Source organism: Mya arenaria, chromosome 17 (genome assembly GCF_026914265.1).
Source record: "Mya arenaria isolate MELC-2E11 chromosome 17, ASM2691426v1".
NCBI classification, from domain to species: Eukaryota; Metazoa; Mollusca; class Bivalvia; order Myida; family Myidae; genus Mya; species Mya arenaria.
The window spans coordinates 42,601,433-42,673,521 of NC_069138.1; the positions used below are offsets into that span (position 1 = coordinate 42,601,433).

The 72,089-nt window shown below is 35.1% G+C and overlaps 2 protein-coding genes and 2 long non-coding RNA genes across 6 annotated transcripts in view; all 4 read left to right on the plus strand.

Moving 5' to 3' along the window:
• Positions 1 to 5,346: 5,346 nt before the first annotated feature.
• LOC128222940 (heat shock 70 kDa protein 12A-like) lies at positions 5,347 to 11,495 on the plus strand. Its single transcript, XM_052932130.1, has 7 exons — positions 5,347 to 5,471; positions 5,906 to 6,052; positions 6,263 to 6,414; positions 7,520 to 7,744; positions 7,871 to 8,027; positions 10,116 to 10,250; positions 10,483 to 11,495. The coding sequence occupies exons 2-7, from the start codon at positions 5,914 to 5,916 to the stop codon at positions 11,409 to 11,411; spliced, it is 1,737 nt and encodes a 578-aa protein (XP_052788090.1). The 5' UTR covers positions 5,347 to 5,471; positions 5,906 to 5,913; the 3' UTR covers positions 11,412 to 11,495.
• Positions 11,496 to 41,365: 29,870 nt separating this feature from the next.
• Positions 41,366 to 47,188, plus strand: LOC128222772 (uncharacterized). The gene is made up of 7 exons (XR_008259222.1): positions 41,366 to 41,435; positions 42,080 to 42,207; positions 42,514 to 42,627; positions 44,238 to 44,341; positions 44,986 to 45,113; positions 45,420 to 45,533; positions 47,144 to 47,188. It is a non-coding gene; the product is annotated as an uncharacterized LOC128222772 (long non-coding RNA).
• On the plus strand, positions 47,179 to 51,442 carry LOC128222773 (uncharacterized). The gene is made up of 6 exons (XR_008259223.1): positions 47,179 to 47,248; positions 47,893 to 48,020; positions 48,327 to 48,440; positions 50,051 to 50,158; positions 50,803 to 50,930; positions 51,237 to 51,442. It is a non-coding gene; the product is annotated as an uncharacterized LOC128222773 (long non-coding RNA).
• Positions 51,443 to 67,445: 16,003 nt separating this feature from the next.
• LOC128224222 (heat shock 70 kDa protein 12A-like) overlaps positions 67,446 to 72,089 on the plus strand; it is a 6,040-nt gene continuing 1,396 nt past the window's right edge. Inside the window, exons 1-6 of one of the 3 annotated variants that reach the window (XM_052934011.1) lie at positions 67,446 to 67,652; positions 68,089 to 68,239; positions 68,779 to 69,005; positions 69,605 to 69,829; positions 70,019 to 70,170; positions 70,346 to 70,480. The gene's annotated coding sequence lies outside the window, so the exon portion shown is untranslated. Of the gene's footprint in view, positions 67,653 to 68,088; positions 68,240 to 68,778; positions 69,830 to 70,018; positions 70,171 to 70,345; positions 70,481 to 72,089 lie in introns of all 3 variants that reach the window. The other 2 variants (XM_052934010.1, XM_052934009.1) reach the window with 2 other exon arrangements.

Genomic DNA, 72,089 nt, shown 5'->3' on the forward strand with positions numbered 1-72,089 from the left:
CATAAAATAATATATCCGTCCATTCCACAACGTACGAACAGTATGTTAGAAAAGGATTATAAGAGTACATGTGAAACCAATTCGAACTCGTACCACAAGTCAAAATTTGGTACGACTTCGAAGTGGTAGTGAGTGGGAATTAGTATTAGTAGAACGTTTCCTCTTCACGTAGCAAAGTTACAGAACATTTTGTAAGCTGTAAATGGCAGAAAACTGCCGTGTAAAAAGCTACCAAAAACTTAACCGACCAACAATATCTACGGTTGTTTATTCATTTTTAAAAGCTGCACTCTCACAGATTGACCATTTCAACAACTTGTTTTATTTTTTGTCTTGGACAGAGCACCTTTTTGCGTAAATATCTGCGAACCAATGATATAAGATTGCTGATAAAAAAAATCAGATCGTAGATCCGTTTGAAAATTAATACTTTATGGCTTAAACCGTTACTAACGGTTTAAGAAAAATGCATGAAACATCCATTTTTGAACTTAAATATAAACATCTACGACCTGGTATTTTGTCAGCAGTCTTATATAACTGGTTTAAATCGATTAAAGCAAAAATGTATAAAAGTTGTCAAAACATTCAATCTGTGAGAGTGCAGCTTTAATGTACAAATTTAATACTAAACATAATTTAATAAAAAAACAACAATAATGATTAAAATCCCAAATACGCACCTCTTTATCACATTTATTTAAATTGTAATGTCTGTGTGTAAATTTATTTGTTGTAAACCGTTCACCCCAAAACTCACCAACACGGCATACTTCTGTAACATAATGGCCGAGATGACCAACATTTCGGAAAGAGTCACGTCCGCCCTTGCACTTGAAATAACATCCGGAACTCCTCTGCAATTTTCCATCGAAAACAACCTCGGATGTTTATGGACGGTTTACATTGTCAGAAATCTTTACATTTTTTCGATGGAAAATGGCCGAGGATTTCCGAACAAACTAGGAAACACAATATTTTACAAATATAACGATGAACTGTTAATCAAATTTGCAATAGAATATTCGATGTATTTCGTCAACAAACTAATTTTTAATTAAGCTTTAAATGTTGATCCATAAGAGGGGATTGTTGAGTTTGAAATAGATATTTTGTCCATGTTATATGAAGAATTTTACCAAATGTACTGAAGTTCACTCATATGGACCAACTTAGTTTTTTATGTCCCACATATTGATGGTTTTACAGAATCTTCCTTTTGTTACGATTGTATAAGGGATTGGAAAATGCTTCCAAATAACATCAAAGAAGTAAAATCAAAATATTAGAAACTAGGGAAAACTTATGGAGAAGTCTGAGAAGTCTATTCCTGTGTATGCATAAATATTAGACATTTTATAAATATAAATGTGCTTTTCAAGAACTTGCATATTTATAAAATAGTTTGTATTATTTTTTTAGTATTTCATACACTATCTTTTAAAATAGTTGCTATCATCACTGACATTTTGTAAATATTTTATAATTATACTGATAATAGTGTTTTTGCGAGTGTCATAAAATAAATCAACATATCTGAGTCCATTTGGAATTATTCTGTACACAAAATAACATTTAATTAATCAACTTTTATAAACATTGACCCCGTTGCAAATAAGCTCTTTCACATGTGCAAAAGTACGGAACATCATCTTATTCATCAAAATTGTTTCAATGTATTTGTTACTAAATCATATAGCTTCATAATCAATCTCTGAAGTTATTCATATTGTAGTAGTTTGATTCAACTTTCTGTGATATAATTCATTATGATTCGTCAAACAAGAAATAGTGGCCTTATACCTGCCAGTGACATATGCGCGTTGGAAAATAAAAACCAGTTACAAGATGACCACGCTTTCCATATTGCATAATGTAGCACGTTCGAAGTCGAGCAGGAAAAGCAATGTCCATAAAACCGTTAAACAGACATAATTTACCTTATGACTTACTAGTGACAGGGATTTCAAAACTCTCAATAAACAAATTGAGCCATGTGCTGTGTGGCAGTCCGCAAACAATCGCTCGGACTTGAAACTTGCGCACTTCATTGCAAACGTGTGGCTAAACAAGCCCTCTTTATTCAATCCGTGTGTTTAATTTGCAAACGCGTTTTCTTTGGAAAAAGAAACGAACATTTTGTCTTTGCTTGTCCGTACACAGCTGCAGTACGTGAACGTTTTAATAGTAATCTTAATATGGTATTTGGTCAAAATATCGGATCCGGCTTAGTTAAAAACATTCGACCATTTTTAGAGATTTTGTTTTAGGGAGCAATCACATACAAAATGAAGACTGAAATCATTTGATGTTATGCAAGCTCATTTTTCGTTTAGTGCAAGATGTATTTAATATAATAATTTATACAATTAAACGGCGTGTGTTTAAATAATACTGAAACATTGGCATTTGTGCATGCATTGCGTTGGCTGATCATGTTTATAAATAATATAAGTTCATACAATCGTCCTTACTATGCCAATAACATTGTGTTTGACTTGAACCAATTGTATACATGTATGTATTAATATGATGTTACTTCATGCATAAAATAACTATTTCTTCGAACCTATTTAATGATGATCATATATATAATATTGTCTTCAAATCTCCCTTGTGGAGGATATATTTAAATAAATGAAAACATGCCCAATCAAAATAAATCCACATGCTTTTAGGTCATTACGAAAATAAATCCACACTACGGCAAAAAGGTGTTGGGTCGGGTGGAAAAATAGGGTCGTTCGGGTTAGTGGAAATTAACCGTATCCGTGGCCTAATGGTAAAGGTGTTCGCCTACGGAGCGGGAGGTCGTAGGTTCGATCACTGGCCACGTCATACCGAAAGACGTTAAGAGTTGGTGCAGGGCGCTCGGCTTTTAAAAGGTAGTGCTTGGAAAAGTGGTGTACTCAGTACTGGTTTAACCCAGGAAAGTTGTACCCCGTGTATGGGTGCTTTACACCGAATGTAAAAGAACCAAGGGGTCTCTTCCAAAAAAGAGCTAGGGTGTCGCACCCGGACTTCCTTGTATCCCACCACTGTCTCTTCCGCGTGCTGTCTCTTCAGCAAAAACAAAGGACCCCGTTGGAAATAAGTGCTTGTACTTTCACGGGTTATCTTCGACCGCAAGGTCTAAAGAAATACATACATACAGGATACCATTTTGTAAAAGATGAAAAGTAATTTCAAATTAATTGATTCGGCGATACAATTGGCAGAGTTGGTGCTCAGATATTTGTAGTTCTTTTTAATCTTTTCCATAGTTAATAGCAGAATCACCACCTACATATATCAATAATAAATTGCTTATGACTGCCGCATTTGATACAATCGCATTTACCAAATAAAGGGACAGTCAGTATATGCTTTTTGTTCGTTTCAAAAGTTTCATAAAGGAGTCAATACTGTAATGATGATCATTAACCAGGTGTTCAACGAAAACCAGGGTATAAGATTTGGTTGGACGGGCGTGTGGTCGTCAAACATTGGTGTTTGCCCAATAACTTAAGCTAGCTTTGATAGATAGTAATGCAAGTTGTTGTGTATCTAGCTAATGTGAAGAGCTATATAGTGATTGTTTTTGAGGGTGAGAGAGTCAAGGTTACTGTTACTAAAAATAGAAAAAATAATTTCTGATTGTCCATATTTAAAACCTGGATTCGTCGTATTTCGGCCGAATAACATAGACAATCGCAGCCAATTAAAACATCCAGCTAAATTAATATATGTTTAATTGACATATTGTATTTTTTACATTAGTCTGTTTACTTTAAGCAAAATTAAGTCGAAAGAATAAATACTTGACAGAAATCTTCATATATTTGAATACTTTGATTTACTATCTTGATTTCTTTCAAGGTCTTATTAGGGTTAACTATACATATGTTTTTATTCACATTTTGAATTTGCAGTTGTAACAACTACATTGCTTCCTCGCCTATAGTGAGTAAGTAAGTAAGTTAATTGCTTATTATTGTAACTTGTGTATATACAGATAAAGATTAAAGATGCATACACATGTAAAACAGACATATATTATTTTTTGAAAATCACCAGTAAGGCATGTTTAGCTATAGCAAAAGTTGGAATTTCAGTGTTCTAACATTATACTAGTAAATCATGAGTAATAATAGCATGACTATATGTACATTGTATTATTTCTTCTTATCCATATGGCACGTACTAGAAATTAAGCCAGTCTACGTGGATAGTTTGACATTAAATGATCGTGTCTTTCATTATCATTCAAGCCATTGTCCTGGATGAAAATATCACTATAGTGTATATTTCTCCAGTCATTGTAAACTGCAATCAAACATAAAAAGGTTTTCGTCTTCAATCGACGCACGTTCACAGAACCTACAAAGTCTTCCATCTACAGGTTCGCATACGAACCGCCTGTTTCTATTCTGAGGAGCAAAATTCCACACCTGAATTGACACACTATAGAGCGTTCATTTTTTTCCACAAGTTTAGGCTGATGTAGTTTTCCACCTTAAATGAGTCCTTAAATAGTCTATATGCCCTTAACTTAGAAACTTGCTGTATATCTGTTAGCTAAAGAACTTCAGCGAACACGTTATATATTACCTTTTTGGACCTGTTATGTGATTGCAGAGTCATTAAATTGCGTCACCATATTCAGTTGATTCTGGTTGACTTTTATATGGGGGTTACGCCATAACTTTAATGTGTAGTAAACATCAAAAAAATAAATATCAACATTTAAGTTATGGAAGCCAGAACTAAATATCTGTTTGCTATTTTCTACTGTAAAAGTCATCAAGATGGTTATCAATCTTAGAAAGATATACAATAAACTTAGTTTCGAAGAAGTCATTCAGACCTAAAGTGTTCATCGCTTGTGTTGACTTCATAGAACCAATTATCTACAGTGTTATGTGAAGCATATTTAACATCAAACACTTTCTTGGTTATTCTATCAACGCTCATCAGGATAAGTCTGTCCCACATTCGAATCATTGATCGCCATCGCCGGTAGGTGCTCGGAAGCCAGCCCGTGTCTCCGACTATAATAAGATGAATACAAAATGAGTTGCGTACTGAAAGTCAAATTCAGAAGTATAATTTATAAAACGATAAGATAACAATTAACAGCTGTTTATAAATACATTTGTTTTAAACTGTACGATGTACATTTAAGGGTTTATATGAATGTTTGCGCTTATAAATCTTTATTATGTTAGATATATATTCATTGTAGCAGAAATTTTTATTTCATTTATATATGATGCCTAATGTTATGCAGCTATTTAAACCAAAACTAGAAAAGGTTAAAGTTAGTGTTTATCATTTTCGGAAAATTTGCAATCATATCTTTATAAAGACCGGTAACAACCAGGAAGTAGATGCACACCGTCAATGGAGGCCACATTGATTAATTTTAACAAAATGTTGGCGTTTTGGAAGGCTGGACTGTTTTAAGCAGACCACAGGATTGTCATTTGAAGGTATTTTGCCTACTTTTGTTTTAAAATATGACATAAATTGAAATGGATATTTATATTATTACATATATTATATATTGTATTATATTATATTATGCCATACGATAATTTAGTTTCGATTTGTATGTAAGAGGTATGCAACATACAACTCATTAACAAAGCTTAGATATGCAAATAGACAACTACGTTAACAGAATAGAGAACGTTGCTCGATTATCAATTAAAAAGAAAACTTGATATTATATTGCCAAATATAAAACAAAAACAACCAAGAAACCACGCATAATTTACTTCCTTGTTGTTTTGTATTTTGTGTCGGTTTAGGGTAATGCTGGTACAAAATGAGATAGTGATTATAATGAGTTTCCACTTTATTGTTTTCTTATAAAACAACCACGCTTAACTTTCTTAAATAATACTCAGCTTTTTTACGAAAGGTGCTACAATGTCGTTACTTGTGGCAAGTATTGATTTCGGCACTACCTTTTCTGGATGGGCATACAGCTACAAGTATGACTACGAAACAAACAAAAACAACATACATACGAAGAACTGGCAAGGAAGCTCGCACATTTCACAGAAAGGTAATTTTTAAATATAAATTAGTATTGATTAACATTACCTATTAACAGAGACAATGCGAACCACACTGCATCGGCTCAACAGTGCGACCATTTACGGGAAGGTGTAGTACGTGCTCTGTAAAATCGGGCGGACAACGCATCCTCGATATTAAGTATTATAATGCCCAACACGTCTTATGTTTTTAACCATTGTATTGCATTTGTATCTAGCGCCGACGGTGGTGTTGATTAAACCTGATGGCAAGACGCTTCACTCGTTCGGATATGAAGCAGAATCTAAATATGCAGACCTCGCTGAAACAGGCGACCACAAGGATTGGTACTACTTCAGACGGTTTAAGATGCTTTTGTTCGATGAAAAGGTAAATCTATAGATCTTATCACTTTACAAGTACATACTAATGTTCGTTTTGGAAAGTATTTACACGCAATGCATAAACAAGTCCTTATTGTCGAATGTAAAAAATAACGCATGAACGCAAGCAGTCGCATCCGCTTTCAATGTATTCAATTATTGCATATGGAAAGAGTGCTAAATCAATACTATGAACGAAATTTTCACACTGAAACATATTCTGCTAAATAGAGTTGAAAAATCTGTAGAAGAGTGCCTTATATTAAAGTGCTGATTCTACTGGGCCGTAAGCCAACTGAAAAACCCAAACCATCACCCGTAAGGGCATGGAGATGTGGGTTGGATGCCCGCCCGGATCGTCCATGATCGGTTTTTAATGAAAACGTAAAGAAAGACATTAAATCTGTGAAAACTCTGATTATCGAAGCTGCTCGAGAAAAGGCGGAAATGGTACATTTAATCGGCGACGATGCGTATACCATATTAACATACAACTGCGTGTGTGCGCGATGGGTACCTCATTTTTTTAACCAAGACGAGAAGGACTAGAGGGTGACAAAAGCATCAATAGTCCTTTTAAATGTACATAGTTTGTGCCGGAAGGCGTTTTCCGGAAATATTATACAATGTTTTAACAGTAGGCGAAACGTGGTTAAAAACTTTCGAACTAGATGGAAAGAAAACAACAAGGTATGGATCGGAGAAGACGGAGAAAGTTCTAATTACGCTTGTTGGTAAAAGTGTTTATGGTACTTGAGGAAGGCATTCGTTTTGGCGCACAAGGGATTGTGACCACGAGTCGTGCGCCAGACGAAAATAATTTACCGGATCGTTTATGCTAAGATCGCTCTTCACTCGGTTATTCTTAACCACTCAAAGTATGCCCATCCACGGTACAGTGTACACAGCGACCGACTTTCTTACGACGATGCACAAGTCTACCTTAAGCTATTGAAATGTATTTATGACGATTGTGGAGGTGCATGTGAGAATATGACGAGGACCCCACAGTTAGCTTTTAATGTGGACATGTTTTCAGGACATTTTATATGCTTCACGTATCTTAGATATCTGCAATATATTTTTCATTATTTTATAAGTATACATTTTAGGGCATTAAAGGAAAGGTTTTAATCGAAGAAACCGGAGGAAAAAAGCTTAAAGCCATCGACGTATTTTACCAAGCTATCAAATATATCAAAGACGATCTTATTACAACGATTAAGAAGCAACTTACCGGAGCAGACTTTCAGGAGTCTGATGTAGATTGGGTTATAACTGTACCAGCCATTTGGAATGATGCCGCAAAGCAGTTTATGAGGGCCGCTGCAGAAAAGGTATACTAGCAACAGCAACATTTAACAAGATTATACTGGAGTTTACTATAAAGTGTTTATGATTAAAGTTAATGCCATCTGATGATGTTCTAGCTATATTATGTTGGAAATATCGTTATCATTTAGGCAGGCATTGAGAAACGCAAACTTACGCTAGCGTTAGAACCTGAAGCAGCATCGCTATATTGTCGGCATTTGCCCATAGACAAAAATGTTGGGCACTCAGATGCCCGTCTACACAAATTTCCCGAGGGCACAAAGTACATGGTTTTGGACGCCGGAGGTAAGCAAATATATAAGATTTATCGACCATTGTAAATAACATAACCCATTACTAACAACACATCAATTGATACTGTCATTATCCTACATTTGTTGATAATCCAGGAGAGAAAAGTTCAAGTGTTCAATCTGTTCAAGAACTCATAGGTTGAAGAACCTTTCTAGAACTTACCTCATAGTTCTTGAACCTTGTTCTAAAACAGGATACGTGCAAGGAATCTGAGTCTGCGACCTGAATAACCGAGATTTATCATTTAATTACTGTATATGGTTGTTAGAAACTAATTTCCAAATAGTAATAACTCGTTATTGGTATATAAATTAAAATTCTCCAACAGACGCATAATTAAAGGGTAAATTTTAGTTTATTAGGATAGTAGACCACGTGATGTTTGTCTACACGGACTTTTTTCTATTATGAAATGTCAGAGGAAAAGCACAAATAATGTTTCAGTATTATATCAATAGTCCGCCAACAGCCGACCTCAACAATCACTCGTACATAAAGTCAAATCACTCTTCATAATAATGACACTGGCAAAGCAATCGACCAGAAAATCTACATGTGATGTGTAAATATTACCCCAACCGCAAATGCTGGAAACTGTGCAACATTCAACGATAGTTAATTTCATTTCTGTGGTGAATGTCAAAATCTCACTTACAACATGAATGAATGATATCTTTGCCGGTGCAGTTCTGAACATCCAACACTATCAACATTAATTAAATCCATTTAACATAAGGCGATTGTTTGTAGACACTCGTGATCTTGAACCATGACCTGTGTACTGTACTCGCGGAATAATTGTTACATCATCAGATAATGTTCGGTGACTGATCCATGTTTATGCACTTTTGATTGCTTTTTTGTGTTTTGAATTGATATTGACGTATCTAAATGCAATGACTTTGATTGTTACTTTTTAAGCGTATTGAAAAAAGTTTAACAGTTCTGATAACTATTTTGGGGGCGATTTAAACAAGGATACCGACTGTGCTGACGTCAACAGGGCTCACCCGATAAATTCCTTCGCCTTGCCAGATAAACTTCCTTCATCCACGGCAGTATTGTCTATTTCATTACTGATTAAAACCTGAACCAGTGCCGAATCTGTTCATCAACTGATAAATTGTTAACTATGTATAAACGTTCCTTCTCACGTTAGATCTAAACCATCTGATACACGTGTGATTTATTTTAGTTTGTAACAATACAGTTGAATTGATTTGTAGAATTCATATCTGAACTTCATTAAAAGTTCAATAAGTGTGGTCTAGATCATTGCAAGGCCGGTTTCATCAATTTTGAGAAGATTTTTAGAAAACTATTTTTATTAAGTTAATTTTAAGCAAAAGGTAGGACATTTTGTTGGTGAAATTTGAACTTTTCTTTCTAGAACAGAAAAGCAACGTTAAACGACCTATTTTAGAACATTGAGTTTAGAATATTTATAGAATGAGCAATTTTAGGAACTTGAAATACTAGGACTTGATGTTCTTTAAATGTTTTGGTTGTTTTATAACCGGTCACCTAGAGCTCTTGCACTTTTCTGGAACACACGTGATGGACTGTTAATGAGCTGTTCATGGGAATTAATCGGTATTTAAATAACTAACTGAGGTGTAAGATATATTTTGTTAGAAATACGCCATTAGATCTGAACAAATGTTGTCGGTCCAAAAGGTTTATTGCCATGTATTAAATAACCACATTTACAGGGTTGCACTAAAGTTTGTTTCACGATGTCAAAATGCATTCATAATGTATCCACCCGACAATAGATAAAGTCCTGAAGAAAGACTAATAAGTTTAATAACGTATATTAAATGGAATTATCATTGGCGTCAGAAGAAAACAGGCACAATGAAGCATATTTATAAACAAACAAAAAACATTGAAATATTTGTTCTAACTGCCGTGTTTAAGAATTACTAACTTGGATATAATGGGCCAGTAGGACATCAAATAAAACAGCACGTCCGAGTCAACCAATATAAATCAATTTGTTGTTTTAGTTTCATATGTTATGTTCTTAGACCTTTGTGTAAATGTATGCAAGCTACTAAATGTAAACCTTTTTTAAAGGGGGCACGGTTGACATCACGGTGCACGAAATAGTAAGCGAGAATACAGTCCGTGAATTGCATAAGGCCAGTGGAGGCGCCTGGGGAGGAATCAAAGTGGACGAGGACTTTGAGAAACTACTTGATGAATTAATGGGTATAAAGAAACGCAATATATACATGGTGTTCTTCTTGCATGGAAAAATTGGAAACATATACATGAGAATATGCCTGTTTCTATTTTCCGAGCGTTATGAAAATTGTACCCTGAATTTTCTTATGTAACTTTATCAGGTGTCCGTCAATCATTGACTTCTGTAGTATACTTACCCGACTTTTTTCAAAAGGATATTGTTCGAATAAACGGTAAGCCAAATTGCTCATTTCAGGGCCCGGTACAGTCGAGGATTTAAAGAGAGAAAGTATGGAGGAATACCTCGATCTAACTCAAGAATTCGAAATTAAGAAAAGGGAAATAGATCCTGATTCTGAAAACCAGGTGTCAATACGGATACCTTCAATATTCCGTCAATTTGCGAAGACTAAGAATAGAAAGTCCTTGAGTGAATTGATTGCAGATAGTAAGTACAGCGGGAAAGTATGCATATCGCGGGACAAACTCCGTCTTGATAAGGATATTGCACTTTCGCTCTTCCACAGTTCAACAGAAAGGATAATTTTCCATTTGCAGAACCTCTTAGAGCTTCCTATTATATCTGATTGCTCGGCTATACTGATGGTTGGTGGTTTTTCAGAATCCCGTGTACTACAGCAACGAATTAAAAATGCTTTTTCACAATTGCATATCATAATTCCTCAAGATGCAGGGTTAGCGGTAATGAAAGGGGCCGTTGGCTTCGGATTCAATCCCTTATTTATAGGAGAGAGAATAGCCAAATACACATATGGAACATACGGTGTACATCTTCACACAAAAAAATGTTCCCATGCGCCTACTCGTCTATATGCATATTCAGATGGCATAAGATGCATGGATTTCTTTGATGTACTTGTTAAAGAAGGATCGTCGTTAAAAATCGATTCAGTTGTTGGACCAATTCCCTTTAAACCAGTTGAACGAGACCAGACCTACATATTAGAACAAATGTATGCATCAACAAATCCAAATGCAAAGCTTGTTACAGATCAGGGTTGCCGATTTATAGGAGCTATGTCGTTCCCTGTTGATCCGAAATTGTTTGACAAGGGGGCCATTAACACAACTTGCTACAAATTTGGAGGCACTGAAATTGAAGTCACGGTTCGAAATAAGGTGACAGGCGAGCTTTTCACTTCCACGGTAGACTTTCTTGGATAACATGGTGTTTAGAAGAGATGGACGGCATTGTCCTTTGACACTAAAGCATCAGAAAAAGAAGAATAAATGATTTTTATTTTTTTTTAACAAAAAACAACAACATATTGTATAATAGATTGGACGGGCTTACTTAGACATACAGTTGGTTAAGCTATGATAGTTACGCTACTTCAATATTGTGTGGTATTGATATGCTTGTTTTATTATTTAAACATAAGCAGTCATGGATTACTTAAGGAAACGTAGCGAAATTTGTTGATTTTCTTATATTTTCTAATATGTTTGTTAATATCACTAATCGTACTCGAAAATTGAAGGTGTATTACTTTACCAGGCTATAATATTTTGACTATTAAAGGGGCTGTCTCACATATTGGCATCCAAAAAGTTTTTTCTGTGATGAATCTCAGAACAATTATCTAACAGAATTTGTTACGCTTTGATATCATAATTGTAAAAAAGTACCAAAATGTAAAAAAAAAATGTGTCGGAGACCGGGTTCGAACCCGTGTCGCCAAAATTGCAGTCCAGCGTCGTACTGACTGAGCTACAAAGGCTTACTCTGATAGTGGGTGGGTGTGTAAGCTTATTTATACTCGCACTGGGGCTATTACTCTAATAGGGTGACATACTTAAGCTATATACCTACCTCAGTAATATCACGTGATAACACCGACTAGCCAATCACGCATAAGGAATGGTATACATACCCAGTAATCTTTTTTAATGGAAAAATAGGAAATAACTGCTAAACTTAAATAAGTTGTAAACTATGTGGTACTTCCGTTAGTAAGTTTCAATGCATTGTACACATCGATGCCAAGTTTATGTCAGTTTTCGACACTTTTCTTTTTTTTTTCCCGCTATTTTATCATACGTGAGACAGCCCCTTTAACGACATAATAAGCTATTGAAAGCATAATCGAAAAGGTTCATCTAATGATATCAATAATAAGTGCGCGATTGTAATGAAAGGTTAGTGATCGAAATTTACGTTGAAAGATTCAAGAAATAATTCTATAATTAAATATATATTCGACTTGATCAATAGAAGTATTGGCTGATTGACGGATTGACTAAAGCCGTACTTAGTTCATGTTCTTCAGGGAAATAAGACAAAACAGCAAATTAAGTTCAAAGAATGACAACAAAATTTATCAGTTTTTGTGTTGCGCTAGCATGTGATTGTCGAAACAGAGTTATAACTGTCAAAATGATGGCATTCCTACCTAAAACATTACGTGTATTAGACATGCATATAACATTGTTTTTAATTACACTTAGATAAATATTATAAACCAAGCTAAGGAAGTAGTGCACAGGGTAATCTATTTTTGCACTGCCTAATCCGCCTTACCCCCAAAACTTACTATAAAGTATATAAAACAGTACTATTTGACACCGATTTTAAGGAGAAATAAAGCATTTATGCTCTACATACATTGGTTTATCACAGTCAATCAGATACTTCTATCTTTATTTGATTTTGTTTGTTTGTTTAGCGAACACTTACAATAGGTACTGTAAAATATGTCATATGTATGTTGATATATATCTAGATATAGCATTTCTATACATAATTAATTTACTTAATTTGAAGTTAGTTTACGCTTGTGCATTTTAATGTGATACATGTATGGTTCTATATGTAATGATGTTTTTTTCCCATAGGACTCAACCTCACTTTTGTTTGTTAGAAATTTGTCAATATATAGACTTCTCGCTTTGAGTACAATAACTATGTTCTATTACGACATATCCTTTTCCACATACATTAAAGTTTAAAGTTTGATGAATCATACTATTTAAACAATTTCAATTAGCCCCATACAATGCAACAATCACAAAACATTATTCATCTAATATCGCTTAACGTCCAAGGTTTAAGCGATAGTAGTAAACGCGCTCGACTAATTCAATAGCTAAATTATAAAAATAAAATATATTGCTTTGCTACAAGAAACGCATTTTACGAATGAAAATGAATTTAGTAATTGAGCATTAATACATAGTTACGGTGAATCGAATAGTGGTTGTTCAATATTGATAAGTAATGCGAGTCAATTTAATATTTTAGATAAGGTATGCGATACACAGGGCAGATATATTATACTAAATATAGACATATTTGATAATACATACACTTTAGTGAATTTATATGCTCCAAATAATAAAAAAGAAAGAAATAACTTTTATTGCAAAATATCAAATACAGTACATGAAAATAGTTCAGGAGTAATGATCATACGAGGTGACTATAATGACATGTTAAACATTACCGACTGGTCAAGTTTCCAAAGTCAGATTGCGGAACCGCTAAAAACTTATCAAAACTTATTAAAACCCATAAATTGTGCGATGTTTGGAAACTATTTAATGTTGATAAAAAACAGTTCACATGGACGCGTAAAAATGACATTGAGAAAAGCAGAATATACTTTTGGCTTATTGAACAGAACTTTATTCCACAGTTATATAACACAGATATTAGACCTGCAATTATACAAACAAACGATCACATGGCTATCTCGCTTAAGATTAAAAATCCAAATAAACATGGCCTTGGGTACTGGAAATTTAATAACTCCCTTCTTAAAAATATTGAATACAAAACTATTATCAGTAATCTTCTTAACACAAGTATTCAACAAACTATTACACCAAAAATAAAATGGGAAATCAGAAATAGAACGATTTCAAGAAATAAGCATAACCACTTAAATAAATTAGAATCTCAAAAGATTATATGAAATGAATGACCAAAGCTCAGACGAAGAAACCTCCTCGTGTATTACCATACTTGATGGAGAAATAAATACCATATATATAAATAAAGCCACAGGCGCCCAAATTCGATCTAAAGTAGATTTCATTGAAAAGGGGGAAACTAATTCTAAATATTTCTTAAATCTTGAAAAATCCCGCCAAAGTAAAAAAGTAATAAATTCACTTATAAAAATGTAACTAATATATAAAATATAAATGTAACTTATGTTGATTTAGAGTATACTTTAAATTCAAAATTAGCTGACAAATATATATATATATATATATATATATATATATATATATATATATATATATATATATATATATATATATATATCATTTATTCCTCCATTTCTGAAGAGTTTAACATACAATTTATACACATATACACATACAGTAAAATTCCATCATACTAATAAATATCACTTATTTACAATTTTCTGACATAAGCTACATTCTAAACATGTGACAAACAGACTAGTGGTTATTATTGCCAGTTAATTATTATTTATTTTGTTTTATCTTTTTTGAGCGAATATTCTCTAGGTTTAAATATGTTAATGAAAGGATGCCATGCAAAGACCCAATTTGAGCAGATATGACAAAGATATATATCACGTAGTGATTTGTTTTACGTCAAAGATGAAATAAATACTATATATAAATTTCATATCTTTAGCCAACATTGGATCGACCTTGCACGAAAACGAAAACACAAGACAGATAGGTGGCAGAATACAAGGCATTTCTATTACGTTGTAATATATTAATTGAAATTCAAGTAGGACCATTGTTGACAAAATAAAAACTGGCAAGGTTACACTGCACTAAATTAGATGTACAAGTATCATAGCCACATATAACTAAAAAGCTCAGATATATGCATTTTATAACACGACCCTTAGAATGCTAAACCATATCACATATAGATTTCACCAAATAATAATTGCAGAGTGTACTATGTTCCGTAACTTCAAGAGCATGTTATACAAGGCTTTTACTCTGATCAATAACAGGCAAGCTGACGAAATGTTTGAATTTATCAAAACCTATCACTTCCATAAGCGCGTCAATGACCTTTTTCCGGGCTTTCTCCGATGTTTTACAATACCAGAGAGCATGGTAAGCTAAACTGTCCGTAAAATGTTCGCACTTTTAACATTAACTGACAAACTGCCTTGAAATGGTCCAACTAAATAATCCCAGAACCTTACGGGCAATGTTCTGGCGACCGCCCAAATAGGGCAAGGTTTGTTAGACACAACTATAGATGGTGATGATACGCCCATTTGCTCCTGCACCCGGACAGCACGAGTTTGGTTGTTAAGACTCTTAACATGCATTGTAAAAGTCTTTTTCCAAGACTGTTTTCCGGGAAATCTACCACTTCTACGATACTCATTCAAAACATATTAAATATACAAGGTTGTGTTTTTGTAGAAGCCTAAATATATCCGGTACAAAGCCAAGCAATTGCGAGTTTTCACCAAAGCGCACCAGTCCTTGAACAAATATTTTCTTGGCAAGAAACTTATCTGGTAGCATGCACAATTGTCCAAAGAACTGTAATTTATGCATGCCCGTCCTCGAATAATTGGACCACAGCGGGGAACCATAAAACGCCTTTGAAATACAACATTTTCATACATTGTCCTTAGAGTACGAGGATTGAGTTCAATTGTGTTAAAACCACTGTGAATAATTGAACTAAATGTCCCCCTCAACTTCGTGACCACTTCCGTGATGAGCAATCCAGATGGCATGTGGTTATCGCACACTAGCCCGAGATGTGTGTATGTCTCCACCTCCTCTATGCGTTCTGGGCCTAGTGTCCATAATCGTTTCGTTGCATCGCGACGCTTTTAATTAAAAACAATCACCGCACATTTTGATAAGTTGTAATCGAAGCGCCACTTGCAAGAATAATCATAGCATATTTGCAACATTGCCTGTAACGCGTTCTTTGACAAAGCAATCAGAATCATATCGCCCGCCACTGTCGGACTGCTGAGGCTTAGTCCATGCATAACGAAACCGAGTCTTGACTGTTCAAGCTTTTCTATAAGCCCATTTATGTATACAAGATAGCACTGCGGGGAACTTTTGCCACCCTGGCGAGTTCCCTGTCGTACCTGGAACCAATTCGATGTCATACCACGATTTTTCACGCAGCTGGTGTACAGTTTCATGAATGCAAGCAGCGACGTACTATCAATTTTGTTATAAAGTTTGTTGAACAGACCATTGTGCTACACCCTATCAAATGCCTGCTTGCCATCCAAAAAGCAAACCAATAGTTTCGACCCATGTTCACGAGCAAAATAAACGCTTTCCCTTACTATAAAATATGTCATAATACAACCTAAATTGTCCTGGAACCACCTTGCTGTGCATTCAAGTCTGACAACATATCACTTTTACAACGTTCGAGTAGCACTATTTCAAAGATTTTTAAAATTACAGACGTTAACGTGATGGCCCTATAACTATTTGGATTGTCTATGCGTTTCGTCCCACCTTTATATCCGGTATAAACGCCCTGCGTAGCATAAACGTATATAGTGCAGCCATAACTGGTGTAATGATGGTTGAAACTGGTTTTTAATGTTCAAACGTTACACCATCTCCTCCAGGCGCTTTATCACGCGGACAAACGGCGATAATACTTTCTACATCATCTGGCAGTACAGTGGCTTTGTCATCGGGGACCAGCTCATCACGTAGAACATTTACGGTGTCAGTGATGTGATTACGCCATGGTCCATCATATAGTGGAGAGTTCGTCTGAGCGTACAGTTTTTCAAAGTGTAAGCCCCACTGCTCCGTAATTGCTGCATGATCTCGATACACATACTCATCGATTTTTATACCTGGAGTGCTCTGGTTGTTGTTATATACCTTGCGTCGCGTATTAACCTTCTTCCAGAAATCGTTTGAGTTCATTTCGGCTGACCTTTCGATTTCCCTATTTAATTGAAGCATATAATCGTTAGCGGCTTTTCTATAAATGTTTCTAAACACTCGTTTTGCGTCCTTGTACGCCCTTTACACAACGTCAGTATGGCAGCGTGGACGCCCGGCCCGACACCATTCAGCCCGCCTACGCCCCATCACCCTGTGCCTTGCACTCAGCTCACTGTTCCAGAAGGGATTTAAATGTGCATGAAATGACCGATGTCCAATGCTGCTGGAAGCACTTTCCGTAAGAATAGCATATAAAGTTTCATAAGAAGCTTCAACATCGTTAGCCGACTCAAACACGGATGGTGAGTTCTTTATTAATTCAGCTTCACTGACACCCCCTACATAGTTACACAGCTGTGCTTCAGTGACCCTTTTCCAGTTTACCCTGTTTTTACATATATTTTCATTCACTCTATTGTCGTATCAAAGCAAACCATAACTGGCCTGTGTCTAGATACATGCAAACAGGTATCATCAAATATCTCAGCAGCTGTAACAATATGAATTTGATTATTAGACATACAATCATGAAAGAGTACATATTATCGTAAGAGACAAATGTGTTCTTCGCACCAGTACACAATGGTAATAAGTTAATGGGTGTGATTGGTATCCAACGTTAACTTCCTAGCACATTTCTTTGAATTTTGTAAGACACTAACGTACAGTTAAACTCACCCATAAACATTACTATACCTATTTCGGAAAAGGCATACCATAGTTCATACAGTTTCATAACATATTCTCTAAATACATCCAATGAGTGATTAGTGCATGGTAAATACTGTTGAAAAATAAACATATAATTGTTAGGAGCCAACTGTAATCGAATACCGATTATTCGGTCATCATTGGTAGGAAGAGGGGAAATTTTGTAATCAATATCCCGTCGCCACATTAAAGCTACGCCCCCTTTTCCTACCTTTCGTTTACTAGGCATTAACAAGTCATTATCACACACAGCTAAATATCTGTAGTCTTTGAAAACAGAATCAAGATAGTGAACACTGGTGCGATACAACCAATGTTCGGTGGTGGTGTTAGTAGTTTATACTCCGGGTGCCGGCGTGAGCACATTGAAGGGTCCCAGAGTGACAGTTCAACCACCGCACACCTATCCTGGGCGGTGAACCAGTACTAGGTGCCTTCACTTCTGCAAGGAACTGACAACTTCTGTACATGCCTGGGGCAGTGGTACAGTGCGAATGGTCGTAGAAAGGATTTCATAACCAATCACAACAGAAGTGACCTGGTCCGCCCGGGAATCGAACCCGGGTTGTCCGATTAACAGTCCAACGCTCTACCGACTGAGCTAACCAGGCGGACACCAATGTTCGGATATTCCACACACGCTTATATTCTTTTCAAAATGATACACAAATACGATGTACTGGACATTATACCAGTTGCGTTCGCACCGCCCCAGCGACCCTTCGAACGTCCCTGCAGCTCCCTGAAACGTGGGGGCATCTCCTTAGTCGCCCTTGCATACCCCGGTTTTTCTGGCCGGTCACCTGTTGCACCGCCCCAACGATCCCTAGGGCGCCCCTGCACCTCCCGGAAACGTGGATGCGTCTCCTTCGGCGCTCTTGTGTACCACGGTCTACATGATATATACGAGGGCCAAAAGACATTGCTCAAAACTCGATCCGCCTGGTCATCTTCATACAAATTAAGCTTTAACACAACTCTATTAGGGTAAGCTCTTGTCGGAAATATACGAATGTTAGAAACCGTAGGTCCCTTCTGCTTAATCACAGTAGATAACACCATGGTATTAATGTTCTTGTTAAGACCAAGCACACAAAAATGTCTAGTTCGTCTCCGCGTAGAAAGTCGAAAGTCACTTCCAGTAATATAAACTGGAATAGGTTGCGGCTCCGTAACATCACCCACCGAAAGTGCGGCAGCCTGTTCCCCATACAACCCACGAGAATTGTACACAACCGGGTCAATTGGTACAGTCCGCAAACTATGGTCACCATTATGAAGAGTGTCCGTACGCTTCTCCGGAAGAACATGTTCGCCTACGGAAAAAGTTTCCGTGACCACCGACGGCTTATTAATAAAGTTTGTCGGTAACTCGGTTTGGTTGAAATTTTCTACATTTACATGGTTGTTCCCTCGCCTTTCATTTTCATCAAATGTTGAAAATTGCACCGGATTCGAGGTGGATGTGTGGCCATTTTTCTGACGTAACACCATGTTCAATAAAGTCTGTCCCATCTTTTTTAACAGAAACCAATCGCCCATTGTCAATAAACACTTCTAATAGACGTAACCTGTCTTCCAGTTTAGTAACTCTGCCTACAGCTGAGTTTACAATATTTCTCATAGTTTGTAAGATAGCTGATGAACAATCCTTGATAGCAGAACTGCAATTCAAAATATCTAGCTGAATGTCATGTGATGTGGCCTTAGTTCCGTCCATCTGCCTCCGACGCAAGGTTTCGCTTGCATACAGTGATTGCTTCAGTAGCAAATGATCCGCCTAAAGGGAGGCAACCTGGTCCTTTAAAATAGATTAATCACTGCACATGCACATTTGAACGCTTGTCGACCCTCCGCAGCACGCCTGCGGTCACTCAGCAGCACAGACTTCCTGCTTCTCCATGTACTGATCATGGACTTTAACACAGCAGGGTCACCGCCCTCCGTTACCTCGATAATGTAATAAATGTCTTGTGCTAGACGTACAGGAAGTGGCTCTCCCGTATGTGTATGCATCCGCCTCTTAAGTTCTGCATTGTCACCAAATGGGAACTCATCACTCGCACCTTTAAGGTTTTCAAAGAATAACAAACGCTTACGCTCCAATTCTTCCTCCCTTGATGAGAACTGCCTCACAATTTGCGCAACACACATGTCTTTAGGTAGTTCCAAATAAAGTTTCACCAACTTCCGGTATTCCTGTAGAACCTGGATATCCTCTTCAGTAATGTCATCCCATACATCCTCGTCGTCATGGAAACCGTTGTCGTCACGTGCCTGATCACCAAGATCAGACGAGGTATGGTCATGTGACGCAGTAACGGTCGGCCACATTGTGATGTCGTCAAACACCGCCGGTTGTGTAACCGTTAATTCCTCTAAGTGTTGGCTATCCATTATATCTTACATACTAACATGGGCAATCAAACTGAGAAGAATTCACTTAACTTGTAACACATAAATCCATTAATGTTTTGGAACAAAGAAAATTATGTATATCCACTGTTTTCGGACGAAGGGAAAATTATTTATGAAGAAGCTACAAAAGCAGAGATGAAACCAAATAAAAGTCATGGACTCGACGGTCTTACAATAGAGTTTTACCAATCTTTTTGGCATATAATTGGAAAGCTTGTTGTCTTAGCTTTAAATCACGGCTATGTAAAAGGTGAACTATCCTTAACCCCAAAACAAAAACGTTTTCTCCTTATTATATAAAAAGGGGGATCCAGAAAATCTTGAATACTGGTGACCGATATCTCTACTTAATATCGATTATAAGCTAGCTGCAAAAATTTTAGCAAAGCGTTTACAATCTGTTTTACCAAGCATTATAAATCAAGATTAACAAGGATATATTAAAAATAGAAATATGTTTCAACCTTAGATAAAAAAACGATATAATTGACTACACTGATTCATGCGATATGGACGGTGCAATTCTAATTTTTAGATTTTAAAAAAGCCTTTGATACTTTTGAGAGGCCTTTTCTGTTAGATATTTTAAATAAACATGGATTCAAATCTTCATTTCTCAAATGGGTTAAGACTCTAAATTGTAATATAACGTCAAAAATTGCAAACAGCGGATTGATTTCCGATTTATTTCCACTTCATCGTGATATACGACAGGGCTGTCCTCTTTCTGCATTGCTCTTTATCATAGTAGCTGAAGTTTAAGAAAAAATGAAACTTATGATGGTATAAAAATCCAAAGTAAACATCTTAAAGTTACTCAGCTCGCGGATGACACAACTGTTTCTTTTAAAGAATCATAATGAAATACCAATTGTTCTTGATATAATTGAAGAATTTGGAAAATACTCAGGACTAAAACTAAATAAAGCAAATACACAAGGTCTTTGGATTGGCAAAAGCAAAAGAAATTAAATTAATAGTGTTCATAATATAAAGTTCACCTCAAACAACGTTAAATCACTCGGTGAATTTAAGCTGGAACGAAAAATTAGAGAAATGTAAACAGTTGATCAATAATTGGAATAAAGGAAAACTTTACTTTTTTGGTAAGATAACGGTTATAAAATCTCTTCTTTTTACAAAACTTGTTAACCTGGCTCAAAACATCGTAACACCAGATTCAATAATAAAGATTGTTAATTCAATGATTTTTGAGTTCTTTTGGAGTGGTAAAAGAAATTAAACGCACAACATTAATAGGAAACAAACTTAAAGCGGTTTGGAGATGCCTGATTTTGGATATTATTCTAAGACAATGAAATTAAAATGGATTAACTATCTTACCAATACTGTTAAGGCAAACTGGAATGTAATACCATCAGTATTTTTCGATAAATTTGGGAAAGATTTTCTCATATTTCATATGAATTTAGGCAGTATTAAATCGATACCGATTAATACAAACAACATTACTTTATTCTACAAACATTTGTTAAACCTATGGATTCAGTTAAAACAACTGCCTATTAATCAACCCAAAATTACAAAAACTTTCTACGATATAAGAAAAGAATTAATATGGTGTAATAAATTCATACAAGAAAAACATAAAAGTTTTCTATTTCAAAACTGGATTGATTCTGACATACTTTACATAAATGATGTTATATCGAATTCAGTTAACATCGACACAAACACTATACTAAACAAGCTAAAAGATAAACACAATTGGATAGCAGAAGTTCACTTATTAAAACAAGCCAATTCTAACAAATGGAATAAATTCTAAAATCATTTTTTTCTACAAAGACTAAAGTAAACACAAAACGTATAATAAGTTTTAAAAACAAACCATTCGAGAACATGACAAACAAGGAGGTATATCAAATATATAAGACATTCCATGAAAGGCAATATATCCATAGTTATGGGAACGACGATTACAAGAGCATATTAGATGAAAATCTTGGTATTACATTGTTCATATATCCATTGTTGATAATAAAGTAAAACAGTTTAAAATAAAGTTGTTACACAATATTATAGCAATCAATTTAAACTCGTTCACTTGGAAGTTGAACGATTGTTCGTTATGTCATCACTTCAATGAAGTAGAAGACTGTGAACACCTTTTTGTTAAATGCCGCACTTTGTCGTCGTTCTGGTGTGATATACAGGCAGTGTTTAAAAGATGCGGAATACAGAAAAATCGTGAAAATCTTAAAAGTATTTTCATAGGCTATAAAATTGATCAAACAGAATATAATATTGTAAAGTCAGATTTCTTACGGTATTTACAAGACCTGCTTCATTTGTGAAAGAAGATCGAAACAGGTAAATAGTATGTACCATTTATATAATGATCTAAAGGTTATTCAAACACCTTTAGAAATAAGAATATTTCTCTACGTTTTCTATGTGATTTTGTTAAACATATCAAATTATAAGGTAAAACTTCACCTTGCTAAGTATATTACAATCTAGCACCTTGCATGACTGTTTTTGTTGCAGCGATTTGTATTTGTTGATGTTTTATGACAAAATAAACGGATTGTCGTAGAATGGCAATTCCAAAGATAATTTTTTTATCAGTATTTGACATTCAAACAGATTTTGGCAACAAAAATAAATAAACGTAACAAAACTTAAAATTAGCGATATTCATTGTGTAGTTATATAAACAAGGAAAAGGGTGTAATGGAAATTGACAGACAGTAATAACATTCTGTTTGGTTAAGTTGATTTCATATTCTACAAGGAACATAATAAAATACAGCAATTTTGCCCTTTTTCACAAAAAGATTAAACATGTGGGTATAGCAATTCATGTCACCCTGCTTATTTCAATCACTAATAAGAATGTTTATACTTATGTTTACCCTCATTTGAATTACGATAAAAATATATATTCACACTTAAATATATTCATCCACGTCTTTGATGTCTTGCATCAATATTCGTCTAGTTGTTTACCTAGTGAGCAAATATATATGCATATGAAATTTCATTACTTGCATATGAACATCACAATCATGTAAAAAAGACATAGGACATTGCGTATATAGCGTGACGATTCTTTTAATTGAGACAGTTTACCAATAATACATGTTCCCTTATTTGCATGGCATTATACACCTATACTGCAAGATTTTTATTAATATTAACATTTTGTGACTTCATTGATTCAATAAATTTGGGTACATTTGTCCTGTATAATAGTATTTCTTAAGATATTGCTTTCTTTATACAATGGACATTCTAAAATAAAATGAAATTCATCCTCTAAGATATTACACGCAATACATTTTCTTTCATCATGTGGAATTGCCACCTCTCGGGTTCTACCTCTAGTCTGTGCGCCGACATTCTAAGTCTAGCCAATGCTGTTCTATACTTAGTTAAATTAACATCTAACAAATAAGATTGAAGTTTAAAATCAGCAAATAGTATGTATGTTTTTACCTAGTGGATTCGTTTCACCCCGTTAACCAATTTTGAATAAAAACATCAGTAACTCGTTGTTTAAATGATAAAATAAATTGATTGAAGTCCTCTACGCCTTGTGCAATCCAAGCATGGTTAAACCCCAATGACTGAAGTAGATGCCTTACTAATCCTTATTGTAGACCTGTTTCTGTTATAAACAATATCATCAGCATACAACAACAAAAATAATTCAACAATCCCCACATCGACCCCCTCAAAATTATGAACAACCAAGCATCTTTAATGTCATTTAAGTACGTTGAAAATAGAAATGGGGATAATGATTCGCTTTGACGTACACCAAGAAAACAATCGCCTACCGCGTATTTATCCAGATTTTTCTATGTATGGTCAACAAATCTCAGAAATCAATTCGCATAAACATCTTGGTTTGGTTCTTTCCAGTGACTGTACATGGCATGAAAACTTTGAGTACATCAGAATTACGTAAAGCCCTTAAAAGAATATGCATCATGCGAAGGCTTGAGTTTCGTCTGGACAGAAAATGTCTAGGAACTATTTAGTTTTCGTACATCCGTCCTATTCTTGAATATGCGGATATTGTCTGGGATAATTGTACGGACTACGAAAAACGAACTGCAAAAGATACAAAATGAAGCCGGTAGAATAATTTGTGGGTCTACTAAGTTAATTTCGATTGATGTTCTCCATACGGAGCTATGTTGGCCTACTCTATCAGAAATACGCATTAATCACTATGTCTCTTCTATAAAATGAAAAACGGCTTTGCCCAATAATATCTATCATCCCTTGCACCTTTAAATGTCAGTACACAAAATTATCCACTACGGAATGCATCTAACACAAGAACGGTTATGTCACGCACAGATTCTTACTTTTCCTCATTCTTACCTTCAACTATACGTGCATGGAATGAACTTCCACAGAATATGCTGGATTGTCGTTCAATTGCATCCTTTAAATATGCACTTCGTAGTCGATTGCCAGTCTGCCCGCCTTACTATTATTACGGTAACCGCCGATTACAAGCACTTCACACTCGACCAACTTTATTGTAAAAATATTATCAGCTCTCCTCTTTGCGAGTGTTTTAAAGTTGAAAGTAGTACTCACTGTTTTATGCATTGTCCTTTATATACCGACTCTCACCAAACTTTCTTTCGTGATATGTCAATTATCACAGAAATTAACATTGGTTTCATTCTCTATGGCAATCCAACCCTAAACAACGAGAACAACTCCAAAATATTTGATACTGTTCATAAATTCATACAAGACTCGAAACGGTTCTGATCATTACCTGACTTACAGTGTTTCCCCAATATGGTATGAACCCAACTTCTTTTTTTCCTTCATATCTGTCCACACCCTGCTTATATATCCTTTATACTGTCACATGTGCTTATGTTGTATCTATTATGTATCGTGTTTGAACTATTGAACCCATATCTAAACAAAAAAAAACTTACTCCCATTTTTTAGCATTAGAAACAACTTTTTACGCATAAAATATATATATCGTCTAATCGTCAATCATACGCATTTTTCTGGTAAATGAGTAATTTAATTCCCACGGAGAAGAACTCTATAAACTATGCTTTCGTTCCAATCCATTTCAATATTATAGACAACTTGTGTGTGTGTGTGTGTGTAGTTTGTTTGTATATGTTGAATAAAATATGTTTAAATCAAGAAAAGAATCAAAGTTTTTACTTAGTGTATTATCATACTTAACTCTGGATTTTACATTATTTATACATAGATCTTATTATATCCAAAATTTTCTCTCTAACTCCAATTTTAATTAGCTTAATCACCAAACCTCTCTTACAACATAATCAAAGGCCTTTGTAAAATCAACAAATGCTATAAACAATTTCTTGTTTTTGCTCAAGAACTTTGAAATAATACCCTGCGAAACAAATATATTATCAACAGTACTCATTTTCTGTCGAAAGCCTGACTGTGCTTCTATGTATGCATAATATCGTTCAGCCCGCTGATTTAATCTTTCATTTAAGACTTCAGTAAACAATTTACCAAAACAACTCAACGATGTTATTTCTCTATAATTACTTGCAATGTTAACATCACCCTTTTTATGAAGAGGTACAATATAGCCTTAGTCTAGTCATCTGTAAAGTAACTTATACTAAACAATTTATTGAATAAATTGCATGTAACATTTGTAAAGTTAACATTTATTGATCCATTTGACAAAATCATTTAAAAAATAATCTGGTCCCGCAGCTTTTCCATTATTTAGTTTTCTACGGGCTTTTTGTTAATTTCATCGACTGTTATTGGCATATCTTATTCTGCAAACATAACGTCTAACTCTCCAGTTAAGTATCTTTCATTGTAATATAAAACATCTAGCATTTTCAAGCATTTTTGTTTGAATTTTATCATAAATAAACTTATTCTTTCTGATAGTAGTTTTATAATCCCTTCTAGCATGTACCATATCAATTCTTGTTTGGTCACATGAAGCGTTTCACTATATATGTTAACATTTGTAATATTTTTTTTTTAAAGAATTACACTCTTCATCGCAATAGATACTGTCTGTTTTATCTTTAACACAATTTGTTGCATTCCGATTAGTATATATATTCTTTTTAAACAAAGGTTTACATATATTGTCTAACACATTTGAAAACTGATGTAAATTTACATCTATATCAGCTTGGCAACTTGACATATTTATATGCATACATAATGCATCAAACTTCTCAGTATTTTCATCACATAGTAGTGAATTAATAAATATATCTTTCTTTTCATTATCCCATCTATAGATAAAAAGAATTGTAGTTGCATCAGTAGTTTGTATCTCATGCTCATTATCTAAACCTAATGCATTAGGTTGTGCCTTTACACTTAAATTGACAACACAATGATCAGATATAATATTAGGCTCCATGACTTTAAAAAATAAAATATATTTTAAAAAGCTGTCTCTACATAAGACATAATCAACAACACTACAACCTTGAGAATTAACACTTGTATATTAACCTACAAGACTATATTTATCACATCTATCATTAACAATCCTCATTCCTGTAGATTTACAAAATTCTAACAAACATTTTCCATATTCATTTACAGTTGTATCTTGACTTTGCCTAAATATACATTCATCTGCTATATAATCATCAGGTAAAATATTATGCAGATATACACGTTCATTCTCAACATAATCTGGTCCCTGCCCATCCCTTGCATTAAAATCACCACATATCAAGTAAATACATCATTCACCATACTTATTTTGTAAATACAACATGTCATTTAACAATACATTAAACATCATTTGTTCAACAAACAATTCTCTACTGCTACCTTGAGGTATATTGTACAATAAACACAATAAAATATCATTTTCATGTTTAAACAGCACACTACTCAATTTCAACCATAGTATACAGTCAATTGTACTTTTAACAAATTCTACATGTTTTGACAGTTTTTCATGTACATAAATAATAATCCCACCACTATTTTTTTTAGCACATTTACTTTTGTTTTGTCTATTTAATATAAAAGGAATAAAATGTTCAACTTCATAGTCCCAGTAATCGTTTAACCAAGTCTCAGTGAATAGCAAATTATCATTGTTAGCAAATAAGTCCTTCATTTTGGATAATTCTAATTTTCCCTTGAACATTCAATAAACAAAACGTTACCCCATTATTGATATCATCGCTATCCTATTTATAATAGGATAACGATGTCCACAAAATCTTCTAAAAACAATTAAACATATTTAAAACATTGAAAGAAAATTCCTAATGTCTGATCTAAAATTTTGATGATGAAGCAGAAATTAAACATTAAGGTTTTGTGTAAGTTCAGCAATATGCCACTCTTAAAAGATTACAACAATGTTTCAAAGAATACGCAATTAGCTATCTAAACCTGAAGACATACTTATTGAAATAAAGGAAACAGCGTGATCAAAATGCACTTTCAAATAAACAAATTCGAGCAATATAAAAAAAAATGTCATAAAATGTTATTTAGATGGAATGGTGAGTAGACAATAAATGTCAGCGGACCTTATCAGATAAAGATATTGAGCCAACTAAAGTCCCTTATATTGTGTTTGGTATGTTTGTTTATATAGTTTTTGCTAATCCGTTAGTCTGTCTCTCCGTCCGTCACACCTTGTGCTGTGCGTATCTTCAATCGTTAATTAGCCAGTGTGTTATAACTTTAAATGATAAAGTTTCGTTCATGCTATTCGATGAAATATTAAGTTTTATCAGTGAAATAACAACAGGGAAAATATCAATTTGATATTTGCACTGCAAAATAAGGAGTGAAAATATCAACGTCTAGAACTACTTTTAAAATCCTGAGTAGTAAATTCCCCTTCAACAAACAAAACACGTCACTTTGAACAAGAAAAATGTTGCCCCAAAAATGAAATTAAATTTAAAAGAAGGTTATAAAAGTTTAGATAAAGATATATTTGGAAATAAACAACTTACCGTTTATAGAAAAACAGTAATCCCGTTTTTCAGACGTTTTCTTGAACTTTGTGGCTGAATGTTCGAACAACTGCTCGAACATAAATATAATGTTATAGCATCGTTCAGATATAGTTTGAACTGTTTTATCGTTGTTCTACGTAAAACGAACTTCCCGGAAAAAATCACACAACAATTAACTTATGATTTTTCCCCCACCAACGCCTCAAAATTTGTCAACAAGCTAGCGTGGTATTCACTCTTTTCCAGGAAATCGACCTGTCTTCAAGCGTATCAGATTGGTCTCTGACAGTGAGATGACTCAGAATATCCATGTTTCATGAAATACACTCTAAAACTAAGAAAAAATATAGTCAATATGGTGGTGGTGTGTAACCGTGAGGTGAAGTTTTGAAAACGTGGCGGTATAGATATTTTTTGTCGATTTTCGCATCTCCAACGTACAAGGTGAATTGTGTCGTATATCATACGAAAGATAAACATTTTATGCAGCTATTGATGTGGTTAGTTTCCAGTCCAGATCGATATATTGCACTTTTTTGAGGAAAATAGTGGCAGCCAGTGTTGCAGTAAATTGTTCGGGCAGAGTGGAGAACTGCTCGGACACATTTTCTCTTTTCGGATAAACAGACTCTCCAAAGTTGTGTGTACTAATGGCAGTCCCCCTGAATAAGGTAGATGCTAGGGATTATGTGGAAACTATATTTTCATCCCAACCCTTACATAATGTAACCAACTTGGTGCGGAAAAGGCATTTTTCTGAGACAGACACTTTAGATCTATCAGAATCTGACACTGATTTAAATTCGGCAAAGAAACTTCGATCAGATAATGGGTTGCGTGTGCCGGACAAAGTGATCTGAGACGCAAGGCGGATATAATATGGCAGCACGCCGACAAAGTTATTAGCAAACAGTTATGTTGGTGACCAGGCTTGTGCTCTTGGAGAGCCAGAGAGCAGTGGCGAGCAACCTCAACAATGTGTTTTAGTTACTGAGCAGGCTCAAAGTGAACAGCAAATAAATCTTTCCATGATCATGACTAAACTTGACTCCATTGCGAAAGATATAAAAACTGTTAATACAGTTCTTACATGAAGAATTGATCAGTCAGAGTCTGATCTTGAGAAACGCCTAACTGAAAAACTGTCTGATAAGATATGTCAGCAATTTGACAAAAGAGTAAGTTCGGAAGTAAAACGTATGCACAAAGCTTTAGATGATAGAGTGGATTCTTTCCGTACAGACATAAACAATGATCTAGATTCCATTCAGGGTAAAGTCAACTCCATTGCAGATACTGTTCAAGCTTGTAAAGCTCCTGATGATATCTCTGCGAATATTGTGTTAAGAAAATTACCTGAATCAGTTAATGAACATATTGTGAATAAAGTGCAGACGCTGATCCGGGACCAGTTGAAACTATCAAATGTGCAGGTTGTCCCGGCAAAACGGTTTTCTCATAATAATAGCTCTTCAGTACCAGGGGTAGTTGTTGCTACTTTGCAAAGCATTGAAGCTCGCAATCAAGTTTTAAAATCCAAGCCAGCACTCCACAATACTCCCTTTAAGAACGTCTTCATTCATGCTGACCAAACCAAGGAGAGAAAGTTGGGCGGTGTAGAATTTACGTACGATGGTGGATGCGATGAACAACGGTGCTCGCTGACTATGCGTGGGAACAGGGTGGTGTGTTCTTCAAGACCCAACAGTGTGGGCAATAATGCGCCCAGGTCAAATATACAAAGTGCATCTGCAAACCCCAGTGTTAATTTTAATCAAAATAATGCAACTCACTCTGATGGAGGTCCCTATAATGTAAATAACAATACTAACTATGGCAATATTCAATCAAGGTCGTGGCTGTCAAGATAGAGGGGGTCGAGGTCGCGGTGTTCAGGATGGTGGACAAGGATCCCAGAACAACAGCAGGGAAGGCCGTAGATAGGTCAAATATTGGTTTTGGAACATGAACGGATGGAGTTTGGAAGAAAGTAGTGATAACTTTTACTTACGAAACCATTGTACTAATTACTTAGCTTTTGATATTCTTGGTCTAGCAGAGACACTTTTAATTCAAGGCAAATGTATCAAATATAGATAATTATACTTGGTATGGTATTAGTAGAAAACATATACACAGAAATGCCAGATCTGGCTCAGGGGGGGGGGGGGGGTAGCTTTTTAGTAAAAAAATATTTCTTAATAAATTTTAATGTCAATTATGTTGAAAATTGTTTTGATGGTATACTATGGTTGTCATTTGAAGACAAGACTACCATGTTCAAATTCTTCACTGGAGTGGCATACTTGCCACCTAATAACTCTTCAAGGCAGGTTGATGCAGATAGTTTCTTTGATAATCTTTTAACATTCATATATACATCAAAATGAAGGTCCTATTTATCTCTCTGGAGATTTGAACAGTAGAATAGGTGACAATAATGATTTCATTACTGGTGTGGATTGTTTACCATACAGAAATGTTGTTGATTTTAATACCAACATGTATGGTGAAAAATTGATACAGTTTTTTATTGATAGTATTATGTGTATATTAAATGGTAGAAACTGTTTAAACAATGACTTTACATCTGTTTCTCAAAAAGGATGTGCGGTTGTGGATTAATGTATTGTGCAACATGAATATTTGCATATGTATAATGATTTTTCTGTTACAAAAATTACTGATTTAATATCCACTGTACAAAGTTTAAATGGTTTGTCACCTATGTCAATCCCTGATAATTCTATTTTATCATGTACCTTTAAACTACCTGTTAATAATCTACATCAGACTGATACTGGAGTAGATGCATTTGACTACGATAGATTGAATAATGCTAAGTATGATAAGTTTGACATGAAAAATATACCACACAATTTCTTGAATGATGACTCTGTTACAAATAAGCTTCATAAAACTGTTTTTAAACTTGAACAGAGTATGAGATGTCAGCATGATATAGATACTGCTTATAATGAATTGTGTAAAAATTTAAAAGATGAGAATAAATAAAAATATCAAATATAAAACTATTAATTTATCTAATACTTGTAACAAAAAACTTTGAATTGCTAAACCATGGTGGAACGACAACCTATCTTGTCTTTGGGATTCCCTTTGTGTGTCAGAAAGAAACTGGTTTAAGTGTCATAGTGTCTCGGATAAAAGGGCCCTGAAAAATATATTTATAAGTGCTCAAAAGGTTTTTGACCGGGCTGTCCAAAAAGCTAAGCGCTCTTATTGGGTCACTTTTCAAGAAAATCTGGCTACAGATTGTGATACGAATCAGCAAGAGTTTTGGAAGAGCATAGGTAAGATAGGTGTTGCCATATCCAACAGGAAAGGGATCCCCATGGAAGTGGTAATGGATGATGGTAGTACTTCTTCTGATGTCCACACTGTTTTGAATAAATGGAAGCAAGATTTTAATAGTCTTTTAAACAAGAAATATGATGATGTTTGTTTTTCAGAATGTTTTTTACTCAACATGAAAATGGTATTGGTGACCAATTAAATTGTTATATTACTGCTGAAGAAGTAAAAAGAGCCATTTTTAGGGCAAAGTTGGGTAAAGCAAGTGGTTTCGATAATATTACAATAAATATTTTTAGAAATAATTGCTCGGTTTCCTTCTTGCATATTTTGTTTAATGTTTGTTTTAGCACAGGAATTATTCCGACAGATTGGGGAAAAGTTGTTATTGCCCCAATACCTAAATCTAATACAGCAGACCCTCGGGATCCTTCATCTTATAGAGGCATAGCTCTTTCATGTGGAATGTATAAAGTTTATTGTTCAATTTTTAATTGTAGATTGTCAAATTGGGCAGAAAGTAATAATATATTATCTGATGAATAGATAGAGGATATTTGTTTATTTCAGTGTAAGATCGTATTTTATTTCACGAGTGTCATAGAAAAACATATTTTCACGAGTGGCGAAGCCACGAGTGAAAATGTAGTTTTTTTATGATTACGAGTGAAATTAAATACGATCTTACACTGAAATAAACAAATATCCTCTATCTTACACTGAAATAAACAAATTTTCTGTTTCTTTTATGCTTATTTTCGGAGTTTTATTTGTTTTTTTATTTATTTCTGAATTACCCCCTTTTTTGAAAAGGGTGGGCTTTACGCCGCTACCCGTGGGGCGCCCCTCATGCATAATTATAGCTGTCAACTTTTCTACTTTCGGTTTGCTGAGAAATAGTTCTCTGCTATTCATTCTTATTGCTTAATATTCGGTCGTTTTTTATTGCAAAGCTTTATGAATAGTAAACATGAAGTATTATTAGTGCACTAATGTTCCAAAAAATAATGAAAACACTTTTTTATTTTAACCAAATTACTACGCCGCTATTTATAGAATGAAAATTTGGAAGGTCAAATGTGTTAGCAAAACAAATGTGGATACTCATTGGATTTTAACCATTCTTCTTAGTTTAAGACTGCATATACGCGTGTTTTTAAAGTAAGTTAATATTCAGTCATCTTACTGTCAGAGACCAGTCTGTTTCGCTTTAAAATGTTTGTTTTCCGGAAGAGTAAATGCCACGCTAGTTTGTTGACACATTTTGAGATGTGGGTGGGGTAAAAAATATCGGATCTATCTGTAAATTGTTGTGTGAATTCTCCAGGAAGCTCATTTTACGTACTACAACGGTTAACAGTTCAAACTACATTTGAACGATGCTATAAAATTTTATTTATGTTCGAACAGTTGTTTTTGTCTGTAATTTGTTTGGATTGAAAGCAAATGTTCGAACATTCAGCTTCAAAGATCAGTAAAATGTTTGATAAACGGGATAACCGGTAATAAACGGTTAGTTGTTAATTTCCAATTATATATTTATTTAAATTTATAAAATATTTCTTTATTTTTTTAAACATTTTTTGACATAATTTACTGAAGTCCAGTGTTCTGTTTTGACCAAGGCAAGTACATGTAACAACAAAGGATTTTAAAAGTAGTTCTGAAAATTGATATTTTCACTCCTTATTTTGCAGTGAAAATATCAAATTGATATTTTCACTGTTGTTATTTCACTGTTAAAACCCCATATTTCATCGTAAAGCATGAAAGAAAATGGCTTCCGGAAACATAGAAATACTATTGATCATGCAGCTACTCTGTGCAATATTATAGATACAAGGAAAAAGCTTAAACTGTCAACCTTTTGTGCTTTTATCGACTACAAGAAATCGTATGACTTTATAAATCGTTGTCTCCTTTGGAAAAAACATTTTGATACTGGCATAAAAGGTAACATGTTTAATGCGGTATGATCCCTGTACCATTCTGTGTCAGTATGCATTAGAGTCAATGGATTATATACAGATTGGTTTGATAGTACTTGCGGCTTGCGACAAGGTTGTTCATTGTCTCCTTTGTTATTTAATTTGTTTCTTAATGATTTAGTAGCAAAAATTAAGGCCATAGGCAAAGGTGTTAACATAGAAAATGAATTGGTTTCTATCCTGCTGTATGCAGATGATATTGTTCTTATAGCTGAAAATGAAAATGATTTACAATATATGTTTGAAGTATTATCAAACTGGTGTGCTGCTAACACTATGACAGTAAACCCTCAGAAAAGTAATATAGTCCATTAATATAGTCCATTTTAGACCACCATCTGTTGACAAAAATCTTATACTTTCATTTGTGGTGACCATACTTTACAAGTCGTCAGCCAATACACTTACTTGGGTCTTCTTTTGGATAAGCATTTAGATTTTGAAAAAAAACTGCAAAGTCTGTGGCACAAAGTGCTGGAAGAGCACTAAGGCTCCTGATAGCAAAATCAAAAAGCCTTGGTGGCATGCCATATAATGTTTTCACAAAACTATATGAAAGCTCGGTGTGGCCAATTGTTGCTTAGGTGCCTCTATATGGGGTACTAAGTCCTATTCCAGTATAAATGCGGTGCAAAATAGGGCTATGCGCTTTTATCTAGGTTTGGGAAAATACTCCAACTGCGGCTCTATATGGTGAGCTTGGTTGGCGACCAGCTTTTGTGAAACAGTGGAGATCTGTAGCTAGACAATGGCATAGATTTAATAGTATGAAAAGAACTAGACTGAAATATAAAATATATGAATACTGTAATAAAAAAGTCCTAGATGCAAAAACTGGCAATATAATTTTGTACAACAGTTGGAAAAAACAGATTTGTCAAATCTACTGTTTACACATTCTCAGCTCTCATCGAAAAGATTTTGTGATTTTGTTGAAAATAATAGTATGGATCTATATATTAATATGTGGAAAAACTGTATAACCACTGCAACTGGTCCTAGTGGACGTGGCAGAAATAAGTTGAGAACATATCAACATAAAATCTCAATTTGAAACTGAGTCCTATGTATCTATTCCAATGCCTATAAAATATAGAACAGCACTTGCTAAGTTTAGGTGCGGGGTAGCACCTCTTCGTCTGGAGACTGGCAGATATGAAAATCTGGCAGTGATCGATAGAATCTGTCCTATATGTAAACAAGATGTTGAGTCAGAATTACATGTGTTAATTAAATGTTCTGCTTACCAACCACTCAGAAATGCACTATATGATAAAGCTAAGGATATCGATGTTGATTTTGTTAAGATGGATGAGGTACATAAGTGTATATGTTTACTCTCCAATACAGATATTGTTAAATTAACCGCCAAAACCTGTTTTAATATGCTTGAATTCCGATTCAATGCTTTGTACAAGTAATTAAGTGATAATCATTTTAGATGTATCATAGTTTCTTAGCTTAAATGAATCATGTAAATAAGATTAAGTTTCTTTTTTAGAATAAACTTAATTGTTTTTTTATCCTTTATCAACAATGTCAAGATATGTTGTTGTATTTTTTAGTCTCCTGTAATTCAATTTTATGAATGGATGTGCACTGAACTCTTAAATATTTGTATTTTATGTTTTGTCATGTTGTGTACATATGAGACATGAATAAACTATAAAACTATCAAATGATTATCCGCAATTGCTAACACGGTCGTCCTTTCAAATGTTCATTAAATAAATGGCGGCGTAGTAAATTTAACTAATTTTGAGAAAATTTAATAATTATCAAGGGAGGGAACTCTTTCTTAGCGCCGAATGTTTAATTGTCCGCCCTTCTTTATTTTGGCGCCTTTCTCACTTGTTCTCTAGTTTTAATCCGGTTCGGACGTGTGTTTTCTTTGTTCGTTGCCAGAAATGGCGGATACTGGGGCTCGTCCCAAAGAAAAAGTATCAAAGCATACTGCAAGCATTCAAGATCAGCTGGTTGGTCTTGAAAATGAAGAGGTGCGTTTGAAATCAGACTTACAAAAGCTGACGCCAAAGAAACCCTCTCCTGATGTTAATTTACGTGATGAACTTTTGCGTGAGCGTGCGCGGCTTCAACAGCTGGTTGAAGACCGTCGTCAGTCGGCTGAGACTCGAAGACTGCGTAAAGAGATCGAGGAGCTACGACGCCAACTTGATGACGTCGACATAGCAGATAGCAGCAAGTCAGCCTTCCCAGAGTTTGGCCCGAGAGGCCCCGACACAATTCATGATCTGCGAGCTTCTGATGTGCTTAACCGGAAGGCGGATATAAAAATGCCTTCAGAGATCAGCGATTCCTTAGAAGGTATCCATCATTCGCAAAGTTCTCAGAAAATTAAGTCTGGTAAAGTCAATAAATGTGCAGACATTCAAGTTAAAAAAACTCAACTCTGGCCTCATTCCTTTGTTCCGAGTCAACTTTGCCAACAATCAGAAATTGAATATAATGATCTCTCTATGACCCAGTTTGTAGCCGGCTATTGTGCGATAATCTCACATTTATTCACCACGGGCACGAGGGATTCGCTCGCGGAAATCAAGCGTAGAGTGGTACATTTGAAATCTCTAATGTGTTTTGCTCATGTGTATCAGTGGACATGTATTTTGAACATTCACCAAGAGGTGCTTATTGATATAGAACGTGGCAATAGATCTTGGAATGACAGTTTTTCGGACATAGAGAGCTTAAATCTCCTGTTAGATCGAAGTAGTACCAGTGCTAGTCTTCGAACAACGGCTGGATCATCATCAACCTCGAACGTAACGCCAGGTAAACGCACATGGTTTTGCTCTAAGTTCCAAAAGGGCGAGTGCTCCAAGACATCCCCACACTCTGCGCGGATAGGTTCGGAGATACGTACAGTGAAGCACGTTTGCGCCACGTGCTTTTTGAAGGATCGGGAACTACGAGACCATCCAGAGAGCTCTGCGTCATGTCCCCATAAACAAGCCTGACTACCGTATCATCAAACATCAAGAACTGAATGTATTGAGCTATGTCATAATCCTTTTCGTGTTCAGGGTTGTGAACCGTCCTCAGCTTCGTCAGATACGTTTTCGTCATATCCGGATTATATGTGTGTTGAACAGTCAAATCGCATTGCGTCTAGCGATTGTATGTCTCCGACGTCTTCGTCGTTCGTCCCTGAGAGATCATGTTCGTCTATGCACTCTCACGTAAATGTTGCTTGTGATCTTAATGCTCGTGGCGATATCAATTGTTCAGTGAACCATAAATTTCAAGATATTTTAAAGCTTCATGATATTGTGTTTAATTCAGGTGTACCGAATTACAAAGGTGTTAGGATACCGTTGAAGACAAACTGGAATATTTCCTTTTTGCGGTCAGTTCTAATAGATTATCATGATTATGAAATATGTGATTTTCTTGAATATGGGTTTCCTATTGGATATTGTAAGGACATTTCACCAGTATCGGACAGTATAAATCACAAAGGAGCTACCAATTTCCCGCTGGATGTTGATAAATTCATTGACACTGAATTAGGCCATTTTGCTATGGTTGGTCCATTTCAAAAGAATCCTCTTTGCTGTGACTTGGCTTTTTCGCCGTTGAATACTGTTGAGAAAGATGAATCGAGCCGCAGAGTGATTGTTGATTTGAGCTGGCCAGAATTTACTTCAGTAAACAGTGGAATATTAAAAAACATGTACTTAGGAGAGGACATAAAACTTACATTTCCAACCGTTGATTCCTTAGTGGATATCAGTTTGTGTCAGGGCCCTGGTGCTTTGATGTTTAAAACAGACTTATCACGTGCATATCGCCAGATTCGCGTTGACCCCGGTGATATTCATTTTCTATCTATAAGTTGGCGCGGTAAGATTTACATAGACTGTGCACTTCCGTTTGGATTACGTTCTGCAGCTTTTATATGTCAGCGAGTAACATCCATGATCTGTTATATTGTATCTTTGCAAAATGTACTGTGTGTAAATTATTTAGATGATTTCGGTGGTGCTGACGTACCCTCTCGTGCGCATCACTCTTTCCGTGCTTTGTCGGATACGTTGCACCGTGTTGGTGTGCAGGAGAACGTTAAGAAGGCCTGTGAACCCTCGCCCATCATGGTTTTTCTCGGTGTACTTCTGGATTCAGATCGTTTGGAGTTACGGATTACTCCGGAGCGCTTGGAGGAAATTCGTTCTCTACTTCCAAGATCGTTCTTAATACCTCCACGCACTTATAATGGTTTAATTGTCATTGGTACCTCTTAGTTTGTTAAAATTTGTATAAATAAGCCGTGCTTTTAAGATGCGTTTCTTCTTTTAACAGATGAAGGATCGAACAATAGTATGGGGCTTAATCTTCTTCGCCAACAGTTAGTTCATACCCAACGGTCTGCTTATTCGCACGGGACCTACAAGAACTTAAAGACTCAAATTCGCTCATTTCTGTTATTTTGTGTATGTTATTCTTTGCAAGACTGTCCTGTAAATATTGAAACACTTTGTTTATATGCCCAATTTTTAAGCCGTAGCATGAAATCTCTCCAAAGTATTAAAAACTATATTAACGGGGCTCGTATTTATCATGTCTTGCGAGGAGAAGTTTTCCCTGATATTTCCAACATTTCTTTGCAACTCACTTACAGAGGGCTAGGAAAGTTACTATTTCATTCCCCAAAGCAGGCTCCGCCCATAACGCCAGATATTTTGAAGCAAATTTATGATGTTCTAGATTTTGCTATTCCTTTTCATGCTACGATATGGTGCTTATTTTTGTTTGCATTTTACATGATGTGCAGGAAATCAAGCATAGTTCCTGATTCTAGTGTTAAGTTTGATAAGTCTAAATACCTGTGTAGAAACGATGTGTCAGTGACAGATTTTGGCATTGTTGTTTTACTTAAGTATGCTAAAACTAATCAATTCGGGGACAACAACGTAGTTATTCCGTTGTGTAAAAATGACTCTTCTTCTTTATGTCCAGTAAAAGCGTTTCAAAACATGTGTAGGTTAGTTCCCTTGGCACCCTCAGAACCGTTGTTTGGTACAGTTTCCGTTGGGGAGGTGATCCCGCTTGACGCGAGCTGCGTTGATCGTATGTTTCGACGTATTATGACGCAACTTCCGATTGCTCACGCTCACGAATACACCATGCACTCATTCAGACGCGGAGGAGCTTCCTTCTATTTTAAATGCGGTGTGCCGGGGGAACTTATTCAATTGTTTGGTAACTGGAAATCCGACTGTTACCTACGCTACCTTAGATTTTCATTTTCTAGCATGACTGACGCGGCACGGCTTGTCGCTTTGGCTTCCTAACTTAGATTCTGGTATTTAAGTTCAGGTTTTGGCCGTTTTTTGGGAGGATTTTTGGCTGCTTTTGACAAAACTTTATATCTATGTTAATTTCATTTACAATCTAGCAGCCCATTATTTCGGCCAAATTAAATTTATATTTTACATTTGTCTTTGTTTTTCCTGAGCGCAATAATTTAACTAATTTTGAGAAAATTTAATAATTAATTAAGGGAGGGAACTCTTTCTTAGCGCCGAATGTTTAATTGTCCGCCCTTCTTTATTTTGGCGCCTTTCTCACTTGTTCTCTAGTTTTAATCCGTGTTCGGACGTGTGTTTTCTCCCTCCCTCCCGCCCGATTCTTTTCTTTCTTTTTGTTGAACAAGTTCTCAATTTTATCTTTGCTTACATAGTTACCCCTTTTCTTCCCTCTTTTATTTAAGGATATTGAATATTATTTTATGGTTTTTTTCACTTTATTATGCTTTCTGATGTAGTGTATCCTTGCTTTGAGGATTTTTGGCTGCTTTTGACAAAACTTTATATCTATGTTAATTTCATTTACAATCTAGCAGCCCATTATTTCGGCCAAATTAAATTTATATTTTACATTTGTCTTTGTTTTTCCTGAGCGCAATAATTGGTTATGCATTCATGCCCTGTTTAATATAAACGTTCCTTCGTTATTTTTTGGAACATAAATGCACTAAAAACTTAATTGATTAATGTATGTAACATGTTTGCACTAAAAAACGAGCGAATAATAAACTATAAAAAGGAATATCAGAGAACTTTTTCTCAACAAACCGGAAATAGAAAATTGACATCTACGTCATCAGCTGTAATTTGGCGTGATTGGCGTCCCACGGGTAGCGGCGTAAATAACACTATTTTCAAAAAGGGGGTATATAAGAAAATAAATTAAAATACTAATAGAACTTCGAAAATAAGCATAAAAGAAACAGACATTTATTTCACTCGTGATGATAGAAAAACTATATTTTCACTCGTAGCCTCGCCACTTGTGAAAATATGTTTTTCTATGACACTCGTAAAATTAAAAAAGATCTTACACTGAAATAAACAAATATCCTCTATATCTTGTACAACATATTGCGTTTAAGGTTGCAGTATGTTCTCAAGGTATTACAGAATATTTCAACAGACACGGCATATTGCAAGAATTGACGAATCAAAATATTCTAGAAAGAAATGTGATAAATTATAATGGTATATTTTATTTATACAAATTATGAGGTCTTTTAATACATATTATGTTTTCTATTTCATTATATTCCATGCCAAACATAAATAATTTATTATTTACCTTAAGGATAATAAAATAAAATGAACACATGTGTAGGTGTGCTACAGACGGGATACTTTAATCGAAAGAAAAAGAACGGGGAATCTTTTACTATATGTTTTTTAAAACAAAACAAAACATATTATACATTTGCTCCAATTAAACTAAAGATCTACAGATCATCGCAAGTGACTAAGAAAAAGAATTCTTTTTACATAAACATACGAATACTTCGTATAACATTATTCGTTTTACAATACACTAAATACCATTCTCGTCATATTTGTAAACAAACCATCCTTAACATGATTTCAAAATAAATGAAATAATTTCAATACTTGTCAAATACAAAGAAAAAATGAATAATCTAAATTCCTAGATTTTTCGATACACTCATTTTGACTTGTACCGAATCTAGGCTCAAGACCACAGTTATCTGCCCCCCGTTGACCAAGATCCGGATGTGAATACAGAAACAAAGAGTGCTTGTGTTCAAGTATCAATATTTTATTAAAATTGAATGAAAAAGAAGCAAAAAATGTTCTTTTTGCAGAGAACTTGACTGAATTTGACACTCTATTGCAGAAATTGATAGTTTTCAATGTAAATATTGGAAAAATCATAGCTTGTGGAAGTCTGAAAATTAGTTGTTTGTAGCCGATTGACTCCCTGGCGGAAGGGTTATGTATTTGAACTCAATTTTGACAGTCGGGTCAATGGTCAACATGGTGTTTTCTTGTGATTATATTTTGTGTCTTGAATTGTTCTAGAGATGCCATGTCCTTGTTTTTCAATTGGGGTGTGTATAAAGTCAAAAGCCAGGTTAGTGTCTATATGAAACATATAGTAAAAATAACTGTGGTCTCACGCCTGATATAGAGGAAGCTTTTGGAGGGGGTGGCCTATTTTAAATTGTTATAAATTCTTAATTTATACAGCTATCTGGTTGAAATTTGGCCAGTTGACAGTGCTTAGCCATAGAATATTGGTGTTTGAGTATGAAATGTGAAAATCTTATATTACATAATATAAATTAATAATATATAATTTTCTTATATATTTTTGACATTTTTAAAAAAAACTACTTTCACTTTCAATTTAATGTTTGGAAATAGTTCCAAATGATGGTAACTAATGAATGAAAGCCTCACTTTCAATTCCAAAGTATAAATGGAGGGATTTTTTTAACATAGGAAGCAGACCCAGGAGGAACTGTCTGTTGAAGACCCCCCCCCCCCCCACCAAGCTGCCCACCAGAGGCCAAGCTGTACTTGGTGTTTGCCAACATGCTGTAATTTGTAAGTACTTCAAGATAATATATTAAAAAATGGTATCCAAACTGAAGTACAAAGTGAGACAGTTTGGTCATAAAAGCCCATTGAGACTGTTTGTTCCATTCCTAAATGAATTTCTTTCATGTTGTCAATCATTTCTGATGTGGCTTTGATAATAATATTATTTTCTAATGAAACTGCTGACTTGTATCAGTCTTTGGTCTGTATTGTGCATCTATTCACACATTTTGTTTGCTCTTTTAAGCAAACATTACAATAATTGCAAATTCTATAAGCAATTAAACAAAACTTACTGCACATAGGATGCAGAATGATGTTTTATTTAGTGTGCATATGATTTTCAGCTTATGGACAAGAAAACATATACTTTAACAATCACAGCAACACAGTGAGATCCCAATTTTAAAGAAATAATGCCACCTTTCATTAATTCATTAATTCATTCTATCAATCATTCATATATATTCATTAATTCATTCATTTATTCAATTTATTCATTGAAAAACTTGACATTTCTCAAGGCAAAATAAATAAAAAGTGAGCAGCTTTCATAAAGAATAGAGCCTTTTCCCTTAATGCATTAAAAAACACAACCTTAATACAGTACAAATGTTTTAAAAACCCTAATTTATTGCTTATTTTAATAGCCAGCCTGGTTGCTGTAGCCACAGAGGAATTTTCAAGGACAAGAACCAGTGCTGGTAAAACTGTGGTCTCTGTGGTTTTCCATACCGGCTCTCGGCAAGGATTTTCAAGAAAGGAATACCATCTCCAAGTAAGAAGAAATTCTAAGCATGTCTGGTTTGAATGCTTGCAAAATGCATCTGGGTACTCAATAAGATGAGGTTTACCTTTGAGTTGTTAAAAACTGATTGCAAAATGTCCAAAAGACTATATATTCTATTAAATTTGTCCTGAAAATCTTTGAATTCATGAACTTTTCTGCATATTTATCACATTTATGACTATATTAAAGGTTGTGTATGCCTCAAATGAGTGTTTACAGGCCTTTTTCAAACTTTAACAGTAGTGGCAGATAGTTTTATTTGTGTAAAACATTGCTTTTGTGTCTTGCTTGCAGATCATGATGTGCCAATAAGCTCCAGTTAGCTGCGGCCTTTTCCCCTGGCGGTAGTCCTGCAATCTGAATCCAGGAGATGCAGCTCTGAATCCAATATTTCAGAAGAATGAAGATGTTAGTCAACTCTGTAGTGCTTGTTTGTGTGTAAATGATTCCAATGAGTGAGATTTATAGCAAATCAGGTGTAAATAAGCATCTTATAGACAATAGTGAAGTGCTGTACTCTGAATTTAATGCCAAATCTAGCCTTCAAAACAGATTCTTAAAGTAATTTTTTTTTAAAAATGGGCATAATAATGCTATCTCTGCATTTTCTACATCATGTAGCCACCTCATACATGAAAACACTAGCAGTTGTCATGAATCTTTAAGTTTTGGTGTGTGTTTTGCCATTTCCTTTGTTGCGCCATTTGTCCCGGAAGCCAACAATTTGGCATATAGTGTTGTTTAGACTGTCTATTAACACATTGTCACTAAATTTCTTGTGTTAAACTGAACAGTTCTGTTACCTTTGTATATAAGTGGACCAGAAAAGCAAAATTTTGACAAGTTGAGGCATTTCAGTTGGGCTCTATGTCATTTTTTATATAAAACACTAAGCCGATGAAGTGGAAAAACCTTATTTTGCTTAGAAAAAATCTTAAAAGAGTAGGCAGGCCAGTTTTGTGGTGCTGTTCTATAGACACCATTAAAAGCTACAAGGAAAACTTTACTTGGTCAAATTATTCCAATGCATAAGGAAATAATGGCTCTTCAAAGGTTTGCGGCTTAACATTTGAGGGAAATGGCTGTTTCTGCTTTTTATGAAAATACCACAGGTGCTAATACTTGTCTCATTCATTTAGTGTTTGATATATCATTGCCAAACTTTCAGTATGTGTTGCATATAGCCTGAAGCTGAACTATAGGAGTTTTGAAGTCTGTTTCTGAAAAAATGTTGCTTAAATAGGCTCAAGACCACAGTTATCTGCCCCCCGTTGACCAAGATCCGGATGTGAATACAGAAACAAAGAGTGCTTGTGTTCAAGTATCAATATTTTATTAAAATTGAATGAAAAAGAAGCAAAAAATGTTCTTTTTGCAGAGAACTTGACTGAATTTGACACTCTATTGCAGAAATTGATAGTTTTCAATGTAAATATTGGAAAAATCATAGCTTGTGGAAGTCTGAAAATTAGTTGTTTGTAGCCGATTGACTCCCTGGCGGAAGGGTTATGTATTTGAACTCAATTTTGACAGTCGGGTCAATGGTCAACATGGTGTTTTCTTGTGATTATATTTTGTGTCTTGAATTGTTCTAGAGATGCCATGTCCTTGTTTTTCAATTGGGGTGTGTATAAAGTCAAAAGCCAGGTTAGTGTCTATATGAAACATATAGTAAAAATAACTGTGGTCTCACGCCTGATATAGAGGAAGCTTTTGGAGGGGGTGGCCTATTTTAAATTGTTATAAATTCTTAATTTATACAGCTATCTGGTTGAAATTTGGCCAGTTGACAGTGCTTAGCCATAGAATATTGGTGTTTGAGTATGAAATGTGAAAATCTTATATTACATAATATAAATTAATAATATATAATTTTCTTATATATTTTTGACATTTTTAAAAAAAACTACTTTCACTTTCAATTTAATGTTTGGAAATAGTTCCAAATGATGGTAACTAATGAATGAAAGCCTCACTTTCAATTCCAAAGTATAAATGGAGGGATTTTTTTAACATAGGAAGCAGACCCAGGAGGAACTGTCTGTTGAAGACCCCCCCCCCCCCACCAAGCTGCCCACCAGAGGCCAAGCTGTACTTGGTGTTTGCCAACATGCTGTAATTTGTAAGTACTTCAAGATAATATATTAAAAAATGGTATCCAAACTGAAGTACAAAGTGAGACAGTTTGGTCATAAAAGCCCATTGAGACTGTTTGTTCCATTCCTAAATGAATTTCTTTCATGTTGTCAATCATTTCTGATGTGGCTTTGATAATAATATTATTTTCTAATGAAACTGCTGACTTGTATCAGTCTTTGGTCTGTATTGTGCATCTATTCACACATTTTGTTTGCTCTTTTAAGCAAACATTACAATAATTGCAAATTCTATAAGCAATTAAACAAAACTTACTGCACATAGGATGCAGAATGATGTTTTATTTAGTGTGCATATGATTTTCAGCTTATGGACAAGAAAACATATACTTTAACAATCACAGCAACACAGTGAGATCCCAATTTTAAAGAAATAATGCCACCTTTCATTAATTCATTAATTCATTCTATCAATCATTCATATATATTCATTAATTCATTCATTTATTCAATTTATTCATTGAAAAACTTGACATTTCTCAAGGCAAAATAAATAAAAAGTGAGCAGCTTTCATAAAGAATAGAGCCTTTTCCCTTAATGCATTAAAAAACACAACCTTAATACAGTACAAATGTTTTAAAAACCCTAATTTATTGCTTATTTTAATAGCCAGCCTGGTTGCTGTAGCCACAGAGGAATTTTCAAGGACAAGAACCAGTGCTGGTAAAACTGTGGTCTCTGTGGTTTTCCATACCGGCTCTCGGCAAGGATTTTCAAGAAAGGAATACCATCTCCAAGTAAGAAGAAATTCTAAGCATGTCTGGTTTGAATGCTTGCAAAATGCATCTGGGTACTCAATAAGATGAGGTTTACCTTTGAGTTGTTAAAAACTGATTGCAAAATGTCCAAAAGACTATATATTCTATTAAATTTGTCCTGAAAATCTTTGAATTCATGAACTTTTCTGCATATTTATCACATTTATGACTATATTAAAGGTTGTGTATGCCTCAAATGAGTGTTTACAGGCCTTTTTCAAACTTTAACAGTAGTGGCAGATAGTTTTATTTGTGTAAAACATTGCTTTTGTGTCTTGCTTGCAGATCATGATGTGCCAATAAGCTCCAGTTAGCTGCGGCCTTTTCCCCTGGCGGTAGTCCTGCAATCTGAATCCAGGAGATGCAGCTCTGAATCCAATATTTCAGAAGAATGAAGATGTTAGTCAACTCTGTAGTGCTTGTTTGTGTGTAAATGATTCCAATGAGTGAGATTTATAGCAAATCAGGTGTAAATAAGCATCTTATAGACAATAGTGAAGTGCTGTACTCTGAATTTAATGCCAAATCTAGCCTTCAAAACAGATTCTTAAAGTAATTTTTTTTTAAAAATGGGCATAATAATGCTATCTCTGCATTTTCTACATCATGTAGCCACCTCATACATGAAAACACTAGCAGTTGTCATGAATCTTTAAGTTTTGGTGTGTGTTTTGCCATTTCCTTTGTTGCGCCATTTGTCCCGGAAGCCAACAATTTGGCATATAGTGTTGTTTAGACTGTCTATTAACACATTGTCACTAAATTTCTTGTGTTAAACTGAACAGTTCTGTTACCTTTGTATATAAGTGGACCAGAAAAGCAAAATTTTGACAAGTTGAGGCATTTCAGTTGGGCTCTATGTCATTTTTTATATAAAACACTAAGCCGATGAAGTGGAAAAACCTTATTTTGCTTAGAAAAAATCTTAAAAGAGTAGGCAGGCCAGTTTTGTGGTGCTGTTCTATAGACACCATTAAAAGCTACAAGGAAAACTTTACTTGGTCAAATTATTCCAATGCATAAGGAAATAATGGCTCTTCAAAGGTTTGCGGCTTAACATTTGAGGGAAATGGCTGTTTCTGCTTTTTATGAAAATACCACAGGTGCTAATACTTGTCTCATTCATTTAGTGTTTGATATATCATTGCCAAACTTTCAGTATGTGTTGCATATAGCCTGAAGCTGAACTATAGGAGTTTTGAAGTCTGTTTCTGAAAAAATGTTGCTTAAATAGGCTCAAGACCACAGTTATCTGCCCCCCGTTGACCAAGATCCGGATGTGAATACAGAAACAAAGAGTGCTTGTGTTCAAGTATCAATATTTTATTAAAATTGAATGAAAAAGAAGCAAAAAATGTTCTTTTTGCAGAGAACTTGACTGAATTTGACACTCTATTGCAGAAATTGATAGTTTTCAATGTAAATATTGGAAAAATCATAGCTTGTGGAAGTCTGAAAATTAGTTGTTTGTAGCCGATTGACTCCCTGGCGGAAGGGTTATGTATTTGAACTCAATTTTGACAGTCGGGTCAATGGTCAACATGGTGTTTTCTTGTGATTATATTTTGTGTCTTGAATTGTTCTAGAGATGCCATGTCCTTGTTTTTCAATTGGGGTGTGTATAAAGTCAAAAGCCAGGTTAGTGTCTATATGAAACATATAGTAAAAATAACTGTGGTCTCACGCCTGATATAGAGGAAGCTTTTGGAGGGGGTGGCCTATTTTAAATTGTTATAAATTCTTAATTTATACAGCTATCTGGTTGAAATTTGGCCAGTTGACAGTGCTTAGCCATAGAATATTGGTGTTTGAGTATGAAATGTGAAAATCTTATATTACATAATATAAATTAATAATATATAATTTTCTTATATATTTTTGACATTTTTAAAAAAAACTACTTTCACTTTCAATTTAATGTTTGGAAATAGTTCCAAATGATGGTAACTAATGAATGAAAGCCTCACTTTCAATTCCAAAGTATAAATGGAGGGATTTTTTTAACATAGGAAGCAGACCCAGGAGGAACTGTCTGTTGAAGACCCCCCCCCCCCCCACCAAGCTGCCCACCAGAGGCCAAGCTGTACTTGGTGTTTGCCAACATGCTGTAATTTGTAAGTACTTCAAGATAATATATTAAAAAATGGTATCCAAACTGAAGTACAAAGTGAGACAGTTTGGTCATAAAAGCCCATTGAGACTGTTTGTTCCATTCCTAAATGAATTTCTTTCATGTTGTCAATCATTTCTGATGTGGCTTTGATAATAATATTATTTTCTAATGAAACTGCTGACTTGTATCAGTCTTTGGTCTGTATTGTGCATCTATTCACACATTTTGTTTGCTCTTTTAAGCAAACATTACAATAATTGCAAATTCTATAAGCAATTAAACAAAACTTACTGCACATAGGATGCAGAATGATGTTTTATTTAGTGTGCATATGATTTTCAGCTTATGGACAAGAAAACATATACTTTAACAATCACAGCAACACAGTGAGATCCCAATTTTAAAGAAATAATGCCACCTTTCATTAATTCATTAATTCATTCTATCAATCATTCATATATATTCATTAATTCATTCATTTATTCAATTTATTCATTGAAAAACTTGACATTTCTCAAGGCAAAATAAATAAAAAGTGAGCAGCTTTCATAAAGAATAGAGCCTTTTCCCTTAATGCATTAAAAAACACAACCTTAATACAGTACAAATGTTTTAAAAACCCTAATTTATTGCTTATTTTAATAGCCAGCCTGGTTGCTGTAGCCACAGAGGAATTTTCAAGGACAAGAACCAGTGCTGGTAAAACTGTGGTCTCTGTGGTTTTCCATACCGGCTCTCGGCAAGGATTTTCAAGAAAGGAATACCATCTCCAAGTAAGAAGAAATTCTAAGCATGTCTGGTTTGAATGCTTGCAAAATGCATCTGGGTACTCAATAAGATGAGGTTTACCTTTGAGTTGTTAAAAACTGATTGCAAAATGTCCAAAAGACTATATATTCTATTAAATTTGTCCTGAAAATCTTTGAATTCATGAACTTTTCTGCATATTTATCACATTTATGACTATATTAAAGGTTGTGTATGCCTCAAATGAGTGTTTACAGGCCTTTTTCAAACTTTAACAGTAGTGGCAGATAGTTTTATTTGTGTAAAACATTGCTTTTGTGTCTTGCTTGCAGATCATGATGTGCCAATAAGCTCCAGTTAGCTGCGGCCTTTTCCCCTGGCGGTAGTCCTGCAATCTGAATCCAGGAGATGCAGCTCTGAATCCAATATTTCAGAAGAATGAAGATGTTAGTCAACTCTGTAGTGCTTGTTTGTGTGTAAATGATTCCAATGAGTGAGATTTATAGCAAATCAGGTGTAAATAAGCATCTTATAGACAATAGTGAAGTGCTGTACTCTGAATTTAATGCCAAATCTAGCCTTCAAAACAGATTCTTAAAGTAATTTTTTTTTAAAAATGGGCATAATAATGCTATCTCTGCATTTTCTACATCATGTAGCCACCTCATACATGAAAACACTAGCAGTTGTCATGAATCTTTAAGTTTTGGTGTGTGTTTTGCCATTTCCTTTGTTGCGCCATTTGTCCCGGAAGCCAACAATTTGGCATATAGTGTTGTTTAGACTGTCTATTAACACATTGTCACTAAATTTCTTGTGTTAAACTGAACAGTTCTGTTACCTTTGTATATAAGTGGACCAGAAAAGCAAAATTTTGACAAGTTGAGGCATTTCAGTTGGGCTCTATGTCATTTTTTATATAAAACACTAAGCCGATGAAGTGGAAAAACCTTATTTTGCTTAGAAAAAATCTTAAAAGAGTAGGCAGGCCAGTTTTGTGGTGCTGTTCTATAGACACCATTAAAAGCTACAAGGAAAACTTTACTTGGTCAAATTATTCCAATGCATAAGGAAATAATGGCTCTTCAAAGGTTTGCGGCTTAACATTTGAGGGAAATGGCTGTTTCTGCTTTTTATGAAAATACCACAGGTGCTAATACTTGTCTCATTCATTTAGTGTTTGATATATCATTGCCAAACTTTCAGTATGTGTTGCATATAGCCTGAAGCTGAACTATAGGAGTTTTGAAGTCTGTTTCTGAAAAAATGTTGCTTAAATAGGCTCAAGACCACAGTTATCTGCCCCCCGTTGACCAAGATCCGGATGTGAATACAGAAACAAAGAGTGCTTGTGTTCAAGTATCAATATTTTATTAAAATTGAATGAAAAAGAAGCAAAAAATGTTCTTTTTGCAGAGAACTTGACTGAATTTGACACTCTATTGCAGAAATTGATAGTTTTCAATGTAAATATTGGAAAAATCATAGCTTGTGGAAGTCTGAAAATTAGTTGTTTGTAGCCGATTGACTCCCTGGCGGAAGGGTTATGTATTTGAACTCAATTTTGACAGTCGGGTCAATGGTCAACATGGTGTTTTCTTGTGATTATATTTTGTGTCTTGAATTGTTCTAGAGATGCCATGTCCTTGTTTTTCAATTGGGGTGTGTATAAAGTCAAAAGCCAGGTTAGTGTCTATATGAAACATATAGTAAAAATAACTGTGGTCTCACGCCTGATATAGAGGAAGCTTTTGGAGGGGGTGGCCTATTTTAAATTGTTATAAATTCTTAATTTATACAGCTATCTGGTTGAAATTTGGCCAGTTGACAGTGCTTAGCCATAGAATATTGGTGTTTGAGTATGAAATGTGAAAATCTTATATTACATAATATAAATTAATAATATATAATTTTCTTATATATTTTTGACATTTTTAAAAAAAACTACTTTCACTTTCAATTTAATGTTTGGAAATAGTTCCAAATGATGGTAACTAATGAATGAAAGCCTCACTTTCAATTCCAAAGTATAAATGGAGGGATTTTTTTAACATAGGAAGCAGACCCAGGAGGAACTGTCTGTTGAAGACCCCCCCCCCCCCCCCCACCAAGCTGCCCACCAGAGGCCAAGCTGTACTTGGTGTTTGCCAACATGCTGTAATTTGTAAGTACTTCAAGATAATATATTAAAAAATGGTATCCAAACTGAAGTACAAAGTGAGACAGTTTGGTCATAAAAGCCCATTGAGACTGTTTGTTCCATTCCTAAATGAATTTCTTTCATGTTGTCAATCATTTCTGATGTGGCTTTGATAATAATATTATTTTCTAATGAAACTGCTGACTTGTATCAGTCTTTGGTCTGTATTGTGCATCTATTCACACATTTTGTTTGCTCTTTTAAGCAAACATTACAATAATTGCAAATTCTATAAGCAATTAAACAAAACTTACTGCACATAGGATGCAGAATGATGTTTTATTTAGTGTGCATATGATTTTCAGCTTATGGACAAGAAAACATATACTTTAACAATCACAGCAACACAGTGAGATCCCAATTTTAAAGAAATAATGCCACCTTTCATTAATTCATTAATTCATTCTATCAATCATTCATATATATTCATTAATTCATTCATTTATTCAATTTATTCATTGAAAAACTTGACATTTCTCAAGGCAAAATAAATAAAAAGTGAGCAGCTTTCATAAAGAATAGAGCCTTTTCCCTTAATGCATTAAAAAACACAACCTTAATACAGTACAAATGTTTTAAAAACCCTAATTTATTGCTTATTTTAATAGCCAGCCTGGTTGCTGTAGCCACAGAGGAATTTTCAAGGACAAGAACCAGTGCTGGTAAAACTGTGGTCTCTGTGGTTTTCCATACCGGCTCTCGGCAAGGATTTTCAAGAAAGGAATACCATCTCCAAGTAAGAAGAAATTCTAAGCATGTCTGGTTTGAATGCTTGCAAAATGCATCTGGGTACTCAATAAGATGAGGTTTACCTTTGAGTTGTTAAAAACTGATTGCAAAATGTCCAAAAGACTATATATTCTATTAAATTTGTCCTGAAAATCTTTGAATTCATGAACTTTTCTGCATATTTATCACATTTATGACTATATTAAAGGTTGTGTATGCCTCAAATGAGTGTTTACAGGCCTTTTTCAAACTTTAACAGTAGTGGCAGATAGTTTTATTTGTGTAAAACATTGCTTTTGTGTCTTGCTTGCAGATCATGATGTGCCAATAAGCTCCAGTTAGCTGCGGCCTTTTCCCCTGGCGGTAGTCCTGCAATCTGAATCCAGGAGATGCAGCTCTGAATCCAATATTTCAGAAGAATGAAGATGTTAGTCAACTCTGTAGTGCTTGTTTGTGTGTAAATGATTCCAATGAGTGAGATTTATAGCAAATCAGGTGTAAATAAGCATCTTATAGACAATAGTGAAGTGCTGTACTCTGAATTTAATGCCAAATCTAGCCTTCAAAACAGATTCTTAAAGTAATTTTTTTTTAAAAATGGGCATAATAATGCTATCTCTGCATTTTCTACATCATGTAGCCACCTCATACATGAAAACACTAGCAGTTGTCATGAATCTTTAAGTTTTGGTGTGTGTTTTGCCATTTCCTTTGTTGCGCCATTTGTCCCGGAAGCCAACAATTTGGCATATAGTGTTGTTTAGACTGTCTATTAACACATTGTCACTAAATTTCTTGTGTTAAACTGAACAGTTCTGTTACCTTTGTATATAAGTGGACCAGAAAAGCAAAATTTTGACAAGTTGAGGCATTTCAGTTGGGCTCTATGTCATTTTTTATATAAAACACTAAGCCGATGAAGTGGAAAAACCTTATTTTGCTTAGAAAAAATCTTAAAAGAGTAGGCAGGCCAGTTTTGTGGTGCTGTTCTATAGACACCATTAAAAGCTACAAGGAAAACTTTACTTGGTCAAATTATTCCAATGCATAAGGAAATAATGGCTCTTCAAAGGTTTGCGGCTTAACATTTGAGGGAAATGGCTGTTTCTGCTTTTTATGAAAATACCACAGGTGCTAATACTTGTCTCATTCATTTAGTGTTTGATATATCATTGCCAAACTTTCAGTATGTGTTGCATATAGCCTGAAGCTGAACTATAGGAGTTTTGAAGTCTGTTTCTGAAAAAATGTTGCTTAAATAGGCTCAAGACCACAGTTATCTGCCCCCCGTTGACCAAGATCCGGATGTGAATACAGAAACAAAGAGTGCTTGTGTTCAAGTATCAATATTTTATTAAAATTGAATGAAAAAGAAGCAAAAAATGTTCTTTTTGCAGAGAACTTGACTGAATTTGACACTCTATTGCAGAAATTGATAGTTTTCAATGTAAATATTGGAAAAATCATAGCTTGTGGAAGTCTGAAAATTAGTTGTTTGTAGCCGATTGACTCCCTGGCGGAAGGGTTATGTATTTGAACTCAATTTTGACAGTCGGGTCAATGGTCAACATGGTGTTTTCTTGTGATTATATTTTGTGTCTTGAATTGTTCTAGAGATGCCATGTCCTTGTTTTTCAATTGGGGTGTGTATAAAGTCAAAAGCCAGGTTAGTGTCTATATGAAACATATAGTAAAAATAACTGTGGTCTCACGCCATCTCTAACATATCTGTCCTTAGCACTGTCGGACTTCCAACGTCCATGCTTTTTAAGCAATCTCTCTGATACACCATTTGCAACCGCTGCTGTGGCCCCACCCGAACGAAACGAATGTAAACCATATTGTTTACTATCAATACCGACAGCTTTTAGATTTGTTATCAAAATTTCCCTGGCTCTGTTGTAAGAAATAGGTTTTTCCGGGCAAAGGATATGCTTATTCAATTTACGAGAATATCTGATATTACAAAAAATGTAATCACATGATTTATCATTAATTTCAGCTTCAAACAGAAATTTCTCAAGGAAAGAAACTGGACAAGAACATTTTTCTGTTCTAGAAATGATCACCTTTTCGCCAGCTTTGCACTGATCTGTTTTACTAGAAGAAAATTTCTGCACAATCAGAAAAAATCTTAAGATCAGACCTTTTAATATGTGAAAGCTCATTAAATCTCAAAAAACCTGCAAAACTTACTAAACACATGCAAATGAATCTTAAATCCAATATATCGGTTGTATTTCCGAAATAAGCAATAAGTTTAAGCAAATCTTCTTTAGAAATTTCAGATTTTTGCTGAATCGGCCTGCCAGAATCTCGCAACAGACCATTTTTGGTAAAACTTACTAGATTTGTGTTACAAGGGTCAGAAAACCCTGATACTACTATAAGTAATGGCGTTCACTTTTGACGCTGACGGTGAAGAATCTTTCATGGATGAAAGAAAAAGTGCAACATGATAATCGGAAGCTGGAAGCGGTTTAAATTAATATTTTTTGCACCACTGGCTAAACGATTTAAAATAACAATTGTATTGTTTGTAAGTGTTATCTGATTTTGACAGTTTCACCAGCGTTTGTAAATTATCATGATGTTTTTTTGAGATCATCGGGCAGACATTCTTTGTGAAAATTCCTCCAATGTCCAACCTTGAATGCATCTGTCAAATGTATAATATAATAATATAATAACACCTTTTTGTGTATAATTATTAACTTTTCCTTTCAGATACACATATACCATTCAAAACATATTTCTTATAATCTTCGTGTACAGTACACGACTTCATTTGTACCAGGTACAAATGAGCACTCCGGCTCGACAGGCCGAGTAAACGAAATTAATGCCGATAACGTAGGGGAAACAACCCACACACACTCATATCATGTATTTTCACAATTATCTTTCTTATACTTTTCATCGTCCTTTATGCCAAAATAGATATTAAGATCATGATCTTTATAATCGGTGCTTTTTAAACATCAAGGTATATGTACAGAAAACGCTGTTTTACAATTAGCAAATACAAATTTAAAATATTTTTCGCTTCCTTCATGAGCATTAAACGCTTACGATATTAAGCATAACCAGTGTAAACAGCTCCAACTCAATGCTGAGTCATGTATAGTCATTACTATCTTTGATATACTTTTCCTCGAAAAGTTATACATTTCCTCTCTATAACTCATAATCGTGTGCATCACACAAGCTAAACAAAACACAACTAAGCACAATTTACTTCTTACTTCTGCAGTCTAGTATACATTTAAATACTGGCCATTAAAGACGAATAGCTAGAACTTTGCTAGAGAAACGTCTAGAACTAAATACGCTATCACTCCTGCAATCAAATATTGATTGCCATTTATCAAACTCCAAAACCTCCAATACAAAATCTCTCTTCTGGCAGTTTGCTTCAAACAAAGTTGGCCAAAATGCTGCGCTAGGCCATTTAGGAACAACTAAAGTTCCATGTGCAGGACAAGCAATTAAATGAAATACAGCTCTATTTACTAGATAAATAGGCTGGATAAACCAATTATTTTCACTGGCCCAATTCTGTGTGAATGCATCGACTGCCTCAGTTTCAAAATCATGAAACTTAGAATTGAATCTATGTATTTTCCTATTACTATAATTAGCAAATCTGTCCACTGTAAACGGTCCCCATATCATATACCCGAAAAACTGAGGTGTAACCTCCCATTCATCAGTATTCCTATATTTACTGATATCATCAGCAATCTGGTTCAAATCCCTAGGGACCCATTGAATATCGAGATCAATCTTGTTTTGTTAACAAAGTCTAAACACATTCAGAGCTAATTCCTGTAACTCTAAAATGGGGCTGCCAACCTTGATAACATTAACACACACTTGAGAATCTGAGAACCGTTTCACCTTATGATTTGCTAAAGAATGTCCATACGCTCTCAGTGCCAAAAATACAGCCTTCATTTCTCGGAAAGTTGAACTTTTATCCTTGTCATCTTCTGACCACATGTCGTGAAATACAAAACCTGGCATATTGACAATATGCGCTCCATATGCGTAACTACTAGCATCAGAATACACTTCTAGCGTATCTACAGCAGTGCATTTACCCAATTTTCTGTAATTTAAATTGTCTACATGTTCGAGCCAGAATCTAATCTCAGAAATACACGGACAGTCTATTTCTAAACTGAATGGGAAATCCCAACTAGTCCTTGAACAAATTTGAATGTACATAAATCTAGTCATAAGCCGTGCAATATTGCCAATAACCGGCATCATAGAAATTATTTTCCCGGTGCACTTCGCTAAACTCCTAGCAGAAACAATAGGAAGAGAATTTAAAAATTCCAAAAGAAACATTTTAAAATCTTCAATTCTACGTGCTTGAATGCTAATAGAGTAGTCAATGCTATTCCACAACAAGCCAATCCACTCTAGATTTTGAACCGGTAACCAGACTGACTTTTCATCATTTATAATAGGCCCTGCCTGATTGAGGCTATCTTTCACAAATATTGCATCGCGTGTAGCTAAATCACAACTCTTGTTGGTCCCCCACCCATCATCAAGAAACATAACAATTTTGATACCGTTGAATCTCCAGAACTTAACCATTTCACGCAATGCCTTACTAAAAATAAAAGGAGCGCTCGACAAACCGAAAGCAACCACAGAGTAGCAGTAGTATTTTCCTGAAACCCAGAAATGTTTTATGTTCTGGGAATATATCGATATGATAATAACCTTTAGACAAATCAAATTTGTAACAATACGAGTCTTTTTAAAAATATTCGACTCCTACTTTCCAATCTTCAAATGTCATCTTTTCCTTCCAAATATATTTATTTACTATTCTGAGATCTAAAATAAGTCGTTTCTTACCCGATTTGTTTACAGAAACACTTAAAGGACTGACTACATGAGGTGGAAAATCTGTTTGTTCTATAAAACCGTTTTTCAACATGTCATCAATAGATTCTTTAACAAATTCAATATTTGAAAGAGCTGACTGATTATTTTTTGAAAACGATGTTTCCGGCATTGAAATGAAAGGAATTTTATAGCTGTTTTCAATAACATCTATTATATCAGGGTTTGTGCCAATAGTCTTCCAATAGTGTACATTTTTTTTAAGGCTGCCTTTAACCAAAGATGTTTTGATGGGAGAATCAGATTCAAACTCAAAACAATGATCTTGATTACAAATATTGAATAAATATTCATCATTTAGTGGCTGAGTTTGCTCCTGTGGGCTTGACATCACGGTTGGCTGACTGGTTAAATCTGGATAGCCACTCGCACTCGCGCCGGAAGTGACCCCGCTTTCCACATGCGAAGCAGATGACTTTATCTGGCGTTCTAGAATAAGGTTGCTGGGGTTGATACTGGTCCTGATAGGGACTGTAGGTCCGAAAAAGATCCCGCATGCCCGTAGCCATGGGCCGTGAGGGGAAGATGGGCCCCGCACCGGAAGAACGTCCCGGGTATCCAAAGGTTGCCGCTGGTGCTGGCCTCCGCTCCATATGATCAGGGAAAAAAGAAAGAGAATCAGCATTTGTAGGATTACCCTTTTTAAGTTTTCTGACAGCCTTGGCTTCAGCCTTTTTGATTTTACGCTCGTCATCGCTATCAGAGCCCAATTCTGGGGTTTCATATTCTTTGACCGTAGCCCAGCCCCCAGGGGAATTGTCCGCCAAACGAATAAGTTTGTTTCTATGTTTAATTTTCCTTAGCGCTTCTTTAGCTTTTTCTTTATTTGAATCAAGGCTGTGTAACGAGTTTGAAATGTCAGTATTGAACTGAAACTGATTTTTGCAGGAGGTATTCTTGAAATAAGGAATGTTATCTTTTTCCTTTTGTTTGCAACTTGTACTCGTTAGCTCTTGTTTTAATGTTGAAAGTTTCGTGTCAAAATAAGATCTGAATAAATCAAAAGCTCCAAACAAATCTCTATCCCCCGAGGGCCCAGGCCTACCTTTATCTCCGCTGTAACTTGCTCCAGGGTCTCTATCATTCAAGGTCTCCGAGTCCCTGCCACGAGATGTGCAAACCGGCTCCTTGCCACGTTGTACTTCCGGTCTCCTGCTACGGTCTTCCGGCTGGATACACTGGCCCAAGGAAATAGACGAAAGCTACCTATGGCTAAACTCAAGCTGATCTTGGTCATTTATTCCCGCAGAGTCAAATGACATCTTCCCGAAGTGAATACCAAAGATTAAGAAAAAACTCGAGATTTGACAATTTTGCAATGTTTTCTCTATCCCGTCTGAGCGTCGAATAACCAATTCAGTTCAGTAAATGAACGAGGAAAACTCCTGATTTACGCACGAGTAACCAGACCTATACCTAATAGTACTTTCATAATCCTATACCGCAATAATAATAAATACATTCAATAATTAGTGTCGCTGACATTAACGGTCAAACAGTATAAGGGTATAAAAATGTGTTTGTTTACATCAGAAATCCTTTGTGTGCGAATAGACATTTGAAAGTATAACTTGTTACGATCAAAGTCAACTTCCTTTAAAATATTGTTAAGAAATCTTAAAATATTTTTAGACTGTTAATTATAGCATACAATGTGAGTACATGGCTATATTGATTACACGCACGCACGCAGGCACGCACGCACGCACGCACACCCACACGCACAGGCACTATAAGTACTCGTACAAACGCCACAAGCACACGAACAAGCACTACATGCAAATGGACAGGTACTACAAGTACTCGTAAAAATACAACATACACACTTACAAACACCGCATGCACACGTTCAAACACCGAAAGCACACGAACAGGCATTACATGTACACGTGCAAACACCACACATACACACTTTCAAACAACACATCGTCACCTTAGTGCAAGAACTCAAAATCTGCTTCTATTTCTATATGCAGTTATTGAATTATTCCACTAAGGTGACTACATGCACATGTACAAATACCACATGTACACGTACAAACACCATATGTACACGTACAAACACCACATAAACACGTACAAGCACCACTTTCATACGTACAAATACCATATGTACACGTACAAACACCACAAGTACACGTACAAATACCACATGTACACGTTCAAACAATACATGTACACGTACACATACCACATGCACACGTACAAACACCACATGTTCACGTACAAATAACACATGCACACGTACAAACAACACCACGTGTACACGTACAAATAACACATGCACACGTACAAACACCACATGTACACGTACAAACAATACATGCACACGTACAAACACCACATGTACACGAACAAATAACACATGCACACGTACAAACACCACATGTACACGTACAATTACCACATGTACACGTACAAACACCACATGTAGAGGTACAAATACCACATACCCACTTAAAAACTATACATGTACAAGTACAAACACCACATGTACACGTACAAACACCACATGTACACGTACAAACACCACATGCACACGTACAAACACCACATGTACACGTACAAACACCATATGTACACGTACAAGCACCACTTCCATACGTACAAATACCACATGGACACGTACAAACACCACATGTACACGTACAAATACCACATGTACACGTAATTACAATACATGTACACGTACAAATACCACATGCACACGTACAAACACCACATGTACACGTACAAATACCACACGTAAACGTACAAATACCATATGTACACATACAAACTATACATGTAGAAGTACAAATACCACATGTACATGTACAAATACCTCATGTACAAGTACAAACTATACATGTACAAGTACAAATACCACATGTACATGTACAAAAACCTCATGTACACGTACAAACTATACATGTACAAGTACAAATACCACATGTACACGTACAAATACCACATGTATAAGTACAATCACCACATGCATACGTACAAACACCACATGCATACGTACAAATACCACACGTACACGTACTCACACCACATGTACACGTACAAACACAACATGAACACGTACACACACCACATGTACACGTACAAATACCAAATGTACATGTACAAACACCACATGTATAAGTACAATCACCACATGCATACGTACAAACACCACATGCATACGTACAAATACCACATGTACACGTACTCACACCACATGTACACGTACAAACACAACATGAACACGTACACACACCACATGTACACGTACAAATACCAAATGTACACGTACAAACACCACATGCTCACGTACAAATACCACATGCATACGTACAAAAACCACATGTACATGTACAAACACCACATGAACACGTACACACACCTCATGTACACGTACAAATACCAAATGTACACGTACAAACACCACATGCACACGTAAAAATACCACATGTACACGTACAAACACCACACATGTACATATACAAACACCACAGGCATACGTACAAATACCACATGTACACGTACAAACACCACATGAACACGTACAAACACTACATGTTCACGTACAAACACCACATGTACACGTACAAACCCCGCATGTACACGTATAAACACCACATGTACACGTACAAAACCCGCATGTACAAGTACAAATACCACATGTACACGAACAAACTATACATGTACAAGTACAAATACCACATGCACACGTACAAACACCACATGTACACGTACAAACACCACATGCATACGTACAAACACCACTTGCATACGTACAAACACCACATGCAAACGTACAAATACCACATGTTCACGAACACACACCACATATACACGTGCAAACACCACATGAACATGTACAAACACCACATGCATACCTACAAATACCACATGTACACGTATAATCACCACATGTACACGTCCAAACACCACATGCATACGTACAAATACCACATGTACACGTACAAACCCCGCATGTACACGTACAAACACCACATATACACGTACAAACACCACATCTATACGTACAATCACCACATATACACGTTAAACACCACGTATACACGTACAAACACCGCATGTACACGTACAAATACAACATGTCAACGTACAAACACCACATGTACACGTACAAACACCACATGCATACGTACAAATACCACTTTCACACGTAAAAATACCACATACCCACTTCCAAACACCGCACACACACACGAACATGCATTACATGTACACGTACAAACACCACATACACACTTTTAAACAACACATGCACACGTACAAACACCAAATATACACGTAAAAACACCACATATACACGTACAGATACCACTTGCACACGTACAAATACCACTTGCACACGTACAAATACCACTTGCAGGCGTAATAGCACCACACACACACGTACAAATACCACTTGCACACGTACAAACACCATTGCACACGTACAAACACCACATGCATACGTTCAAACACCACATGCACACGTACAAACAACAAATACACACGTACAAATACCACTTGCACACGTACAAACACCAATTACACACGTACACACACGATATGTACACGTATAAATACCACTTGCACACGTACAAACACCAAATACACACGTACACACACCACATGCATACGTACAAATACCACTTGCACACGTACAAACACCAAATACGCACGTACAAACACCAAATACATACGTACAAACACCATATGCATACGTACAAATACCACTTGCACACGTACAAACACCAAATACACACGTACACACACCACATGTATACGTACAAATACCACTTGCACACGTACAAACACCAAATACACACGTACACACACCACATGCATACGTACAAATACAACTTGCTCACGTACAAACACCAAATACATACAGACAAACACCACATGCATAGGTACAAACACCAAATACACACGTACACACACCACATGCATACGTACAAATACCACTTGCACACGTACAAATACAACTTGCACACGTACAAACACCAAATACACACGAACAAACACCACTTGCACATATACAAACACCAAATACACACGTACAAATATAACTTGCACACGTACAAATACAACTTGCACACGTCAAAACCAAATACACACGTACACACACCACATGCATACGTACACACACCACATGCATACATACAAATATCACTTGCACACGTACAAACACCGCACATACCAAATACCCGAACACACACCACATCCACACGTAAAAACACCAAGTGGTCTAATGGTAATCCAGAGGTCGCAGGTTCGCTTCCCTGCCGCACCACTTAAAAATACTTCCGGGAGGGACGTTAAATTGGGCCCCTTGTGACAGTGCTATACACTGGTGCACATTAAAGAACCAGGGTAGCTCTAGCCAGGTTTACATATTGTCTGCTCCGAAAATCTTAAATGACTTACAATCTTATCGGAGCGCTCGCCGAATTATTTTTTGCCCGATTGCAAGTATTCATGAGCGTACACACCAAAACACCACATGTACACGAACAAGGCTTATCCTTGATCTTTAGGAGATCACCATGATTTAGGACAATGTGTATGCGTTAGTATCCCCTGTCAAAAAGTAAAACGTTTAGAAAGACCATACACACTCATTGTTGTCATTGAAGTAAATTCCATCTAGGATAAACTGCATCTTCGATTGACTTAATGATATTGTAATATATTATGAAATCGGAACTCCTTATGCCGTATATTCAATATTCAATTCATTGTATACAGTCTATTAGTCCTTCAATCTAAAGCGTTTCCAATATTGTGTACCCTGTTCATACTACCGGTTATAAAATATTAGTTTTAGGCCAGTTATAAGTTTGTTTTATTTGGTTAAATGATTTTAGAACATCATTAAAATGAATTATTTTCTGACACATGTTTTAATATTCTAGCACTTAGATCTAATACTTTATATATGTAAACACATAATTGATGATAGGGGGTACTAATTACTTTTAGATATAAAATAAACAATTCTATGTGATTCTTAAATCTTTTTATATGATAATTTTAACCATGATAGATGTAGTGGTTACATATAATAGTACAAATAACTACGTTCAACTTTATGTTCACATAATTATACACGTATTTACTGAAATTTTCTCAGAATGCTGGGTGTATTGATTTGGAAAACGTTTTTAAATAATATAAAAGTCCACTTGTATAAGATAAAAAAACAATACCTGATAAATAATAAAGGCATTGACAGGGAATACATGGCAATACATCACTTTTTAATATTCTGATTTTATACATTGTATATATGGTATTTGCCACATATAAGATGTTGATCAGATTCTGTATTTTATAATTGATAATAGTGAAGCGAAATTGGGCCGAGCGGTGTGTCGTTAAACTGTTGTCTGCTGCTTTTACAGTAAGACATAGGAGTTTGCTATTGTACGCTTTCACTTTCGTTTTGAATAGTTGGAAAACCACTATTTTTCAATCATCTTAGAAGTTATTATTTTATTGGCAAATACGTTTCAAGAGAATAGGAGGCTAAAGGAAACAGTAAGTATTCATTAACAAATAGTATTTGGATTACTAATATATTTGATATGCACTCAATGCTTAACTTTTAATATGGGGTATGAAATTAGTGTAGAGAGTGAATTTCTTAATGAAAACAACAGCTAATGATACAACATGATCGTAATTTGATACAAGATGGTTGAATAATAATACTCATGATGCGAACAGCGATTTATAAAAATAATGTTGTGAAAATATAAGGCGAAACCCCTACGGAAAAAGACTTAACGTTGAAATTGGACTATTCCAACTGTTAGGACCATCCAATGTAGTCACATGATATCGTGAGTATTAATACAGCAAATCAGCGGGTGTTATTCATTCTTGTGCTGGCTTCTGCGAGAGAAACAACGTGATAAGACAAGGTGTAATATATTTATTATCTCTAATAGGGGTTACACACTATTTGTCCTAGCGGCAAATATGCATGTTAATTCCCTAGGGGTTTATACCGAACTATCTATATTTAATATAGATATAAGTATGGTATAAACTGTGAACCCGAGAGTATTAAATAGAAAAGCGCATCGTTAACAATAGAAGTCATGAAAGTAAACTCAAAAGTCATTACCGTACATTGACATAATACTATTAGAACAGTTTTAAGTGGAAAGCTAGGGATATCGAAAAAGTAAGTCGATTTAATATGTGCGTCCATGAAAACTGTAAATGCTCCAATCTTTGTTGATTTATCATTGATTGAACGATAATTGTTTTCACTATCCAATCATTATAAATTATCATTAGTGCAAATTATTTGACAAAGTAGCCAAAGAGAAAATCTTATATATAACAATTTGAAAGTTAGCACCGGAACCTTACAATATTCTCTTATATCTCAATTTTTTATAACCGTTTTTATATTGGAAACGGTTTATGTATGTATTGACGAGACTATAATAAAATAAAGAAACCTGAACCCATTTCACTCTTCCAAGCAAGTTAGTTTATTATTTTTCGTGGTTGCCACCTATCCCCACTCCCGCGCCCCCTCCTCCTCAAGTTGTAGTGCGATCTTTGTTTAGTTCAACAAGCATTTTGGGGTTGGATTTTACTATGAATAGGTATGATAAAAGATAAGTGCGATATGTTTACTTTCGTTTGTATACCGTTTTATTTTCCGCTAATATTCTTTGCTACTTTTAGCTACCTATTGCCGAAGATACCTAGAAGCAGAAACTTATAATATTCGTGTTTAATGGCGCAATGTTTAAGCATAACAAATAGTCGAAAACACTTTCAAAAAAGATATACCTCAGAATACTCAGGATAGAGATATATAGCATTTTGGAACTTTATTCAGAGTCACCATGTCTCCAAGTCTCCATAAACCATGTTCAAATGGTACACCACTGTACCTCACAGATACCCTAGTGGCTTAACCTACACCAAATGTAAAGTAAATTGGTAGCAACCCGAGATATGAAGATTTTATCAAGGTAATCGGATCAGCTTTTCAGTAAACAAGCTGTTCTAATGGATAACAAAAAAGTAGGTAATAGATGGCAGCAGTGGGAAAACACTTGTTTTTTTAATTGTATACCTTATAAGAAGGTATCAAAAAACGTTTACATACCTTTGCCAATACACTGGATGTAATAAAAGAAAACGAATAATACTAATTAAAACAATCCTGCACTTTACCTGAAGAGCTTGCCAACCCATCTCCCAACCCAATTCTGCGAAAGCCGCTTTAAAAATATTATTAAATGGTTTTTCGTTTTTGTATCTCATTGCATCGTGCTTAAGTAATGAAAATAACATTGATGGAATTGATATATGGCATATATTGAATAGGCCAGTCATAATTTGTATTGTGTTGGGCAATAAGTTTAATAATAACGGTAGGTAATAATCATTAACTAAATCCATACACCAACCACTCCATTCATCGTCGCGCACCCCCGGCTTCGTCACTTTAGAACATTTAACTGGCGAAATCACGATTGGTATTGAGGTAAATTTACGCGCAAAGCAGTCCAAATATCAATTATTTTGACATAAGTTCAATAATACAATGACATCTGCTGGGCCACGCACAGTATACAAAAGTCAAATAAAATTCCAGTTTAGAAGCACACGGTAAGAGCTCAAACGACAATAAACTAGAGGTAAAAACGTGAAAAAAAAACACATTCCAACCTACAAACACAGCAAACAAACGCATCAAAGAAGTTTTACTGATAAATGATGCGATTACCGCCTTAGTAAGGCGGTCATTGAAACTCGAGTTCACTGTCACACGAGTCTATTGGGTGCTTAAACTAGTATATATGACACTAAGTTGACACTTGTCCCAACGTTTATCAATAAGTACACAATTAAAAATATAAAATCTCGGATGCCGAATGTGTCCACACGGCTCAGTAGCAACTTTTCTTGGCTTCGTCAATCATCAATGTTCCCAACGGCGTGTGTCGTCTGGTATAAGAGACGTTGGCTGTTTGCTGTCGAATTCCTGACCTGCCAGGTAATTGTATATGGGTGCTTGTGTATTTAGAGCTTGGGAAAAGGTCACTGTCAAATGAAGTCAAACAAATCAACGTAAAAAAGATGTTGTTTCCATTTTCAATATGCTCAAACAGTGTTTTATAAATATATATTTATTGTTTACGACTATGTAGACAGCTACAAACCAATATGAATTAGACTTGGAGGAAACCAGCACTAATCTCCATTATCTGTTACACACCAATATGGATAAGTGCGTGTTTGCGCGCGTGTGTACCAGTCCGGAGAATAACACTAAAAGTTTTTAATATACTGACTCTAAACTTCATACTCAGATAGAAAATGCGTTTTGCATAGGAACCATAACTCTGGCATTATGTTGTGTTTGTCCTTTGTTCACTTTAATTCTTTATCTTTTTAGAGGCAATAGGAATGTACTAGTAGCTGGTTCCACTCCAACAGTGTAAAATACATTTTTGATACGTAAACAAACATGAAGATAATACTCCAGCGATGACAAAGAAATGCTATATTTTAAAGTGTACCCATGGTGTCCATTCGAAGTCATATTTCCATTTCTAAAACAATCACATGAATGCGACCTTTCCAGCAATTAATTCCCATTGGTAACTGTTTGACTTTCAAACGGATTACCAACACCCCGTATACTGCATATTTTAATATTTGAACTTTTCCTAGTAGTCCCCATTTCCTTATAAGATAAAAATATGTACACAAACATACGTTCTTGTGAAACATTCCCGTGTAAGCGAAAAGATAGAAGTACATAGGCAGCAATGACCTGTACAACACTTCCAACGACCACCTAGGACCGACTTAAGTGGTTTTCCACTTTCATGAAGCAGTATAATTAAGATCATATTGAAGATAATCCATCCTACTTCAAAGGGACTAGACACAAGATGATGATAGTTTGCAAGAGAAAACTGACAATCGTCAAAAACGTACATAAAATTGATGTCGATGTGAACAACGCATTGATTCTTACTTACTGATGTATCCTAACGTTTGCGACACATGTATCTTTCGCAGTTCTTCTGTGATTTCCAGTTCGAAATTTACTGGGTTTGTCTACAACGTAAATTAAAATAATTTAAAAAATAGCGTCGGTATAAGTATCTGTACTATTCATGAGCCAGCGACGAAAGAGTCATTTAATTATGTAAAATGATGTATTATCGACCTCATATTAGTTTGTATTGATAAGCTTAAGCTTGTTTTAAGGAAATACTGTATTTGCCGATTTGGGGACGATGTTCAAAATAACTACAAATGTCCTAGCATCAACTCCGCCAGTATCGCTGAATCAATTATTTTGAATTTACTTTCTATTTTTGACAAAACGGGGCGAATCACGTAGCCTTTACGAAACAATAGTAGCATTGATATTGATATCCTAACTGTTTAGGTCTTCCTTGACATTTTGGTCTTCTGATTGCTGTTAACAGTGCATTTCTCCGTGTCTTTTGAAGAAATAATTACTAACAAGTACTTCTTATACAAACTGAATGCAGAAGCACGAAACAATACACACAATTTAGTCTGCAATACAGTTGTTGCTGCACAACCATTGAGGAGATGAACACAATGTATATTAACTTCTGGAGAAAAGAAATGTAACTGCAATCAACGGTATATCATGCACGAAGGATGGGTTACCCGCCTTAACTGTCATGATAGATTGTGCTACCGTACTTACTGTTTCTAGTGTGGCAGACTCACCAGCACTCTTTAAGTGATACTTCATTGTGTACCACCTTCATATTACAATAATAAAATATTTATCAATAATGTCAATAAAGTGCATTTACCAAATAAAGGGACTGTATATGCTTTTGGATCGTTTCAAAGGTTTCCCTAAAGGAGTCAATACTGCAATGAGGATCATTAACATTTTCAACGAAAACCAGGGTATACGATTCTGGGCGGACGGACGTGTGGTTGTCAAACATTGGTTTTGGCCCAATAACTTAAGCTAGCTTTGATAGATAGTAATGCAAGTTGTTGTGTATGTAGCTAACGTAAGAGCTAGATAGTGATTGCTTTTTAGGGTGAGAGAGTCAAGGTCACTGTTACTAAAAATAGAAAAAATAATTTCTTATTGCCCATATTTAAAACCTGGTTTCGTCACATTGAAAATGGCGACAAACATCCAAACTTGCATACATAGAATTACATTTTTTTCGTAAATCGTGATTATAAACAAAATGTACAAGCTAAATTAATATATGTTTAATTGATATATTGCAAATTTCACACTAGTCTTTTACTTTTAGCAAAATTAAGTTGAACGAAAGTATACTTGACAGAAATCGTCATATATATTTAAATTTGAAATACGGAAACGTAACAACTTCCTTGCTACCAAGTCTATGTATAAGATGAATAAATAACGAATGAGTTACGCACTGAAAGTCAAATCCAGGAGTATAATTTATAAATTAATATCTGTTTAAAAATACATTTGTTTTAAACTGTACCATGTACCTTTTAATGTTTATATGAATGTAAGCGTTCATTCATCCTGTAAGATATATATTCATTATAGCAGAAATGTTTATTTCATTTACATATGATGTCTCATGATATGCAACTATTTAAACCGAAACTAGTAAAGATTAGAGTTAGTGTTTATCATTTTCGAAAATTCTATAATTATCTTTACAAATCAACCAGGAAGTAGATTCACAACGTCAATGGAGGCCACCTTGATTAATTGTAACAAAATGTTGGTATTTTGGATTGCTAGGCAGTTTTAAGCAGACCACAGGATTGTCATTTGAAGGTATTTTGTCTACTTTTGTTTTAAAGCGTGACAGGAATGGAAAAGGATTTTTTCTATTGTTACAAGTATACATTACAGACAATTTAGTTTTGATTTGTTTGTGTAATAGTAATGCAAAATCAACTTATTAACAAAGCTAAGCGACACAGATAGACAACTACCTACACATTATAGAAAATGTTCGTCGAGTATCAATTAAGGAAAACATAATATTATATTGCCAAATATAAAATAATAATAATAAAAGACTAAAAGGGACACACAATTTACTTCCTTGGTTCTTCTTTTAATAATTGTTTGTACACAATGAAACGATGATAATCATCAAATATAATTTAGTTTTCATTTAATTGTTTTCTGGTAAAACAACAACTAAAACAACACTTGTTCAACAGATTAAAATGATACAAAGCATGCTTATCTCACAACCTTAAAGGCAGGCGCTACAATGTCGTTACTTGTGGCAAGTATTGACTTGGGCACTACCTTCTCTGGATGGGCGTACAGCTACAAGCATGACTACGAAACAAACAGAAACAGTATACACACGAAAAACTGGCACGCCAGCTCACACATCGCACAGAAAGGTAAATGTTATTCAGTTCAAAATATGCACTGGTGAATTTAAAGGCGCACCCGGCGCGCGTATCCCTTAAATTGCCTTAGTGAAAAAAGTCAATATCGGAGAAATTAATTAGTAGTATGCACCAGAACGCATCATTTCAGACTAAAATAGCCAAAATCTTTACCGGGTAAGTCATACAACCATACACTACATTTATACAAAGAATTTTGGTGATTTTGTGCGACGCGGCTCACCGCAAAAGTTACGCCCCTTTAACCAATATAATCCTGGTACTGCCACTGACATGTAGATTTATGTATCCTACAATGTAGAAGACAAATGTAAATTCGATCCTAGACATCTGCATCTATTCAAAAGTGCGCTTTGCGGAAATGTATATAACAGGTATTGTTATGTCTACATAGCATAATCATACGTACAGGACAAATTACCCAAATGTTTTTAACGATATCACATTTTCTTATATACGAGTTAGTACCGTCATGCATGTAAAATATCTTTATTTTACACATTATACGCATTTGACTGTCTTTGATGCAGCACCAACAGTGGTCTTGATTAAACCTGATGGCAAGACGCTTCACTCGTTTGGATACGACGCAGAGTCCAATTACGCAGATCTAGCTGAAACAGGCGACCACAAGGATTGGTACTACTTCAGACGGTTCAAGATGGCATTCGCTTCTACCTAGTGCAAAACGGGCGTTTAACACATTATTGCACGATGTTAAAATAAGGCCAGAAAACAGATAATACGTTAATAAAATGTAATGTATAATGTTGTAATGTGTATTCTAAGAGATTTAAACCAGTTTTATATATAATGAAAGTGTTTTGATCAGGATGGTCGTGTTCGACTCTCGAGAGCTTTTGCACATTTCCAAAAATCCTCTCGAGTCGAATACATCATCCGTGATCAAAATGCAGTCCTGCTAGCCCTATTATCTCAAACTTCTCAACGAAATCATGAGTATTTGTTTCGATGAGTAGTTAATGTTTATCTTGAATATCTGAAATATATTTTTATTTTCCAAACATGCATTTAAAGGATGTACGTTGATGCAAACGTTTCTTTTCATGCATTATTATGTTTAACTCATTTGGCTTTAATAAATAAACAAAAAGCATTTAATTTATGTACAGATAAAATAATTACCCTTTATTAATGTTTTATTTTCAATTAATAGCTACGTGGCCTCAAATCACACGTTAAAAAACAACACAAAATTACCGCTTATATGTTTTGATCTGTTCACAAATCATATGCTTGTTTTGTTTTGATCATTAAAGACAAATGATTTAACATAATAATGCATTAACATTTAAAAGAAAATGTTGGTCTCAATCTGTATTGTGCGCCCTTAAGGGAATGCAAGTAAATACACTCATCGAAGAAACCGGTGGAAAAAAGCTCGAAGCCATTGAAGTATTCTGCCTAACCATCAAATGCATCAAAGACGACCTCATTGCAACGGTCAAGCAACAACTGTCTGGAGGAGAATTCAGAGAGTCGGACGTATCGTGGGTTGTCACCCTGCCAGCCATTTGGAATGACGCAGCCAAGCAGTTTATGAGATGTGTCGCTGAAAAGGTGCAGTGATAGTATTACCAGATTACTAAGTTCCTCTCATTCTACGTTAGTCAATTCACACATCAGATGAAAATAGAAAAAGATTAAGGCCAATGAACATAATCATAATGTTTTGAAAACGTGCATGCGAGCTGTTAAAGTTTCCTACTCGAACCTATTTTATGAGCGTTTTGTTTTGTTCACTTTTAGGCTGGAATTGACAAAGACAAACTTACCCTAGCTTTAGAGCCTGAAGCAGCATCATTGTCGACATTTGCCAATAGAAAAAAATGTTGGAGATTCGGATGCCAGTCTCTGCAAATCTCCTATAGGAACGAAGTACATTGTGGTAGATGCTGGAGGTAAAAATGAAGGGTTTTTTTAAAAATTCATAGTTAGAAAACAAATATTTTCCTATTTTATGTTAATTTCAGATTTAAACTATTTGAGTAAACTAAAAATAAAAACAATGCCTAAACGTTTAGAGATACAATTTTTTTTCTCTTATGCCACTTACCATTGTAATAATTATATCAGGAGGGACTGTGGACATCACTGTGCATGAAATAGTGAGCGAGAACACAGTCCGTGAACTGCACAAAGCCAGTGGAGGCGCCTGGGGAGGTACGAAGGTGGACGATGCGTTTGAGCAACTTATTGAGGATATAATTGGTAAATCGTAAAAAGTTTATATAAATAGACTGTACATAGTACTGAAAGTATCGATTTACGTGGTTGCATATGTAAACACAATCGTTAGATTTTTGCCTTATAATACCTGGAAATACAGAATTAGAATCACGCCGACCATTTGCTATCAAGTATTAATTTATTAGACACCAAATGAACCTTAAAGTCTGCGAAGCTGTGTGGTAGTAGGTCATACTTTAAAAAGATCGAAAATGATATTAATTCAGTTAATTATTAATTTTCGTGTTATGAAATTGCTACAGTTTTTCACAATTCGTTTCCTACTAAATTTACTATTCATGAGCACCACGATCTATTCATTGGCACCACAACGTTCAGAAATTCGAGCGTAGTGCAGCAAGTATAACAAATAAAGTTCTAAAATTTGTAACGCGGCAACCTTTTGTCAATAAAAGAGCCACACACATGTAAAGAAAATGCTTAAACCTAAGGTACGAGAACAATTCTCACAAAAATCCAGATTTTTACGTTGTCAAAACTAACGTCTAGCAAATTATGCAAGTTCTAGACGATCAGATTTTAAATTTTATTCAGAACTTTTACCTTTAGAACAATTCATGGCCATTCCTATGTGGAACTACATTCTCCAATTTTTTAAATTTACTCGTATAAACCTCTAAAAATGAAAAATAAGAAATCATACTCACTGTTTACATCCATATTCCACTCATTGGCACTACAACGGAAGACGCGTTGGAGCACTTTCAACACATAACAAAATGTTATGGCTCGAATGATTACCCGGCGTGATATAACGTGTGTCCAATACACGATTGAACAGTATACACACTACGTTTAACATATTCATATGCTTAGAGTGCTGACTGTATTAAATGAAGATATTATCAAACAATAAACTTGATTTTTTATTATGTAGATTAGAAATGTCAAACACTATCGCATTTTCTCTTTTTAGATTTGTTTATTTAGCTATTCGTTACATCCTGAATTTTCATTATATTTATTTTCATTTATTTTACTGAAATGCTATTTTTTTTTAAAAACATTTTAGACACGACCGGAATATTAACATTATGAAAAGCAAACTTTTCACTTAGAGCCTTAATGTCTCCCGTTCTTTAATTTCTTATTCATATCTTTATTTGTGGGACAGAAATTCAGCAATGCTATTTTATTGTTTACTTTTTTGTCTTACATTCTTAAAAGCTTACTTTGAATTATGTCCTCCAAAACTATATTATGCTTGCACATATTCTGAAGGTTTAGCTATACAGAAGCAGTCGTATGTTTTATATTGTTAATATAATGCTGACCTTTAGTAGTGTTTGAACGTTATAGGAGTTAAATGCTGGTGCTGCTCTTTGTTTGGAAGTACACTTCTGCCCTCATGGAGACCAGGATATGCACCCTCCTGCTGACTTAAAATTGAATGCTTTAGATAATTAACTTTTTCCTTCTATCTTAATACATTTAGGATTGACCAGAACTCTAACCCATTGAGATAAAATCTTTCGAGAATGCTTCTCGTGGATGTGTGAGCCTGTTCAAGTGTATTTGCACACGGAAACTGACAAATTAGAAAACTTATTAAGTGTAACAACGATAAGTA

Excerpts from the sequence above, each read along its gene's own strand:
- LOC128222940 (XM_052932130.1), top strand. The coding sequence starts at position 5,914 with ATGTCGTTACTTGTGGCAAGTATTGATTTCGGCACTACCTTTTCTGGA. Across the intron at positions 7,745-7,870 it reads TGAGGGCCGCTGCAGAAAAG|GCAGGCATTGAGAAACGCAA; the intron begins GTATACTAGCAA and ends GTTATCATTTAG. Across the intron at positions 10,251-10,482 it reads ACTACTTGATGAATTAATGG|GGCCCGGTACAGTCGAGGAT; the intron begins GTATAAAGAAAC and ends TGCTCATTTCAG.